The 60948-nt window shown below is 38.4% G+C and overlaps 2 protein-coding genes across 5 annotated transcripts; both read right to left on the reverse strand.

The window, feature by feature from the left end:
• Positions 1-23670: 23670 nt before the first annotated feature.
• Positions 23671-27137, reverse strand: dleu7 (deleted in lymphocytic leukemia 7). The gene is made up of 2 exons (XM_036563498.1): positions 26363-27137; positions 23671-26280 (listed from the first exon to the last, which is right to left on the reverse strand). The coding sequence occupies exons 1-2, from the start codon at positions 26636-26638 to the stop codon at positions 26074-26076; spliced, it is 483 nt and encodes a 160-aa protein (XP_036419391.1). The 5' UTR covers positions 26639-27137; the 3' UTR covers positions 23671-26073.
• Positions 27138-28972: 1835 nt separating this feature from the next.
• On the reverse strand, positions 28973-60739 carry agpat3 (1-acylglycerol-3-phosphate O-acyltransferase 3). Of its 4 annotated transcripts, none has more exons than XM_036563505.1 (10): positions 60436-60739; positions 44775-44836; positions 41603-41820; positions 40396-40565; positions 39068-39229; positions 36333-36486; positions 35062-35164; positions 33700-33775; positions 32142-32340; positions 28973-31919 (listed from the first exon to the last, which is right to left on the reverse strand). In XM_036563505.1, exons 3-10 carry the CDS (start codon positions 41778-41780, stop codon positions 31828-31830), a joined length of 1134 nt encoding a protein of 377 aa, XP_036419398.1. In that variant the 5' UTR covers positions 41781-41820; positions 44775-44836; positions 60436-60739; the 3' UTR covers positions 28973-31827. The 4 variants fall into 4 exon arrangements, with proteins under 4 accessions (XP_036419398.1, XP_036419400.1, XP_036419401.1 ...); XM_036563507.1 differs by lacking the exon at positions 60436-60739 and adding an exon at positions 58539-58599; XM_036563508.1 differs by lacking the exon at positions 60436-60739 and adding an exon at positions 45775-45907.
• Positions 60740-60948: the final 209 nt, after the last annotated feature.

The raw sequence follows: 60948 nt of genomic DNA on the forward strand, positions 1-60948 counted from the left end.
CTTCCATGATATCGGCCCTTTTTAAAGCCACAGGAGGTCAGTGACTAGCCTAGCATGCAGCCTCAAGACTTTTACAGACTGACTGACTGACTGACTACTATCAAAATAAGCTTTTGCCACTCAAAGTCATTAAATTTGATGACATGAAACGTCACATTGTGCCTAAACCCACACTAACACGCATCTCTGTCGTCCGGAACAGGAAAATGTTCTGAAGTTTGAGTTTCTCTCAGAGTGGTCTTCACCTCAGCGACTCTGCCTGTGATGTGTGTATGAGGTAATGGCGGGAAAGGAGGTAGCGCGAGGTTTTATGGCTTTGGCTCGTGCGCCGCCTGCCTCCATTTGACATTATCAGAAGCTAATGAGAATAAATGTGATTCCAGCCGTAAGAGCCGAGCGCGCAGCACTTTCTTAAGTTCCTACCGCTGCCAGAGAGAGAGAGAGAGAGAGAGAGAGAGAGAGAGAGAGAGAGAGAGAGAGAGAGAAGCCTTAGGGTTAGTGGGGCGCGGTTGATCAAATGACCGTCAGTGGATATAAATCAAATCATTATGATGTCCCCCAAGAGAAAAAAAAACACAACAGGCCTCCATGCTTTTTCTTTTTTTTTCTTCCACAATTTCCAAAAACGAAGACGTCACACTCTTTCAGCAGCCCCCTGAAGAGAAAAGTAATGGAAGAAAAAAAGGAGGAGGTGTAGCAGGCCAACGGTCGTCTGTAGTCTGTGAAGGGACAGACAGAGCGACCCCGAGGCTTCGTAATAAACGAGCTGCGCCCGGGGCACGTGAGCGAAAATAAATAACTACATAAATAAATAAATAAATAAATAATATTCAGCGTGACCTCACCCGATCACTCACACGTGCCAAAGTCATTCAATAACGATGACATCATAAAGGATGATGTAATCCACGGCTTTTCAGAACGTTCTCTTTGCGCGCCCCTGTTTACAGACTCAGCAAAAAAAAAAAGTTCTCCCGCTCGCGAGATTTAAATTAGTGAATAAAATAAACAAATCCCATTGTTCGCATTCTAGAACGTTGTTTTGGCGCCGGTGGGGGGAAAAACGATTAGCCTACGTTCGACATGTGTAGTATCGCGATATTTTAGCTTCAGAGGAAAGCCTAACATTTGGCATGAGGACAAGAGATAAATTCAGTAGAAATGCACAGATTAATCTCTGTACTCAGTGTGTTATTTCCCACTTTTGTAAAAATGATAAACCAAGCTAGACCCACACATTTTGTTACTGCATAGTAAATATATGTATATATATATATATATATATATATATATACATACTGTTTGTGTGTGTGTGTGTATGTATTACTATACACTGCCAAATAGCTAACCTAGGCCTACTCAGCACATATTTCCTTCTAAATATTTTTATTTAATCAAATAAAACCAATTTCTTTTATCCAAAGTTTTAAGCTACGCCACGAAATCTGAGTTTTCCAGTGACTATATGGGAATCTTTCTTTCACCTCTGTCCTTAGGGGTAACCCCTCCATTCCCCCACCTCAATAAATACAGTCCTAATTCAAACCATGTGCTGCCAAATTGGAAACATGGATTTTAAACAGAGTATTTGCTTTTTCACAGACTAATGCGTCCCAGGAGACATTTTCAGCCAGCCCAATTGTGTCAGAAAGATGGACAGGGGGCACTGGTGAATGTGCGTAACCTTTCAATTAAAGACACTCTCACAAGACGTAAGCGAACACAGCCCTGCTAATATACTGAAAGGTGTTGCTAGACGATTCCCTTCCCTGCTGTTCGAAATTCAGATTGTGTTTTCCTCGTAGGGCTTTAAGACTGAGGATTTTAGTTGGAGAAAGTCATCCCAGATCCGTGCAAAAGTAAAAAAAAACTTTTAGACAGAGAAAAAAAAGGTATGGATTGAAAGCATAAAAGTCCCAGAACACATAAGGTTCATATCAATGAATACCTACTTGACAGTAGGTATACTGTACGTTTGAAGTATTTTTATGCTTATCTAGGACCAGTTGCCACTTTTTATCATGACCTCAAAGCCCCATATCATCAAAAACTGAATTTTCTTCACTTTCAATCATGTTTGATGTACTGTGTAAACATTGTTAGAGCTTCAAAAATACTGTTCATGCCTCAGCTCAGTGCAAAAACAACCCAAATGAATTGAATGTTTTTTTTATTCACATATATCTGCCTACTCAGCCTATATTCACTTTAGCTCTGCCCATTCACTCTGAAGTTATAAGGAGTGTTTCAGCCTGCTTTAAGCATTCTGAATAAGGCAGAAAACAGAACAGCCATTCAAAACAGAGATTAATTACATATATCAATCTTAACAAAAGTTTCAATTCTAATGATTAAGAGAGATTGAAAAAAGGAAAAAAATAACTATGAATGTTTTGTACATAAAAGCACACAAAAAACACAGAGAAAAAATACAAGAAAAATGTATGATGGGCCGTTAAAAGCTGAATGGGGTTGACAAGCCCTTATTGGCAAATCCAATATCACTATCTGTTATTGATGTTTGTAGAGTTTCTACTGCTGTAACAAGATAAGAGATTGATTGACACGTTTCTCTGACACAATTGCTTTGTGCACCTCACACAGAATGACCTCAACACCACAAATGACATCATCTTTTCTAGTCAGAGAGTAAAAGGAGGGAGGTGGTTTCTTTAAAACTCCCCTTCCGTTGTTTAACGAATACTCCAGCGTATTTCAGCCCAGTCTCTACTGCACATGTAACATGCGATCGATATATATCATTTAATATATACATATATAATTTAACATAAATATGGCATTCATCTACAAATGTTAGTTTACAGTTTCTATGTATGTGCTGAGTTTAAAATATTGAAAAAAAAAAATCCAAAATATGTTATTTGACCAGGGGCGCCCAAACTTTAATATAATATAATATAACATAATATAATATAATATAATATATAGTGCTGAAACACCTTTGCTTTGGCTTCCTTTTATAAGTCTGATTTGAGTCCTTTGATTTGAGTGTTCTTTTACTAAATGTAGAGAAATTATTGTCTGTGGTAATGAACCATATGTTACAGATGCAGCAGATAGAGATTGGGTTAAAAAACACTGGAGTACTCCTTTAACCTATAGTGAGACTTATCGGTCACTAAGTCTCATGGAATAGCTTTCATCAGATTACTGTAATCAAACTGTTACCCTTTCCTGCTGCTAGCCCAATACATGAATGTCCATGCACCTCTACTCACTAAAAAAACAGCTAAAACAGCCCTGAACTGGTCTAAAAGGGAAAGTTCTATATCTACAAGCAGAACGCAGGGTTAATTATCAAACAAATCATAAGTCAAAGTTTATAGCCCTTGATGGTGTAAGAGAGACTAGTAATGAATGATTTAGCTGAGCAAATGCCCCCCTAGCAAATAACCAAAAAGGCCTGCTGAAAAGTCATTGCTTTCTTTATAGCATGACGGTTGAAAGACATGAAAAAGTAGCGGTAGTTGCTAAAGAATATTAGTCGTTTAAGTGAATTCAGAGCGGTAACTCAAACACAGTTCATGTATCTGAACCACAGCACAACTATATTATCAGACCTACATTACAAGCAAGAAGTGAAAGACAGAAACCTATTCTCTCTGTCCCTCTCCCTTTGTCTCACATATACAGATATATACAAAAGTCTGGGCGCCCCTGGACAAATGACATATTTGTTGATTTCCTAAGTGAAAACAAGTAAACACATCCTGTACAGAAAACATGTTTTTGCTCACTTTAATGCTCAATTACTGTTTATTTGCTGAAACATTTTGGGAAAAAACATAAAGTGTGGCCTGTGAAAAAGTTATTGCACATTTTATATTTTATATGTATTTTCTTGCTGATTCCTGCCAACGTAGCAAATAAATAGAGATTATGCACTATAATTTGCAGAAAAATTCCATATTTAAGTGTGTTCCCTGTAGAAAATGTGTTCACTTGTTTTTACTTAGAAAATGAACAAAATGTGCGATTTGATTACTGGTGTTCAAAGATTTGCATACAGCTGTGTATGGATGAGATGACCAAGAGTTTGTAAGCTCACTTGTAAAGGACTGCTATTTTTTTAATTCTAACCTTTATCTGCTATACCTGTAACATACAGTCAACTACCATGGACAATAATTTTGATGCGTGTAGTAGAAGAATGGAAACCCTGTTAACTCTACGTTTACTTCCAATAGGCACTATAGCAACTGCCCATTGGCTTCTATCATACGTGTATAACTCAGGGGTGTCCAATCTTATCCGCAAAGGGCCGGTGTGGCTGCAGGTTTTCACTCCAAACAAGCTGAAGCACACCTGATTCTACTCGTTCTTAGTCTACAAACATTTCATCAGGTGACCTCCTGCTTTGTTGGAGTGAAAACCTGCAGCCACACCGGCCCTCTGAGGATAAGATTGGACCCCCCTGGTATAACTGATGATGACCTCACAAAACCATCCTTGGAATTCCCTCTCAGAATTCCCCTCAGGTGACAAAAACGCCCTCAGATTCAGGCTGGTTTTTTTTTAAATACAACAATTGCTTGCTTTTAGAACTCAGGTCAGATTAGTCATGAGGCTTGTAGCTTTGCAACTCAGAAGCCCCACGTTCTCCAGGGCCCATATCCTACATTTCTTTTTTTTTGGGAATTTTTTCCTGAAGTCCACAAACATGATGTTTGTGTGGGCTTATGTTTGTGTCATAACTCATTTTTACATAACCATTTTCCAACATCTCTTTATCTCTCAGAATAAAACAGCCTATTTTTCTTATGTGTGTGTGTTGTGTGTGTGTGTAAATTACCTCTGTTCTGATTGGCTGCTCTGTATTACATCTCATTCAAGAACAGTACAGGATAAAACACTCTTTAGAGTGAGCAGGGCAATCTGCTGGAAGCTGAAAAGACCAGTATACGTAAATACATGCAGGTTTTTGTGACATCGCAAAAACAATAAATTCAAAGTGTGCTGGGGGTGAACAGTACGTACTAAAACTTCAACAATGTTTATGTACAACATGAACCTCTTTTATTTCTAAAACGTTTTCAATGATATGCGCCCTTTAAAGCGAGCCACACCAGCAGAGAGGACGACTAAGTGGAATCACTGAAGTGACGAGAGATTGAAGGACAGTTTGCTCTGACCCACTCGTTTTATACTCCTCCACAGGAACCACAGGATGACCTCAACATTGCGCTATGAGAGAGAGAAAGAAATGTTATTTTAAAGGGCCATACATCACCATTTCAGCAGCAATGCTTCTGACCAATTTAGATCATTTAGATCGTAATCTATCTGTTTTCTTTTCAAAATAAACCAAGAAATGAGTCTCCCACTAGAAGCCACTGCCACTGTGGAAAGCAAAGCCAAATGTAGTGGAGTAATATTAACGTTACACATTTCAAAACATTCTTTTGAAAGAGACAGATAGGCTAATAGCCAAACTGTAACTGATGCAGAAACTAGACTGGGTGACTGAAACTGAGGTTTCTTTCCACTATGTAAACATGAAACCAAACCTCTATCTCTCTCAGTGGCACTGGCTCGCACACACACACACACACACACACACACACACACACACATTTGTTTTAATACAATGTCGACATGGGGTTTGTTTATATATATGTAAATACATATAAACTGTAAAAACAACCATTAAAAAAAACTGAAGATCTATTTAAATAAGCTAAATATGCACAAAATCATCATTTATAGGATAATTTCAATTGGAAGGAGGCTGTCTTAAACCCCAACCCCTAAATTTCAACTTGTGAAAATAATATTTACTTTTTTGTTTTTTTTTTTATTTTTCTTCGATTTGATTTCTTTTTGAAGTTGAAACATTTAGATTTATCATAAGTTTAACTTAAAAACTTTATTTAAAAATCTCTGTTCCACATTTTCATGTCACTACCAAAACACAGAGTTTTAGTCCATAGGCGGAGCCTTATTTTAGCCACACCCCTGCATTTTACAGCAGGAAGTGAGACTGCATCCCTATCTCACTTGGCCACATGGTGAGCAGTTAGAAAACACCATTGTTTTGAAGAAACATGCAAGCCCCAAAATCAGTGTGTAACATTACAAACTGCCACTACCAAAACACAAATTTTCTGTGATTAAGTAAACTATTTTTTAATAAAAATATTATGATTTTATTTCATATGCTGTTCATAGCTATGTTTGCTAGTCATGTACTAGTATGCATTTTGGGGTTTTGCTTAAAATTTGCTAAAATTGTCACTACCAAAAGATTTGATAAACATAATAAAGGTATAAAGGCACTCAAAGCAAAAACACTTTACTCTAAAGTCCAACTCAGTTAAAAATGTCCAAAATGAGTTTTGAACTATTAATTTGAACCAATCTGATAGAATGATCCATATAGTATTACGCACCACCTGTGTGTAATAATAACAGTACGCCCATATGTATTATGTAAACACTACTGCTCAAAAGTCAGAGACAATTTTTTAAATTTCCAGCCAAAATGGCCTTTAAGTACAAGTTAATGATTTTCCAGGAGACTAGATAATCTATTTGCATAAGCAGGGGAAAGTTAAAGGAAAATGAGTTAAAACACAGGAGTTGGGTGAGTCACAAAATGTAGACACATAAAACCTTGAAACATCTGCTCTTTCAGTTATTTAAAAAAATAAAAGATTTTATTAGTAAGCTTTAGTAAAAACATAATCACTGCACAAAGTCAGGGCCATTTTTCTTTGGCTCTTATAATATAGGTTAGCCTTGTTTTTCCTCACACCCAGGACCTGAGAGAAATTCACAATGCAAATCTCTTATCCTTCTAATTTAAAGAGAAACGAAATGCACCATCACTCTAAATATCAGCATCATAATGAAACCCTCACAGCTCTTTTCATCACCAGAGGAAGTCTTGTCTTGGCTGAAGGTTGACAGTGAGGCCCACAAACCACCGATAAAGGCCATCCACCGTTTTGCGGACCTTCAGCGCTTGTTGACTCCAAACACACGGCCGCCCATACGCTTCCTGTTTTCTTATGTAGACACTTAGTCAGAGAGGAGTCAGCCACGCATCTGGTGGGAAAAGAACGACTTGGGTATATTATGAACAGAAGTCGCGAGCAGAGGACAAAAAACGATCACCCTTTTTATGCGGATATTGCTGCTCTGCAGTCTCAAAGCAATGTCAGACTGTTCCTTTGCCCAAAAAGATTCCCAGGATCCCAGCAGTTTTGTTGGTTTCCATTAATTAAGTTGGCTTGACAAAACTGGCATACTGTTCTTCGTTTATTATGCTTTTTTTGTACCATTTTCACAGGTCTTTGCAGGACCATAGAGCACTGAGTGCTTGTGCTTTAGAGTCTGAACGCACATACTTTTTTCATACAGAGCTCATTCCAACATAAATGGCAAATAATATAAGAAAAAAATCTAATCTAACTAATATTATCAAAATTCAAAACTAACTGCCATAAATAATGTCACAAAGGAGATCCCCCACATTGACTCTAATGTTACATGCAGACTCACGTACATGTTAGCACACACACACACACACACACATATTAGGAACCAACTGGGATACCATAGCAATAGTCTAGCAACACCTTAGCAATCACCTGGGACACTACAGCAACAGCCTAGCACCACCTTCACAACACATTAGTAGCAACCACCTGAGATTTCATAGCAACAGCTTTTTCAAATCAACTCAAAGTTTGTTCATGAACTTTCCGCTTCTAGTCAACAGCTATAGGCTGAGGTTTAGTCTATAGCCATAAAGGCTATGAGTTAGTGAATAAGAGCCTCCAAACAGCTTCTGATCAGAACAGCAGAGAGTCATGAAGCCATTTGAGTCCTCAGAAATTGGTGACTTTTACCTCAGCTGTTTATTCATCACTGTCTGAAACAATTCATTTAAAACAATGGAGTTGTTTCAATTCATGCCAGTACATTAATTGCACAGGGAGGAGTATTTGCGGCAAAGCACAGGGAACGATGTAGTTTATTCATTTTGAGTAAACATGGCATTTTTGTGTATTGCTGTTTATGATTATTTTGTGGTGTCAACACAAAAGAGACGAATCACGTTTGAACTAGAAACACCCTTTACTAAAGCTTTCTCAGACATGCTATTAGCTAATGGTAAGCCCTGAGTGCCACAATAAAATACAAAGAAACTAGTTAACAGAACCCACTCAAGTAAACGTGACTCTGCATAATAGAGAACACGAAGATGTGGCTCATTCAGATTTAAAATAATTGAGTAACACATTTAAAAAACATTAAGGCAACGAGTTTGAACAATTTATTCAGTAAAACAGTTTCATTTGGGGAAATTAAATGATACGTTTACCAAACAAGGCTGTTTGAGTTAACCTTACTTTCTGTAGAAGTGTTCATTACTGACAATTAGAAAGTAACTATCACTCAAATATAAAGTTATTTAAGTTTGAACCTGTAAAGTAACTTTTTTTGAGGCAATACATTTGCATGATTTTTTAAAAGTCAGCCAATGTAAGTTTACACTGTAGTTTGGACAATTATTAGCTTCCATTACTTGTCTGCTAAGTTAGCTTTGCAGCTCCTGTGCAAAAAAGCAAACTTCAGACACCAACCCTGTCTAAGCCTATGCATCTGTGATAAGGGGATAATTTAAGTGTAAATTTGATGTTTGACAGAATCATCACTTCACAGGTACTCAACCTCTGACACCTCAGTTGTTTCTAACTACAGTGCAACTCACATGCCTAAACAATCACATGCTTACCTCGATCTGTGTTCAGTTATTAAGTAATCTCAGTAACAGACTTGCTTGTGTGGTTTCTGACACTGTACGACTGTTATCTACAAAAATGGGCAAAAGTACCTCATATAGCTCAAAGCAGGAATATCAGCCATCTTGAGGCCTGCATTTTGTCTGTTCTTTGGACCACTGACCGTTTTAAAGGGGAAACTTGTCTAAAAAGGATTTTTCACCAAACTATAATTTTAAGATAACGGCACATGTATCTGAAATGAATTAGAATGGACGAGAGAAAAAAAATTCACAATTACTGTCCCATATTTAACAAGAATAAAGTAACATGTGTCTGATTGTTTGATTTCCTGCCTAAAATCAACTCCATGTGGTGTGACACAGTAACCCATAACCTTTGTATAAAAATGGACAAACATGCATACCATAGCTGTTGTTGGTATTCTCAATAATTGTCCCACATTTAATGAGAAAAACGCTTGTATAATTGTTCGATTAATCAGATATCAACTCCATGCTTTGGTCAAAGGTAGAGTATACCTACAGTAGAGACTGATGTATTGATATCACAGGAGATGCTTTGAAAAATGTGTGAATATATCTAAAGAGTAGAGTAAAAAAAAAACCCACAAATGACTAGAAAAAAAGAATCCTGAAAATATTTAAAGTCACATGTTTCTTGTGACTTCATTCGAAGCATATTTGGTTTCGAAGACAAAGAACGTGACCAGGCTTCTTTCAAGAAGTAAGATTACACCCGTCAGGGCCTATTTTTAAGCTTTCTTTGTCTAAAAATAACCCCATTAATTCGTTTTTCTTTTTTTTTCGTTAGCGAGTGGAGCAGCTGGAAAGGCAGAGCGTGGGCATTGGGGGGTTGTGATAAGATCGTGCTGGGGTGCGTCACCCTCTTGTGTGATTTAACGATGAATCACACAGAGAAGCTTAAGCCTGCAGGAAAGTCCCTCAGCCAAATACAGTGGCAGTCTAAAGAGACCTGGTTGCAGTCTGGGGGCAGATGGACCCACACGCACACACACACACACACACACACACACACGCACACACACACACACACACACACACGCACACACAAAGTTAGGAAAGTAAGACCTTATTAAAATTGTCTAAAGGAAAATGAACTGTGAACTGGAGAAAAAAATTAAGATATTTCCAAATAAGATATACCATTAATCAAATGTATACAATTTCTGTCCTGTAAATAATGAAGAGAATGTGAACCCTATCTCTTGGTTGGATTTGCTCTTCAACTCTTCTAATGGCCAGTAGGACCAAACCTACACAATCCTATAACCCTGCTACAAAAAACAGCATAGACCACCATGTTGTGTTTTGGATGCTGCTGTGCTGATCGACAAGCATGACCATGTCGGGTGACCAGCTACACCAGCAGCCGACCTGCACCAAACCGACACAAAGCAACATAAACTAGCTTAGACCAGCAAAGAATGCATGCTCGTCTATACTGTTTTTTCAGCAGGGAACACAAGAATAATTAAGCCAGTTTGCATTTTAGTCTTGTAGTTACTTGTGGTGTTACTGAGAAATACGGCAAATGTTATAAGACTAGGATATAAGTGGTAAAAGCAAAAAGGAATAATTTGAAAATACAAAAAAGTTGGAACACTGCAAAATGTAAACAAAAACCCTATACTGAATTGAAATAAGTACAAAGATGTCAAATGTTATATTGAAAAATGTATGCCCATTTTGTATTTGATGCCAGCAACATGTTTAAAAAAAAAGTCAGGACAGGGGCATGTTTACCACTATGTTACATCACCTCTTCTTTTAACAACACTCTTTAAGCGTTTAGAAACTGAGGAAACCAACTGCTGTAGTTTTCAATAGGTGACAGGTCTGGATTGCAGGCTGGTCAGTTTAGCACACAGACTCTTTTGCTACAGAGCCATGCTGTTGTAATACGTGCAGAATGTGGTTTGGCATTGTTTTGTTGAAATAATCAAGTACTGATAACAAACTGGAAGGTCCCTCTTCTCCTTTGCCCGTGGACGCGGTGTCTCCTTTGCCCGTGGACGCGGTGTCTCCTTTGCCCGTGGACGCGGTGTTTCAAAAAGAATTTAAAATGTTGATTCGTCGGACCACAGGACACTTTGTCACTTTGCCTCAGTCCATCTTAAATGAGCTCAGGCCCTGAGAGGGTGACATTTCTGGATCTTGTTTATATATGGTTTCTTCTTTGCATGGTAGAGTTTTAATTTGCATTTGTGGATGCAGTGATGAACTGTTTACACAGACGGTGGTTTTCAGAAGTGAATCATGTCTGTTTTTAATGCAGTGCCACCTGAGGGCCCAAAGATCATGGCCATCCAATACTGGATTCTCTGAAATGTTATTGAATTGTTGCACTATTTGCCTGCGCAGTCTTTCACAGAGTGGTGAACCTCTCCCCATCTTTACTTCACTTTACCAGTCTATTGTTAGCCCTGTCCTTAAACTTTTTTTGAACATATTTGTCACGCCTCCTCCGGAGGACGCTTACAATGCTCATTACAGAACCACACTGGGGAACCACCTAACAATGCCTTAGTCCAATAGAAACTCACTCCAATGCTCCACGTCACCAGAGTTTTGAGCACACGTTCTTCATTTTCACATAATTTGTTAGATAGTATGTAAGCCCGGTCTTTAGTTTAGTTCTTTGCAAAGTACTGTCAACATCCCTGTTGCATATTGAGCATTATACTGTTTGTAGGCTTGCCTGTGTACAACATGTTTTTTGTTTCACTTTAATTTGCCTTTTTGTGTTGCCCTACATTGTTTGATTGCTGTGTTTCGGATTCTTTCTTGTTTTTTGACCCTGGACTGTTTTTTGGATTTCCCCTCGATGCTTCTTTTAATTTGGTTGTCGTGCTCTCTGGTTTTGACCTATGCCCTGAGTTCTCAAGTAAAAACCAAGTAAGTTTTATTTTTACCCGCAAAAGTCTATTCTGTTTTGAATTTATAACAGTTTTGCTGGAATCAAATATAAAGTATGCATATATAAAAAAAAAAAAAAAATCTCAGTTTAAATATATGTAGACTTTGGTAAATTTTCAATTAAACATAGGGTTTAAATGATTTGCATATCACTGCATTCTGTTTTTTTCTTTACATTTTGCACAGCATCCCAACTTTTTGGAAAGGGCTGTTTACATATATATATATATATATATATATATATATATATATATATATATATATATACACACACACAAATTTAAAATTATTTGAAAATAGTACAAAGGCAACATATTAAATGTTGAAACTGAGAGGTTTTTTGAAAAATATATGCCCATTTTGTATTTGATGCCAACAACATGTTTCAAAAAAGTTGGGACGGGGGAACAAAAGGCTGGTAAAGTTGTGTAATGTTAAAAACACCTGGTGGTTAAGTGGCAACAGGTCAGTAATATATGATGGGGTATAAAAAGACCATTGCAGAGTCGCTGTCTTCCAGATGTAAAGATGAGGAGGGGTTCACCACTTTGTGAAAGACTGCACAAGCAAATAGTGCAACAATTCAAGAATAATGTTTCTCAACATTAATAAAAAAGGACTTGGGGGTTTCATCATCATCTCATGTAAAAGATTCAGAGAATTTGGAGAAATCTCTGTATGCAAGGAACAAGGCCAAAAACCATTATTTGCTGGCCACGATCTTTGGGCCCTCAGGCAGCACTGCATTAAGAACAGACATGATTCTGTAGTGGAAATCACTGCATGGGCTCTGGAACACCTCTGAAATCTGTCTGTGAAAACAGTTCATCACTGCATCCACAAATGCAAGGTAAACTCTAAAATGCAAAGAAGAGAGCATTTATAAACAGGATCCAGAAATGCTGCCATCTTCTCTGGGCCTGAGCTCATTTAAAATGAGGGGAAGTGGGAAAGTGTCCTGTGGTCCAACGAATCCACATTTGAAATTTTTTTTTGGAAATCATGGACTGTGTGCCCTCCGGGCTAAAGACCATCAGGCTTGTTGTTATCAGTGCACAGTTCAAAAGCCAGTATTCATGATGGTATAGGGGTGCATTAGTGCACATGGCATGGGTGACCTGAATGACATATACAGGTTTTAGAGCAACATATGCTGCCATCCAGACAACGTCTTTTTCAGGGACGGTCTTGATTATTTTAGCAAGATGATGCCAAACCACTTTCTGCAAGTATTAGAACAGCATTGCTCCATATTAAAAGAGTTCGGGCACTAAACTGGCCTGCCTGCAGTCCAGATCTGTCACCCACTGAAAACATTTGGTGCATTATGAAATGAAAAATACAACAAAGGGGACCCAAACTGTTGAGCAGCTGAAATCCTAAGTTGAGCAAGAATAAAAAACATTTCACTTTCAAAACTACAATAATTGGTCTCCTCAGTTCCCAAACACTTACAGTGTTATTAAAAGAAGAGGTGATAAAAAACAGTGGTAAACATGCACCCGTCTAAACTTTTTTGAAAAGTGTTGTTGGCATCAAATTCAAAATGGGAATATATTTTTCAAAAAACAATACAATTTTTCAGTTTCAACATTTGATATGTTGTCTTTGTACTATTTTCAATGAAATATAAAGTTTAAATAATTTGAACATCATTGCATTTTGTTTTTTTTATATTTTGCACAGCGTCTCAACACAATTTTCACCTATTCCCAAATCGGCCAAGACACGTTTGTTGTCTCACATGTCCTTTACTTGTTTTGCCACGCAGCTTTCAGGCTAATGTAGCTAACAAGTAATGTAGCCAATTACCTTCAATCTACATGTCTAAATAATCACACAGACATATTAAACTCTAACCAGTTGTTAAGTAAACATTTTTGACTTTTGAACATCAAAACCACATAAGCAATATTTCAGATTAGATAACAATTTAATGTGCTTGAAGACCATTGTGTGACGATCTAAGCACACAGTTTGCCCATTACTGATTGAAATAAGCTTCCATTACTTCCATTCCATTACTGGTAAACTGAATTTCCCCTGAACTATTCTTGAATTTTATTAGTGATATGACCACAGGTTAGCCATAAAGAGTTCATAGCATGCTACCATTACACTGTTCCACTATTTACCAGAGTCGAGGAAAAAAGAAGAGATAAAAGAACATGTGGAAAGACACTGTGACCTTAGTTTTTCTTTGGATTAGAAAAGACCAAACAGAAAGAGAAGCAAAAGAGGCAAAATGGATGGAGGAAAAGAACCAACCTATCTATCCTCAGTCCACAGTTGTGCTTTTTCTTAGCAACTGTTGCAAAGAAATCCATTCAGCCTAATGAATTTATAGTTGTTATAGCACAGAAGGGAACCCTCAAAGCCTTCAGAGAAGGTCTAATAATGTCTAGGAACTAAATACATGCCTGTAATTTTTAGTTCATTTTTATTTGGTAGAATCATGCTTGTATATAAACTCTGCAAGTTTACAGTACTACTGTTTCATTGTTCTGCATGAAAACAAAAGGGTCAAATTCTCAGTGGACAAAATAGGCTAATCAGGAATTGTTTTAGTTACGTGAGCTCTCCTAATGGTTAGGACTGAGGAGAAAACGTTCTCTGGTGTTAGATTAACTATCAGCACAATTAAGAACTAACAGAGTAATCAACCAATGTTTTGATTCCCAATAGGCTGGACCAATTTTGTGAGAAAAGGACAACACTCTAAGTCCTAAATACATCACCAACTGTGAATATGAGTGGCAGCCTAATCCGTGGGTTGTTAGAAATCGAAAACAGTGGCAGCAGTTCAATCCTACAGCTCACTACTGAAAGAGTCACAGTGAAAGTGCTACAAGGTAAAAAATATGATAATATGTCTGTCACAAGCTTCAAGTAAAGCATGTTAGCTTAGCACTAACAAACTACTAGAATCCCTTAGGGAAGCTGACAGAAGTTAGAGTTTTGATATGCATGGCCCAAACTGAAGGCCTAGCTCTAATAGTCACAGTCTGACACTGCTACAAAACATTGAGTTTCCAGTTTTAAAATGCTACACCTCTGAGCTGGACTACATTGTTGTCCTCACGCAATAAATTTGCCACTCTGCTAATATTAGCTCGAAAACACTACAAAAAAAGAGAGAGAAAAAAACCTACCAGATCTATCCTAACAGTGTCACATTTCACACACATTCAAAATTAATAATTGGATTAATAATTAATTAATACACTCGTATTGTCCATATTTGGACAGAAACCGGGCAGTACAAGTTCTCATTATGTTGTGTGTGATTTTTCCTAACGTTCTGTAAAGGTTTTCTATGCTAGGATTAGCTAATACGAAAGAACACTGTTGTGGGTGGAACAAAAATAGGTAAATTAAGGAAAATAAGGAAAGATACTACTACAAATCCCTTTATAAAGGTTTAAAAAAGACACAAGGTCCTGTCCAGTGACTCAGCATATACGAAGCATCAACGCTGTCTGGCCTGGAGAGAATGAAGAAACGAGGAAAAGGGGGAAAAACATCATCAGACCCCCCAGAATGAGTGAGCCTTCTTTGAAAAACTCATACCACACACACATACGCTCTCTCACATACACAAATACACACACACCATGACGGCCTGTCTGGCATGACTTCAGAGGACGGTGGGAGGGCGGAGGTGAGGAAAGTAAAGAACAAAAAAAGAAAGAGGGGAACAAAGCAAAGGCAGAATGTTTGGGAGAGAGATGTGGGAGATATGACCTGTTACAATTACAGGCCTATTCAGGTCATCACTGCTGCCTGCTTTTTGCATTATATTAGGAAAGAGAAGGAATGAAGAAGGAGAGGGAGAGACAAAGAGAGCCAAAAACTGTTAAAGCTAAAGAAAACTAGCTGATACATACAAAAATGACACATATAAATTCAAAACCACACAACTCTTTTTTTTTTACACCATTTGAAAATGCCAGCTGCTGTTTACAGTGTGTTAACATTTGAATGGACCAATTTTTCTGGACCAATGTGTTACCACACATATATATGGACCATTCTACCAAATGTAAAGTTTACACTGAGGCCCCACAGTAAAAAAAAACAAAACAAAACAAAAAACATTAAAAACAATGACTTTCAGACCAAGGACTGTGTTATGATCTACTATGATCTATCTAAATATACAAAATCATCATTTATAAAGTATCTATTATTAGGAGGTAGCTGTCCCAAACCCTAACCCCTAAATTTACACTTATGAAAATAATATTCACATTAAAAAAATAAATAAATAAGATCTTTTTGATTTCTTATTTTTTTGTTAATTCAAAGAATTTAGATTGATCATGTGTTTATCATATAGTTTAAAATATTTTATTAAAACAATGCTGTACAAAGTTTTCATGTCACTACTGACACACAAATGCCGTGTCTGAAATGGTGTCCTACTCAGTCCTACATTCGAAGGTAATAAAAGGTCTGTAGAGATGTTGCCACTGTAGCTGGTCTCGCTAATCCTACTCGAAGAAGTTTTGCATGAATCTTCAAACCAAACAATGCATTATGGGTATCCCTGCTACCCTAGGGTACATCAATTATGCATTACTTATTGCGGTGCATTGTGGGATTGTTTGAGCACACTGGATCTTCTGCACTATTTCTTTAGACACAACTACAAAATGGCGGAGCCCCAAAATAGTGCACTATATAGTGAACAGGGCACAGTTTTAGATAGTAGAGTTTTAGTATGTGGGCAGAGCCTTATTTGAGCCACACCCCTGCATTTTAGAGCAGGAAGTGAGACTGCATCCCTGTCCCTCATGACCACATGGTGAGCAGTTAGATTACTATTTTGAAGAAAATGTGCTCCAAAATCTGAAAATCAGATTAGAAACTGTTACCACAGAAACACATATTTTCTGCAATTAAGTAAACTTGTGCTTTAATAAAATATTAGTGAATAAAGTGTAAGTAAAACTGTTCAAAACTGTGTTTGCATGTACCAGCTAGCTTTGTTTGAGTGCTTCTCAAAATTAGCTAAAATTGTCACTACCAAAACAGTCACTACTGAAACATTTGGTAACGTTTCAAATGTAAGTGACAAAATTGAATGTTTTATCATTTATTTTAATATATATTAATAAACATAATTAAGGTATAGGGTCACTCAAAGCAAAAGAATTTCGGTCTGTTAAAAATCAGTTAAAAGTCCCGCCAAAAAATCTGACTTCGAACCAATTCAATAAAATAATTCATATTTATATTCAGAGACCACCCTTCATTTTTTTCCCCAGTCAAAACGGCCATTATGTACCATTGACAGCTACTCATCCTTTCAGACTCATTGTGTTAAGTTGTCTTCTCACAGGGGAAGGATGGACAGAAACACCTGTGGATTTTTTCAGATCTGAAGCAAGAATGGAGCTTGATTTTCTCCTGTGGATCATCTCATATTAATGGCTAAATTGCTTAAATAAATGAAGGGTGGTCCCTGACTTTTGATCCAAGGATAGGAAGGAAAAAAAGACCAGAGGAGGAGAGAGAGCATGGAAAACATACAAAGGACATTCAAGTTAGAAGAAAGAGAGGATGGATTTCAACATGAGGATTGTCAGAGTGTGAGAACAAACAGAAAAGTAATGAAATATAGAATAACATCCACCTTTTAGTATTGTTGTATATACTGAAACAAGACCTTTACAGTACTTTTCAGAGTTTGAGAAAAGTGTGTGTACACTGCCCATCATTGTTAGAACTGTCAAAAATATTAATGTGATATTGTTTTCTTAGAAATAAAGACACAAACGAGACTAGTTAGTACTAAATATGTAACATTATTGCAAACTGACCAAGAAAACAAGCTCATTAGTAGTAAATATATTTTGAAAAGTGAGGTGTCCCCAAACAGGCAGTGTATGAATAAAGGAAATTTCACATTCTCGTGCTTTTCCTGCATATTAGGAATCATTATTCCCAAGACAGGACTGTCACAGATATTACTTCAAATATATCATACATATTTACACGTCTTCATTCGCTTTCCTCAAATAAACCTTCCTGTGTTTAATATGTTAAAATGTTCCCTCATTAAAACATTTCGAAAAGTATCCAAAAACTTTTGACAGGCAGTGAACAAATGTGTGACCGAGAGAGGAAGGAGGGAGAGAAAGACAGAAAGAGTGAAAGATGCACAGAGAAGAATAGAGAGAGAAAAAGAAGACAACAGTGGGAGAGTCAAAAATGATACAAAAAGAAAGAAAGAAAGAAAAAAGAAAGAGCAAAAAAGAAAAAAGAGCAAGAGATAGAGAATTCAGGCAGAAAGAGAGAGAGAAGAGAGTAAGAGAAAAAGAATACAGAAAGAGACACAGGGAAGGAGGAAGAGACAAAGAAAGACAGAAAGACAGAAAGATGTACAGAGAGGAATAGAGGGAGAGAGAAAGAGAGAATAGAACAAGAGACAGAAAGGCAGACAGAAGAAAGCATAAGAGAGAAATGAAGATAGATAAAGTGAGACAAAGGCAGAGAGAGCGAAAGTGAGACAAGAGACAAGAGAAATTGCAGAAAGAAAGAGCAAACGAGAGAAAGAGAGAAGAGGGCAAGAAAATGTTAATAAAGGCAGAAAGAGAAAGAACGATCGAGAAAGAATTAAGGCAGAAAAAAGAGAGAAAAGAAAGAAATTAAAGCAAGAGATGAAGGCAGAAAAAAGGCAGAAGAAGAGAGTGAGGACAGTGAGACAGAGAATTGAGGAACAGAGAGAGGGAGAGGGGGAGATGGAGAGAGGGAGAGAGAGTGAAAGATAATGAAAAAAGGCAGAAAGAATGAGAGAAGAGGGGGAGTTAAGAGAGGACAGAAAGAAAGAGGGGGAACAGAAAAATGGCGTGGCGTTGACCCCCTGCAATGCACGTCCCACCCCCAGTGTCCCACCCACGCGATGCACTCATCTCCTGACTCACTCGTCTGCGTCTGGCCTTCGCCAGGGCACAGGAAGTGACACAACGGCCCAATCATCCGCCCTGCCAGACGCCGTCTGGAGTCGACACTGTTGCCCCACATTGAGCCGCCGTCGCCCAAACCCAGAGCAGCATCGTCCTGTGGAGGAGGCGGGGGGTCATCGAGTTCATCCCCATCACATGCGTGCTGTATGGAGGCTAAACAGCGGCCCTCAGAGACGAGACTCACAAAACAGGCTTCTGAGATCAGGACGCTCTACTGTACTGTAGTCTGAATGTACACCATGCTCAATTATAAAGGGTTCTTCAGACAGATCCCATAGAAGAACCACTTCAGTACAACCCATTTGTTGGTTCTTTGAATAACTATTTTTGCAGATGAAAAGTGTGAGTGTGAAGAATCTTTTGAAAGTTTGAAGAACCTCCACACAAAGGTTACACACCAATCAAATGGTTTCCTAGAACTTAAATCCAGGCCAGAAACAATTCAGGTACTTTTATTTTTATGAGTGTACAATTCAAAAATATAGAACCACTGTTTTCAGTCAGACCTGTCCAGGGTGTTTCCTGCCCCTAGCTCAATGACTGCTGGGATAGGCTCCAGCACCCCCCACGACCCAGAAGGATAAACGGCTTACAGAATGTGTGTGTATGTGTGTTTGAGTGTTTTCAATCATATGAAATTTGGTTGCAGATACATGTTGAGACCTTAATACTCCAGATTTAATATTCGTTGTCCACAGCGTCACAGGTTACAACTAATTAGAATTAGGCAGTAAAAAAAATATGAAATTTTAGTCCTGAATGTCCAGAATGATGAACAGAGCTGTGGAAGATTCTAAAATGACTGAAAATACTGTAAAACTTTGAAAATGATGTTTTTAATAAAATTAACATCCAGAATGCTTCATAAGTGTAGATCAAAACTCGAGGTAGATAATAAAAAATGACTATAAATCGATAATTACAGTATATCCATCCATCCATCCATCTTCTAAGTCTTACATCCTTCTGGGTCGTGGAGGGTGCCGGAATATATTATTTATCAACATGTATCGAATTAACATCTAAAAACACATTTTGTTGTCCATTTTATAACATTACAATCTATAATCTATTAGCGTACAAATTAACAATCATTTTAAACATGACAGGTAATACCAATGTTCACAATTATAGATCCATACATTATTAAAAATAAAGGTTCCTTGTGGTTCCTCCTAAATGGCAGTTGGCCTGGATCTCGGAAACATCTTTGCTAGATTGCTGTAGTAACTTTAAAATCTGTGGAGGTTCTTTAAACGTTTGGCACCTACATTTTTAAGAGCGTGGTGTACTGAGTAGGGAAAAGTTTTAAAGTTGGTCCTACATCAGGCTGAGTGTTGGGTGCACAGAGCACATAAGCACCACTAACACTGAGAAGCTCTGGGAGGTTGCGGTTTGTCCTCACGAAACACTGGGGTCAAACTCGCACAAGCTCTATGATCAGCTGCGGTGTTTTTGAACAGAATAACAAAAACTCTGCATGTACAGACAAAAGCATCCTTATTTATTTTGTACTAGAGGCCCTCATTACAGCGGGCAAACCACCGCCACTCCAGCTAAGTGAGGTGACATACAGCAATCACCATTTACTGCAACTACTTTTGTCTTAAGCATAAACAGCTGATGTTTGCTTCTTTGGCCACAACAAAGGGATGACAAAGACATACCGGTCAGTGGGGAATCTAATTGTGAGAAGGGCTATTACAAAAAAAAGGAGTCACGGTCTGTAGGAAAAATGCTGAACCCAGTACTTTATAATATAATTTCAATCAAATTGTAACAGGCACACATTAATGATGGGCCACATTCAATTTAATCACTTGTTGACTTTTTTGAGGAAAAACTAAAAAAAAAATATGCATTTTTGCTTGGGACTGAGATTAGTTACGTTAGAGGAAAACTGAAAGCTACACTATATGTCTCAAGGTATCCAGACACCCCTTCTACTTAGTGAATTCAGCTACTCAGTACATAATTTCCATACACTCTCAGAAATAAAGGTACTAAACTGTCACTGGGGTGGTACCCTCAAGAGTACATCTCAGTACCTTTAGTCAGGGAACATAATTGTACTATAATCCATTAAAGTTATATATTCTGAGTTGCACTGACTCCACACACCCCGTCTCGTCTCCAGGCCTTTTATTTTATTGTTCTGTTTTAAAACATTAGGTTATAAAAAAAATACAAATATGTACTTTTCACCTGGAAAAACATATTCAAGGTACACAACTGGACTTTAAAACCACTGTTGTACCTTTGAGGGCACATTTACATTGTTTGTACCTTAATGAACAAAAAATGTACCTGCACAGAACCTTTATTTCTAACTGTAGAAAACCACTGTTAGAAAGAATGGGGCGCTCTGAGGCAGCCACACAAGCCTAAGGTTACCATTCCTAATTCCGATCCCAGGCATCATCTAGAGGGGTATAAAGCCCCCCAGCATCGGGCAGCAATGGAACCGCATTCTCTAGAGTGATGGCGCTACATCCACTATCTTTGAGATGAGTTGGAGTGACGTTTGTAATCCATAACTGATCATCCAACATCAGTACCTGACCTCACTAATGTACTTCTGGCTGAATGCAATTAAATCCTCACAGCAATGTTCCAACATCCAGTGTAAAGCCTTCCCAGAAGAGTAGAGGCTGTTACTGCAGCAAACCTTCTGTTAATACCCTTGATTTGAGACGGTGGATCAGCAGGTGTCCACAAACCTTTGGACATATAGTGTATCTGTGAACAAGGGCACACATGTTGCCAATCTCTGAAGCCAGTATTTAGGGAGCCCGAGCACATTGTCGCGTGTTCCTTTACTTTAAAACACCTGCTTTAACTTATAAGCATGTGCAGTTCGTGATATTTCTAGGTTGAAAGCCATTAGTGTGGCGCGCAGGCCTCCAAAAGAACGGCTTCAAACGGGACTGTAGAGCGCCACACTGGTGATAATCTGTGTATGCGGCGCCCTCTACTGACCGACATCGGAATCGCTCGAGAACAGAGTCACTCATAGTCACTGTCACAGCTTGTACTTGAGAGAAGTACAGCAGCCTTTACTAACGTGTTATTTAATGCACAGTGCTGAGTCGTATAAAAGGAAATAAATGATGAAAAATGAACAAATGAAATAATGTTAGTAACCTATAACGTTGATGCAACAACAAAGCACGTGATCCGTTCTAGAGAAACTTACCGAGTCAGAATTGTTCACAGTGGTGCTGGTGGGAACCAGACGTCTGAAGAGTTTAATGCCTGTAAAAGCTCCTTCACAGAAAGTTATTACATGAAATAGTAACCGATCGGTTGACTGATGCCCAACACATTGTTTTACCATAGTGTTGAAGCCTGGTTCTGGTCTGAAGCGCATATTTATATCCATGCATGGCGGAGAGACACATGCAGGGCGTTAAAAGGCAAAATAGTTCCAAAAGAAAGCGTATTATTTTGGCTTTTACCATCATCAGCATTACATTTAAAGATTCGGAAGACTTGTGTAGGTTCACTAAACTTTTTGGATAAAGAAAATGGCTGCGTTTGTGTTGTATTCATTCTGGCTTCCATTGCCACCATTGTAAAGAAATCAGCCAGTGAAATTCTCTAGCCCCTCTAAATGAATCTCTTTGCTTCTCAGTGAACCAAATATGCAGAAGCTATCAAAAATCTGTGGAAATAAAAAAAATGTAATGTAAAAAAGCACTTTCTTAATATATACCCAAAGGAATTTAATAAGCCTTCGAACTGAATCAAACCAATCATAGCACACCTTTCTCTAAACCCCACCCCTAAATACAGACTGTCCAATTCTAGCTTAGCAGCTGTAGCTGGGCCTGTTCACCTCTGACAAGCTCAGTTCATTATAAAATTTTAACAGAATGTGAAGGGCAACTGGATAAAAAAACAACAAACGAGGTTTTGGCTCAAACAGCAACAAACTACTTTTGTACTTTGACTCATATTTTAGAAAAGGTGCCTCTACTGTCACTCAGGTACAGGATTTGTGTACTTTGTCCACTGCTGCTTATTCATACCCACCAAAAGTGGTCAGTAACTAATTACATCTACTCAGTTAATGTTAGAAGTAAGATTTTGCACGTGATTTGTACTCAGAGTTTGATAATACTTTTAATATATAAGCTGAAATGTAAGGAAAGGAATCCGCTTATGACTTTTTTGTAAACATACTTTTACATCATTATGGGTTTAGGTGACTCTACTCACCTCTCACCTCTGATACGGAAATACATGTATCTAGAGTGCAGTGCACACTATTCATTACATATACACTATTTGTTTTCAGGAGTGTTGTCTTTTGGTAGATTATTGAGACTAACACCAAGAAAAAATCCTGATAATAAAGATTCTGTTTTTTATTTTGTGAGGATGCATTTACAGTGGTTTTACCACATATTTCTACTGGCTTTGTATTTCACCACTGTCCAAAAAAAGTCTCTTGAGTTTTGTCAATTGTTATTTTTTCTACATCATTTGAACCTTGTTGCTGACTTTCACATTGTGTGAAAATTTCATGATGAATGGACCAATAGAAATGCTCCAAAATCCTTTGGAATAAAACCTCTTTACATTAACTTACATTAAAAGCTAGCCAGCTTTGCTTTCCACTGTAAAAGTACTATTTTGGAGATATGTAGCATGTAGGATAAGTAGTTTGGTTTAAGTTACCAAAAATGTAGACTAACTATGCCATTGAGTTGGTTTGTTTTCTTGAGTCTTCAACTTTCCTTCATAACTTGGTTTGTAGTGACATCTAGTGACTGTAAATGGCTACAACATCACTAGTGCAACACAACACAGATAACCATCAAACATTGGAATGAGGAACACAAATTTTTATAAAGGAAACGTCCCAATGAGTGGAGCATGTTATTCTACATGTTATACTGGAGCATGTTATTCATTATTTAATAGCTTTATGTTTAGCAACCATATTAAATATTGTATAAAACATCTCAACATACATTTGGTCTCTAGTTTATACTTTCCTAGTCTACACTGTACAATTTGTTACTGAATAAAATAAAAATCATTAATATAAAAGCAATACCGAGTTTTTAGAGATAGTATATTCTTAGAAATGAAAGGTTTTTAAATGGTTCTTGGTCTGGAAACACAATTCTAAATCGTCGTAAAACACTTTACGTGGAGGTTCTTTAAACTTTAAAAGCTTCTTCACATTCACATATTTCACTTTCAAAAATGGTCTAACCAATTCATGTAACAAAGCCTACCATTCTGCTTAAAGTAATTTATGAAAAACTCAAATGAAAGCATTTCTATCCTGATGGGATCTTGCATCACAGCAATGCTCACTGTTCACAAGTCACGAGTGGTCACTGAACAAACATGAAAACAATACAAACCATTTACTATTGCCCTCTCATACAGCAAAACACAAACCAAACAAATACAGCATGAGGTATTCATTGGAGTCTACAAAGCTGACAGTGTTTTCTACTGCCAATAATTTCTCAGTTAACTCGGGAACCTCACGTGTTGAAGCACCTGCTTTGTCATAGCTTGAATCCTTCATTTATTCAACTGTTTACATTATTTTGACAGTAATATGTTGTAAATTCACACATTGGAATACTCCTCCACATAAAGTTTCTCATAAAAATAGACTGAGCTGCAACAGATCCACTTCTTTCAGTTCAACAGTAATAAATTAATTTCCTAAATAAACAAATAAGATAATTTCTACAGGCTGTAAAAACTAATCCATGACCACTAATATGAAACACCTTCAATAAACACAATCGGAATCAAAGTAATCCCACTTAATGTAACTTAAATAACCCTATCACATGATATTTAATCTAAGGCTAGCTTTATAAACACATAAAATGGGGATCCCACTGATTTGTCAAAATGTGAGATTAAGCATAGAGAGACTTAGCCAGTCAGATTTCTTTACAGTGCTGTTGATAGGAACCAGGGGCTCTGATGTGTGCGGTATAAATATAGCCACATTATTTACTATACAAAAGAAAATGAAGCTCCACATGTCTTGAGTTTTATATGTAAGGTCGGTATGGGTAAAATAGTGGAAAATCTGAAAAAAAGTTTTCTCTGGAGTCTATTTTTATTTCGGCCTAACAACATGCTGCATTAAATACTCTGCTGCGAATGGGCTTAAAGTCTGATCTCATGATTTCAAAACTATCATGAACAATGTCTCTGACTTAAGGCAACATATTCATAACCATTCAGTATAACTTTCTGTGAGCTTTTAGAGGCATCAAATGCTGGTTCCTATAAAATCCACTGTAAACAATTCTGACTTGGTAAGTTTCACATCAAACCATTCTGAATGACTTTGTTTACATCATAACAAATGCCATCTAAGTCTGGTCTTGGCCAAAAAAGCCCTTGAAAATCGTTACAGATAGTTTGGGACCAGGCTCAAACCATCAAGGAGTGTGTTGGCATGGTAGAAAAACCAGTCCCAATTTGTCTAATGGGTCTTATAAAAGAAGTCACAAGCTTTCTCTGGGAGGTGTCTCACCATCTGTTTAGGCGCTGCCCATTAAAAGAACTGAGTCAGATAAAAGACATTCATTTTGCTCTGTCAGCTACTGAACCTGTTACACCTGTAGAGCTGCCCGGTGAGGACAAAGGCACTACAAGTATGTTTGACATTTTGCAGATATAGACAGAAAGCAGGAACATGATCGTAACATAACTTTCTGTTAAAACAGACAAAACAGAATTCAGCTTGGGCTAAATGTGAGGAGGAGAACAGCAAGTAGATGTGAAAAGCCAATTCCCTCAAAGTCTTTCAACAACAGGCAGAGAATTGTAGGAAAAAAGTTAAATACAATTATAAATCACAGCTTATAGGAAAATTGTGGCTGCAGCATAGAACTGAGCGATATGGCAATAATGTAGTATCACAATACTCACAATACTTCAAGAAGTTTTCCCAATACAAAATAAGGTGCGATATATGTCTTGTCTGGCATATGTCGGAGTAAATTCACATTTTAAAATACTATCAAAAGCTATTTTGACATTTCACACAGGCTGACATGCTGCACTAAATCCAATTAAACAGGACTATTGGCTCACTTTGTAGTCAAACATGAAGTAGTTAAGTAGTTTTAAGTACTGACAATATCCACGATATGCTCAGAAAAGCATACTGTGAGATAATTTATCACAACAACGATAGATAACTTCGTCATATTGCCCAGCTCCACAGTTCAGCACCAAAAACGAGCCTTGAAAGACTTGAGGTAGTCTCGAGTTCGTCAGTAAACAGTTAGCCTAACCCCGGTATCCTGAACTAGCTCCGGGTTTGCCAACCAAGCGTCCTAGCAAAACAAACGACAAACGGTCCGCAGAGCAGGTGAAGTCCCCACCGCTTTTAGTTCACATGTCTGAAAACGTGGTGGAGATGCCCACCAGTCTCCGGACAGCCCCCAGGGACGATAAACTGTTCTCCTCTCTTACAGCAGACAGCAAATTGTCCACAATAAGCTGAAGACAGACTCTCAGCTCCTTCAGGTCCCTGTCGGACTGACAGCCCGCCTCGCTGAGAGCCATTCTCTGACAGATGTTCCTCAGGTCGACGCTGTCCTGAGAAAGAGAGACAAGAAGTGGACAAAATGGACTTTAAACAGGCTGATAAGCTAAACGCAAGACCCTTTGAGCCTCTCACCTTGTGACGGAGGAGAAAACTCCCCAGGTCTTCTGACAGAGGTCGCAGTAAGTCCTGCTCTATCGATATGATCTGTGATAATATTTCGACTAGTCGTGAGAACTGGCTTTCTCTCGCCCTCTCGGCGACGGTCTGGGGTTTATGCTTGAGGGACTTTCTTCTGCTCCCCGAATCATCTGAAGACACCTCAGCGTTGCTCCTCGCCGTTCTGGTCCCATTCAGCTCGTGAAGAAGCTTCAGAGCCTCCATCTGGTGTCTCAGTGAGTGGTTCCCCATCTTCACCTGTAACGTTACGCCTGCAGCGCTTTTAGTGCGAAAACGTTAAAACGACGCGTCGTCTTTCAGTTTTTCATTCCCACGTTTTTCGCTTAAACCGCAGAAATAAAGTCCCCATCATGTCAACTGATCTTCCTTAAGCGCGTCTGCGTGTTGTGTCCTGCCTCAACTTCCCCATCGCGTGGTGTTTGGAAACATACTATCGTTGCATCTAGAAAGCCTCCTGCACTGCGCTACTGCGGCGCGCCGACTTCACATGACCGGATGTCAAGGGTCAGTGAGGCTCATTTAGAAAGTCCATGACTCTTGAAATTTAGTCAAGATGGAAGTCCGTCTCTGCCACTGGGGAAAAAAATGTATAGCCTTTTAGTAAGTCATAAAAATGACCAAGTTTTCCATAATTATGATTTAGTATAACTATGACGCAACATCTCATAATTATGACTTAACATCTCATAATTATGACTTAGCATCTCAATAATGACTGACGTGGTATCTCATGATTATGAGACAATTTTCTGATTGTTATGATAAATATGAGATATTAAGCTATTATTATGAGATACTGAGTTTCATTTTTATGCCATAGCAAGTCATAATAATGAGATGCTATGTCATAATTATGAAATACTAAGTCACAATTCATAAATGACTTGGTATCTCATAATTATGAGACAATTTTCTGAGATAGTGATTATTATGAGATATGAAGCCATGATTATGAGAAACTTTCTCAATACTATGAGATACCGATAGTATCATGTTTATGCCATAGCAAGTCATAATAATGAGATGCTGTCATAATTATGAAATACTAACTCATAATTTATGACTGACTTGGTATCTCATAATCATGAGAGAATTCTCTCACTATAGTAATTGAGATATTGAGTCATAACTATGAGAAACTCATTATAACGATATACTGATCATATTTATGCCAAAGCAAGTCATAATAATGTACTACGTCATAATGATGGAAAACTTTTCCAACTAAATGGATACATATTCTTCTCCAGTGGCTGAAATGAGCTTCCATGAGATTGTCCTAAACCAGCATAATCTTAGTTAAAACCAGAGACATGCTAGTGCACACAAATAGTTACCTGTTATCCAGTGCCCCAGATCTAAATGTATGACAAAGGATAAGGCACAGTTAAAGGTTGAGGTAGCACATATCCATCTGGGATTCAGACTCGGGTCCCATTCAGAAGGGATATAACAATAATATCAGTACTGTATCGATGTATCAACTATATGGTGTGGTATGGTGGCTATGGTGTAATTCGTGATCTTCTATATCCACAGTAGTGAATCAGTTATTGTGAAACTGAAAAAAGTGTACTTTTTAGAGAAATATCCAAATAAAATGTTTTATGGTCAAAGTTTAAAGTTAGTTTAAAGGACAATTTCATCGATATTTCAAGATTTCTGCTTAACTGAGCACTTCAGAGTGGTTTGAAGTGAAATGTGGTTTGAAAGAGAAACTGACAAGAGTCATAACTGTTCACAGTGGTGGTGATAGGAACAAAACGTCTGAAGAGTTTAATACCTCTAAGAGCTCCATCACAGAAAGTTATTCCATGAAATGTTTTCAAATATACTGTGTGTAATCAGGCCTCATTCACCAACCGTTCTTTAGGAAGAAAGTTCTTCTTAAAACCCAGTTATGCAGTTTTCACAAAGATTCTGACATTCAACAGTGTTTTCTTATTTGATATATCGGAATCTACGCACATTTAAAAGCACAAAAGTGTGAACAATTCTGTGGCTTAAGAACACGTCATGAATCTAACAGACATTTTCTTAGGACTTTTCTCAAGAACAACTTTAAGAAAAAAACTTAGGAAGATACGGATGAATGAGGCCCAATGTTTTCCAATAAGGTTTTGACCTGTATTTTTTAAAACACACCAGTGATGGAAGGGTACATGCAGGATGCTGTGAGGCAAAGTAGAAAAGTTTTTTGTTTTTTTTTCTTTTTTAAACCAAGACACGTGTAGGTTCACTAGTGGTTTCCGGTAGCAAATAAAATGGCTCTATTTGTGTTGTAGACATTGTGACCCCTGGTTCCTATCACCACCACTGTAAAGACATCTGAGTAAGCAAGTTTCTATACAATTTCACATCAAAATACTTTGAAGATCTCATCAACTGAATTATGCAGAAATTTGAAAAATTTGAATTCCCCTTTAAGCTCAGAGTTTGGACTGCTTTCTCAATGTCTGGAAGCAGCAACACGTTTTTAAATCCATAATCTTAACCATGGTAAGATAACATGGCAGTAGAGTGACACCCAGATATTTGCAGAATGAGCAAAAACACAAATTCCTATCACATACTGAATTCTTTAATTGATTTGGTAGATAATACAAAAAAAGGGGGAAATTCTGTAGTAATTTTAATGGACTATATTATTTCAATATTTATATGCAGTCTTTATCAACATACTAAACCTCGCCTAGAACAGAACATTTCAAGTAGAGTGTCTCACACACACACACTTCAAATCCCAGTGTGAGAACCACTCCTCTTATAAAATGTGGTTAAATGCATTTTTCTGTCCCACACAAATCTTAAACTCTACTCATCAGGGTGTGTGCTGATGATAATGTGTCTGATTCTGGTTCAGTTTTGCTTGTAAGCATACAGTAAGTGAATTCAGCCAAAAGGGGAACATGACCCAAAATCAGCGCAATAAAGCCCAGGATACAAAGCAACTGAATAAAAAAAGAAATCAGTGCTTTAAAAACAAAGGATCTTTAGTTTGTCTCTCTACACTGCACTCTATCTCCACTATGTCAAATGATGCTTTGGGAAAAAAAACAAGCTAATTATAGCATCTCTTTGCAAACACACTTGAAAGAAAACAAGATCGGAAAAGACAGATTATTCTTCTTATGGGCCTGATATCCCATGCATTTCTAAAATGATCAACTTTGACCTTGGTGGTCAACCATACCCCTCATTCTTGGGTACATTTGCATCATATAAGCTTTGTACAGATTTCCGTCATGAAAGACAAGACACCTGTGCAAATTACACGTACAGCAGCAGATAGGCCACACACTGATCTTTACAACATAGTTGACTACATATGATTCATTATCTACACATTAATCTATCTGCATGAAACCTGCACAATGCAAATGCTCCCGTTAGCCTGTGAGACCTAAACACATCCATCAGCTTAGAGGTTAAAGGGCTCTCTACATGCACACACCCCCCCCCAAAAAAAAAGCTGCACTATTCTGTTAAGGCTTGCATGGATCCGGGCGGTATAAAACAAGTTCATGAGCTAGCAACCTAACTGGTTCAATTTAAAGTGGCCTGAAGATGAACTCAACTAATTTTGAGCATTTCTTAAACTGAACCCAACAATTAGTGCGCTAACAAACGAACCCCAAGTACAGCCATCTGTAATGTTTTTAAAAACGCTCATTGCAGTAAAAACCATGCTAAATTGACAAGAAATATGCCTTTGGACAGTTACATTACAAGAATGTGAAAATGATAATTTATTGCTATGTGTTTGGACTCTGTGTGTTTCCGACGGGAGTGTGATGGATTGATAGACCACTACAGTGACATTTTAATATTCCACTGCCAATCCTCCAATAAATTACACTGCTATTGCTAAACGCTTATAGGAAACAGTTACTGGAGAACTGTCAACATCCAGGAGGAATTCCTGAAATTTATTTACAACTCAAACTCAAAAAAATGTTGATCATCCAGTGATTCACATTCACATGTGCTACACAGCCATTTGTCACAGTGAGTAACCTACAGAAATGAAATGGAATTGAACTGAATTGAAGTTAATCGTATGCATTTTTCTTCTTGGTCCATTTATCCCCTCAACCACCCTCTTTCAGTCTCTGTAAACCGCTGTAATGTTTTAAAGAACACTTAAAATCGGAAACATGGTCTTCTCTGCTAACTATCTTCAAGTCATCACTGTTTACCTTCCATGCACGTTTTATTATTTATGAAATGCTTAATCATCTTTATACAGGCAGTCCAGTCATAAAATAATTCTTGTGGTTTTCGTAGACCCAGACCCAGGTATGAATTTTTTTTTACTGATTTTACTGAATTTACATGGAATGAGAACAGACCTTTCTGCTACACCTCTTTTTGCATTACACTATTGACAATGCAATGAATCAGGGGAAAAAATGAGACATGGAACAAGACTCACTTTCCACTGGGGAGCCCCCTACTCACTACATTCATTTGCATCAACCCTGTTTGTTAATTATCAACCCTGCTGTTAATCTTTACCAATCAAGCCGTACCAACCTAATCAGTAACAAACGGATACGAAGGTCACGCAAACTCAATCTGAACTATGATGCGGTGGGCTGGCTGTCACCTGTGCTTTGCTGGCCTGGACGAGATGGCCCACTCCTACCACACACTCTGTATTAGTGTCAAAAAATCCTAGAGTTCTAGTTTGTAGCTTTGAGTTAAACGTTTGACAGAAACTTGGACACGAAAGACAGGGACGTCACGTTAACAGCATCTCTAGAAGTCCATAACAGCTAGAGAGTGGACGGCGGCCGGGACAGCTGCTGCAGAGCCGTGCAGAAGGAACCATTGTTTGGACATAGCAGAGGGGCAGGGGAATATACAGAGTGACAGGAAGGAGGTTAAGCATCTGGGACGTGGGGTTGGGAGGTGTCCAGCTATAGGAAGTGGCTTAAATAGAAAACTTCACACTACGTGGCTGTGTAGAGACCCCTGAGGACTGTTGGGTCTTAAGCTAGTGAGAAGGACAAAGGCTAGGAATAGGAGGAGCAGGCCGTCAATCACCCTTTCAGTGTCGCGTCATTGGTCAGCCTCAGGCTACCTCTAGGTAACTGAGGGAGATGAGTATTACTGATGATCTCACATTTGTATTGTTTTCTTTTCACATTTTGTTTGTTTTGCAACAATTGCCATAATTAATAAGTATTATTCTAGTTTATAAAGTTACAATTAACTATTCCCCAAACCCCCACATGCTTCAACGCCATGTTGAGTTTTTTTTCCATTATTTTTTTTTCCCCATTCAGTCGTAATTATTACTTTTTTTTTCTTTCTTTTTTATTAAAAAAAGGAGGATGACTGCACAGGTGGGCAACTCCATGTCTGAGCAGTGACGGCAAAGTGAGTGATACGGTGGCTGACCAGCGGAAAAAGTTCTAATTCTCTTTTTTGGCTTCTGCGTTGCCGTAGCTGGAACCCGTTTTCTTCACCTCCGTTACACCAATGAGACGGCGCACAGCTACAGAGGCTATATAGACAGACAGACAGACAGATAGAGAGGGTGGATGAATGTCATTAGCAAAATTAGCAAACTGATTAGCAAAACAACTGACAGCTAACTATCAGTCTGGATCTGTAGCTTTTCACAAGTCATGTTTGCTCGCTAATTCCAACAATTCACAATATCAGTGACATCTACGACAGAAAGAAATGATATCAAAACAATTGTAATTTTTTTGAAGACACTGACCGATAATGAGGAAAAGCATGAAGCCAATGATGAGGAGGGGGGAGCCGCTGACGAAGACGTCCCAGGCAAAGCTAATGAGCGGGGACAGAAGCAGCGTAGCCCAGAACAGGAAGTTGAGCAGAGTCCATAACCGACGCTTGGGTTTGATGGTGGGGCCGGGAAACTTGCCCTCTTTTTCATAGAATTCCTGCAGTGCATCCTACCAACAAACGGACAGGCTGGTATGAGATGGAGTGATTAGCAAGCTAGAAAACGCATTAGCAAGCTAGAAAAGCCAACGTCTTCGTTTCAGGATGTCTGTGGCTTTGAAGACATATTTACAAAATTGTTGACCAGCGATTTGCCTACATAAAGTATACTGCAATAACAGCAGATTTATTATATGTCACACCACATGAGGCTTATTGTATGTTACTGTGTTACTGATGCCAATAAAAAAATCTGTGGCAGACTGTTATGACACTCGTGTTCAATCATGCTGCATTATAGCATAAAGATTCTCCAACATTGCAAGAAAATTATGATTTTCATCAGCAGCGACTAGCTGACTTTGCAATTTCAAGGCAGGGTGCTCTAGGTGAACTGGAGGCAAGGCTAGGCTAATGTATATAGGCAAGTAAGTTAACAATTCTGAGCCAAGTCGTTTGATCGGACATATACATTATCTTGTTCACTCAATTGCATGCACTCTAGTACATGCATGTACACAGTGGTTGTCACAAGTTGAATAACATAATCCAAAATCACATAATCCAGTATAGCATTCCTATTTATTTGCTTTTTAGATGTGCATCATAGCAGCAATCACATTCCAAGATTGTGTACCAAAATGTATTACACTGTCACAACTTTGTCATAGGCTGTCTTTTGTTGCAAAGGTACTAAAATGGCCACTGGTGAGCCACTGACATTAAGCAATCAAAAACCACCATATTTAAATCTCAAAGAATTCTTTTTCTTTGCTTATTTTTGTCTGTGTTGGTATCATTGAGGCAAAAATTAGCAGAGCGTAAACCAGCCATCCGACAAAAAGCCAACATTCTCTATAATGAAACTATATTGCTTGGGCCAATGGTTCCTGTTCACAGTTCTGCAGACCCCACCTTTGTGTTTTACCTGCTTTAACATCCCTGATCCAGTTGCTGAAAGACTTGGTAATTAGCTAATGAGTTGCATCACATGTGGTAGATTGAGGAAAATGTGAAAACGTGCCAAGCACATGATCTCTAGGACTGCAGTTGGGAACCCACTGTTTGTTGAACCCACTGTTTGTTAGCTCTGGTTCTTGAACTTGAAATTTTCAAAATTTTTGCCATATTCAGCCCCACTAAATGTAGAGGAAGTTGATGTAAATCCTGAAAATTGTATACATGCACAAAAAAAATTCCTTGTGCAAATTTCTAATTAAGTTTAAAGAAATTACTTTTACGTGCATATATGTGTACATGTATAGGTAGATAACAAGCTAAAAACAAGGACACAGATCAAGAGCCACTATCAGCTGATTACAAATAATTACGAATAGCAAGTCATGTTCGACATTAGACAGAATTCTAACCTTCTCCCTATAGAGGTTGTGAAGCCAGTCAGCGCACTCCTTCTCATCATCGGGAATCTCTTCTACTGGGAAACGCCTTTAAGACAAAACAGAAAACACCAATCAGTGCAATGGACCATTAGAGGGCAGCATTACTCCAAGAAGGAGAGGGACTGGTGGCATTGGTGTGAGCACCAGGTGGCTTTCATTATCAAAACTAAATGTGTGTTATTCCATACAAAGCTGTTCTGCCTAAACCATGCTCTACGTAAAGTCCTGCAAAATATGGCCAATTCGAGAGCTGTTGCTCTGTGTGAAAAAATTTATGCATACACAGTCATAGGCATTTACATTTCATTCTTTTTCTGAAAATACGCACATCCTCAACAGAGAACTCACTTCTACACATTTTTAACATTTCAATTACGGTTATATTCCTGAATTTGTGAAAATATAAATGAACAAAAACAAAGGTAATACTAATTTAAAATGTTTATATTTTTTCCACAAAGAAACAGAAATTGTGCACAAATATATAAAACTTATTTACACTAGATTCACAAAATCTACAAGTTTACTAAGTACTCTCATTCCTTTATTCATTCATTTATTCATTATGTTTTGAATGGAACATTAGGAAAACCTGACCGTACATAAATATTTTTCCACTGCACTGTTAAGTGTATCAAATCTTTTCACACACAAAAACCTCAAATGGCTTGCCGTCCTGCCAATGTATCATTTATAACAACAGTAGTTTATAGGCAAGTGTTATTTTCAGCTTAGTGCTCAGGTGGAAGCTGTTTGTCTCTGCTAAGCCATCTCTCACGGTTGCTAAGCGGAAATAGTTGGACCTGTTCGCTGTGAATCCACCCTGCTGTGGGCATAATCTCTGTTAAGTTGTCAAGCTAATTAAGTTACTAGTAAAGATGCTACTAGGTAGGTACTGTGCTGAATTTTTCAGAGACAACACAACAAAACACATTTATTTACCAAAGTGTAAATGAGAGTTCAATTTCTGCTATGCTACACTAAAAGACATGACAGCATTGATTATCTGACTAAACTGCCATCAGTTTAAATCTGGAGAAAAAAGATGCCTGAGAATCGTGCACTTAGGGAGGAAATGTAATCACCTGTCTGTATATTCACTGCCTAGTAAATAGACCCTTGTTCTGTTTCAGATGCTTAAAGCTACAGTTGGCATCTGCTGTGAAAAAAATCTGTGTTTAAAGGAAATTACTGTCTGTGGTAATCAACAATATACTACAGATATGGCAGATATGAGGTTCAATATCTAACCTATCTGCCCCTTTATGTGACTCCATGCAATTTTTGATCACTGCATTGCAAGCAGAGTTGACAGAGAGTGGGATTACTAACCTGACGCTCATGTCGGCTCTGTATTTCTTCCCACTGATGATGCCCAGTAGTGTGGGGTTCTCCTTATCTTTGAAGTTCAATGTGACGTCATATACTGCTTTTACTGGGAAAAAAAAAAAACAACACTAGGAGAATGCCACCACTAACTTTCACTTCCCTCAACCCAGTCCTCATATGCCACCAGACAGTTCACATTCAGCTCCCAGTGCACCTGCCAGGTACTGACTGAGTCTTCTTAATGGCTTGCTTGAGGAATTTTGGGGCTGGGATACAGCAAATGTGTATACCATCTGGTGGACCCCAAAGGCTGGGTTGAGAAACACTGGATTTACATTCAAGTGAGACAGAGTGGTGTTTTTAACATCATGTCAAAGGTCTTAACTTGTTATGGAAAATTTTGTGAGAATTGAGTCCTGAATTGTTTAAATGAATAAATGGACAGTATAAGTGATAACAACAATGAACCAGGTGTACAAACATGAATAGGTGCAGCGTAAAACATGACTTGATGCATAATTTGTGCTCACAGTGCTTCTGTAACGAATGTTTAATTTACTATGGCTGTAGTTAATCACACAAACTGCATAAAGGACCATCTGTGAGGTGCAGGGTGTAAAAGGTGCAGTGAAATGGTAATTGTCAGGGAGAAAAAAAAAATGTAACTTTCGTGATGAGATATTGAGTTTAAGTTCAAAATATTCTACAGGAGTGTAATTCTATGTTGGCTAAAAACAACAGAATTTGTGAAACAAAAACACAGTAAGTCAGTGCCATGGGAGTCTCTAGTCACTAACTCTGAGAAGCGTTCTGAGAGCTCAATAGCGTTATTCTGTTGGTAAATATTCTTTCATCATGTCTTCAAGTCTGACTGCTGCCATTGTTAAAGGAAGCCTTCCAACAACACGCTTTTGAGACATTATTTATGCCTGATGAAGAGACAGAGAAACTTTCATACTAAACTAGCCGTCAAACCTTTGGTAAATCAAATGGAATATGTAATCAGCCACATTTCAATATTTCCACCCATTCTCCCTCAAATGCATATGTATGAAGAAAAAAAAACATTTGGCATTTTTTTATACACTGCTGCATAAATTTTCATACGACATCCACACTATTTCAGGCATAATGGTGACTATTTGTGCCTAAAATTGGTGCAAAAGGCTTAATACATCCTGCCAGGCGACTAATATGGAAAGTGCATGTGTGTGGTGGCTTCCTCTTTCAGGCACTGCAGTAGAATTCAGTGATATGTGTGTGTGAGAGCGCACCTGTTCCCTTGAGGCATTGCATTGTGGTGGTGAAGCCCTTGGTGCGTGGCAGTAGGTGGTATTTGAGCTTGGGTAGGCCTTTGCTCTCAGCCACCTGCATACTGATCTGGTGCTTCTTCTCAGTGAACCGTGTCCCCTCACAATAGAGCAGAAACTGCAGAAATAAACATCACACACAAAGGAATAGATTAAAGAAAAATCAAACACACTGTTTTCCTTTGCTAAAAATGTTATTGATTTGCCAAGAACATGTTTGGGGTCTGACATTTGTTTCTTTACTTTTGTGCTGGAGCTTTGAGGTTACTGTAGCTAAGCTGCAACTTCACGCCTAAATGATCAGACACTTGCATCAAACCATGTTATTTCAAACAGACTTGCTTATATGCTTTTGGAAACTGTACTCTAATCTACAACAGAATTTGTAAAACAATAACACACTAAGTCAGTCTTACTGTGTTATTCGCATTGGTATTGTTATTTATAAACATAGACTAAAGTGTGGTTAAAATTCAGACTTTAAGACAGCTACCGTGACTGATATTAGCTATGCCATGTACCTTTGTCCACGTTTTTGTATTTTAGATAACCAAGACACATTAGCCAAACATATCAAGACTAAACAAGTACATTTGAGGCAAGGGGAAAATTGTGTACATTTAATTGTATACATTTTACAGATAGGTAAAATGTTTCTCTTTAATGTAAGTGCTTTGCAGCTCCCACTGCTGCACTGATTGGTGTTGCCCAATAACTCAGTAATTCCTCCTCTCTTGTGAAGTGAACTGATGTTAGCTGTGTATTTATGTATCTGACCACCAAGGTTAAGTCATTAATACAGTATTAGCTTACAGGTCAATGAGGGAACAGAGCGTTGAAGAACAGACACTAATTTTTAAGAGTGGATATGGTTTTTGCTATTACTACACATAGCAGATACGACCACACAATCAGATTGGTTGAAAGTTTTTAAACAATGTCATTTTATCGGATAACAACACGGTTTTTCCGCCCGTACACTGTATCCATCTGCTGATCATCAGTAAAAACAATGGTCACTTTAAGAGCAAACTGACCCAACAAACACCAACATTCTAATCTTGACAGCTGTTTTACTATGTTAGAAAACCAACTGAGAAACCAAATGAACTAGTGGGGGAGGACATATTACAACAGTGTAAACAAGGAGAAAACATTCTGCAACAGTGTAAATGGGGGGAAATATTCTAGAACACCATGAAGGGGGGGATAAACATTCTACAACATTGTGAAGGGGGGATAAACATTCTACAACATTGTGAAGGGGGGCGTAATTCTAGAACAGTGCGAATCGGTGGAAAAAACATTCTAGACCAGTGTGAACTCGGGGAAAGCATTCTACAACAGTGTGAATCAAAGGGAATTACTCTAGAACAGTGTAAATCGGGGAAAACATTCTACAACAGTGTGAATGGGGGGGGGGCATTCTAGAACAGTGTGAATGGGTGAAATATTCTACAATAGTATGAATGGAGGAAAGCATTCCAGAACAGTGCAAATCAGGGAAAAACATTCTAGAACAGTGTGACTGAGGGGAACTTTCTAGAACAGTGTGAATAAGGGGAAAACAGTGTGAATGGGGGAAAAATTCTTAAACAGTGTGAATGAGGAAAAAACATTCTACAACAGCGTGAAGGGGGGAACACATTTCTGAAGAGTGTGAATGCAGGAAAACACTGTAACCGTGTAAACTGTGCAGAACATTCCGGAACTGTATAAGTGGGGAAACATTCTAGAATTAGTCTAGAATACACTGTTCTAAGAAACATACTACCTGTGGAGGAACTTCTTTTTTTGGCAGAAAAAATGCCAATCTTTAAACCATGTATTTGAAACAATGTTTAAAAATAAATAAATAAATAAATAAATAAATAAAAACACACACACACACACACAACAGAACACACAAGGCCTCAACTTCAGTTCATGAATTTAACCAAATCACAGCTGTCATGTTATTCACAATAACACACTTCTGTGCTCTGAATTTGCTAAAATCAACAGCTTATCACATAATTATTTAAATTTAATTTGATTGATTTTTATAACACTAAAATACTTTAAAATATATGAAGCACTGCTTCCAAAGCTGCAGTCTGAAAAACATTTCAAACTTGAATATCATTTTGACAGAGAATATTTTATTGGTTGGCTAGAGAAGATTCTCACAAAAATGTACTAAACTGTCATTTGGGTGGCTCCCTCAAAGATACATTTTCAGTACCTTTAGTTAGGGAACATTTACCAAATATATTTATTTTCTTAAGTTCCACTGACTTCTGACACCCTGTCTTGACTTCAGGCTTTTTAATTTATTTTTTGTATTTTAAAATGTTATGACAATGATGTTTAAGGTACAGGTATGCCCCTCTTGCCTGGGAAAGTCAATGTAGTGTATCTACATAACTTATGAGGTACACAGTTGGACCTTAAGACTGATGTTGTACCTTTGAGGGTACATTTACATTAGCTGTATCTTGACCAAAAATTGCACAGTACCCTGAAAGTGTAGTTTTTCTGACAGTGTATAGAGTGGGGTTTTGAGGGTTTGATTCCTCTGGCTGGACCGCTGTGAAGCGCCGCTTCTTTTAATATTAGCTCTTGTCGGTTCAGCCTAACAGCTGAGTATTATGTCTTTTCAGACGTCACTGGTTTAATGAGTAGATCAGTGATGTGGGGGAGCCGCTAAACACACTCACCCACATATACTCAGGGTAGTCTCTGAGTTGATGGAGCCCTTTAAACACTGTCTCCCTGTCCTCCTCCCACTTCCTCTTACAGAACACAATCTCCAGGAAGTACCAGGTCCAGCCAATCAGAGGCACTTTCAACAGCTCGCGCTTCGCCAGCACCTTGGAGCTCTGGGTGAGAAAGAAAGGTGAGAGAAACAAAGAATAAAAGAGGGCCAGAGAGAGGAAGAAAGGGATGGAAAGTGTTGATTTAAGTACATGTTTACAGTGTCTGGCAATAAAAGTGGCAGTATAGTTCTTTTATTGTTTGAAGTAAACAAAACTGAACCACCCCCAGACGCACTGTCGTTAAGCACACTTAAAAAGAACTTTGCGTACGTCTTTCTCACTCAGCACTGCTAGAGGTCCATTCTGCGCAGTGACTAAAGGCAACCATGTGACACATGGACCAGCTGTGATGAAGTGGAGATCTCAGAATAAACAATGCTGAGATTAGGACCAACTGCAGGTCACAGAACAAATGACAGTGATTAGGACCTAGGGCTGAAAGATTTGGGGAGAATGTCCAATTGTGATTTTTCTCACCAATATTGTGACTGCAATTTAAATTGTGATTATTTTCTATGAAAAAGTCCAGGCGTTTTGTTGCTCGTCTACAGCCAGTTCACAAGCTCTGTGTTATTACATTAAATATCACCACTTAAAACTTCATATGAGAACACTGTTGATAATATGAGCAGTTTGAATTTGAGATCAATTTGAGATTTCGATATAACAACAATACATTTTTCAGGCTTTGGAACAATTGCAGTCGGGGTGGTCTCAGAAAAAACAACGCTGCGATTAGGACCTATCGCAGTCAGGGGGATGTCTCATAACAAATGACACCCTGATTCAGGACCAATCACAGTCACTGACACTGTGATGGCATCAAATTTGTTAAATCCAAAAAATCTATTTAATACAGCCCTGTCTAATAGCCTAGTATCAACAACAGGCAACAGTAACAGCAGCCTATAGGCTAACCTAACACAGTAAGCTTTAGCCATTTTATTATTTTAATAAAATAATTATAAATATTCTGTTAATGTGTGATCTATTAAATCTACAGCAAAAACCACCAAACCAAAGCAAGAACGAAGGTAGCCTACAAGTTTCTGACCAGAAGCTTAAGCATGTTTACTTTGGCAAGCAGCCTTCTTCATCCAAAAAAGTGAAAATGTGCATAGCACATGAAGAATACTCTGCTTTTTAATCCTGAACAGTCCCCATTAGATTCCATTAGATATTAGCAATGTTAGCATTCTTAGGTAACACACAAAGGGTTGGGTACTGACCCCCAACACGCCGTATCGCTCGCACATGGTCCAGCCGCACAGGAAATCAATTTCATAGTTGTGGTTGAGGATGATGATGACATGCTCTTTGCCAAACTGATCCACCGTGGCCTGGTCAGTGTAGAGCGTGCATTCTGTCCCCGACCACCACTCTAAAAGCATCACCAACTCTGAGGAAGAAAAATAAGAGACAAAGAGAGAAATCAATTATAATTTTAGTCTTAATTAGTGTTTCTCCTGATCCAATATCTTTAATTTATATCTTTTATTTTTTTTAACTCCACAGTGCACTTATCAATAATAGTCCTACACACACTCGCCCTCTCGTTTTACTACATTTATCAGCTTTACTATTGAATTAGTTGATTGAAGTTAACACAAATTCATTGTGTACAATGCAAATAAACAGTAAATGTGCATATTGTGCATATATGGATGTTTATTTTTGATATGTAAATTAGCTATGTTCTGATTGGCTGTGCAGTATTGTCATTAAAAAAGCAGTCCAGACTGCAGCACTCCTTGGCTTTGTCTGAAACTGAAGGCAGACGTCTCAATGCCTTGCTGGATCTCAAGTCAGTGGCACTGATACGTCACATTGCCAAGATAGACAGCTCACTGCTAGCTGTTAGCGTTAGACATTAACACATTCTCTGAAGGGAACAAATTAAATATACAATTTTCAGTAAATTTTAGTGCATAATTTCTATTTATTTGCGTAGTATAACATATAAAAATAAAACATAAAATATAAAATGTGTCATAACTTGGCACAGGCCACATAATTGTGCAGTAAAATACACAGAAGTGTTTTCACAGTAAAGGATGTGTTAACATTTCTTCACTTAGAAACTCAAAATAAGCATAATTTGACCAGGGGACTGTCAAAAACCTTTGCATACGGCAATGTAAATGTGCTGGGTTTCATCACTAAAACAATGAATTCCAATATTTTTGCAGCTTAACTCCCATTTATTGAATGTATGGACTGGAGGGTAAACAACACATTTTGAAACTTTAACAATGTTCACATACTACACCAAACTCTTATTTCCAAAAGCAAGGAAAATTTGTTTTTTCATTATATGGGCTCTTTGAGCAAGTCTGTGATAATTTAGGCAAGTGGACTATGTGACGCTAATTTAAGCTTCCATTGCTTGTTAGCTACTTAAGCATTTAAACATAGCACAGGCATAGAAGTACTCACGGCTCCATAGCGAGTAGCCCAGGCGGGTGTTGATCTTGCGATAGAGCTGCTTGTTGAAGGGCCAGATTACGCAGGTGCACAGCTGAATGAAGTTGAGGATGAGGCCGCTGACCACGAAGACGAAGCCGATGAGGAGCTGCAGGATGAACTGGCTCTTCAGCCAGGCCAACACACCCATGACGGACGAGCCCGCGCCTCACACACACATACATGCACACCTGTGGCAAGACACAGAAAGTGAGTGTGTATATTACCTTTCAAAAGTCTGGAATCACTGTTCTCAATTGTACAACGCTAATTTGGTCGCATGCAGAGATGCAAATGATCAACGGATTTAACCGCTAACCAACAAACTGTTTGAAAAAAACGTTACTTTGATTCAATTTCTTTTCATTAGGCAAGTTTTTCATTCAAGTTTTTCATCCGTGGAACATTTTTGAATTGTATGCATGAGGGCACAATTAAGCAATTATTGGTTCCACTAGATAGGTCTTGGTTCCGCTAGATAGGTCTACTGAAAAATGGTCGTGTTCGGGAGCCCTTTTCAAGAGAGCGACAATATACGACAATGTACCATATTAAAAGTAAACGTTGAAAAGCACTGTAAGACAGAGAACTATTTTGTCCATGTTCTCTGAGAGTGTGATGCACGGCTGTGTGAGGAAAGTGATTAACCTAACCACGGCTTCATGTCTCACGCTGCAGTGATGCTTTTCTAGGAAAGCATCTGGACTGCATTTGCATGTTTAGACACAAGGTTAAGATATGGATGCCCTTTTTAGCACTACATTTGCAGGTTTAGCTTGACTTGAATGTGTGGTTGATTTTGCTACACACACACACCAAGCTGGAGAAAGACGTGGCGGACAGCAGCGGCTTTGAGAGCTACTGAGGTTCACTGAGCCAAAGCTAGTCCCAGACATGGCATTTCTGTTTGTTTTAAACCGGGCTAGTAATGAGTGGTTAATAGAATTTTATAACTGTAGAATACAGACCTTTCAGTAGCCCACCACTGTATATTAAAGTCATTTCTTTAACGTTTTCGTTTTTGATCATATAATCATGGGTATGCTGAATATTCTGGGCCATTTACTGCATATACATGTTTATGTCTGTCTCCACCTATCAGGACAACATTCCATGGCCCATACAAGGAAAAGTTTGTAGTCTGCCTTTGAGTTAAGTTTTTCACCTTATCTTTGAAAATTTTATGTGTGTCCAAAGTGATAAACAGAGCTGTAGATGACTATTTTATAATTAATATTTTGGTTTTAGTCTTGGCAGTTCATGACATATATCCCTGACTAATGATGGTCAGGTGCAGGTGAAATGAATTTGCAAAACTTTGCATTCCTAGTTACAAGTATAATATGATTCTAATACACTGATAGTACTGTACAACCTCAAAGCTGTCAAATAAGCCATGAACAATTAAGACATTTTATACAGTGTCTATATTGTGTCCACAGTGATGAACAGAGCTGTAGATGATTCTATAGTAACTGAGAAAGCAGTATAACAAAGAATTAAGTTACAAAATTAACAATTAAATGCCTCGCATTTCAAAAGTGGTGATTCAATATTGACACACGTAACTTGACAAAATTTTAATATACACAGATATTTGCAGAATAATATTTATATTTACTAACTTTATAAAACTCCATGAAACCTGAAGTACTGAAAAACAGCAACTTAATTTAGTTTTGGTGCCAACTCTATAACATTTAAATTATTCAATAAAATAACAGTCCTTGATATGACAAGCAATTCAAATCTTTGCATGGTAGTATATAGTTTTATGTGCGTGTTTACAGTGGAACTAACCACACAGTCAAGCCAAACGCTAAACATGCAAATGTAATGCTAATACGGACTTTCATATCTTAACTTTATATCTCAACATGCAAATGCAGTCCAGATGCTTCCCTAGAAAAGTGACACTGCAGTGCTGAAGCTGTAATTAAATTAATTTCTTTGTCTAGATAAAGCTTAAAATATCACTGACAGCTATGCTTACAAGATGCGAACAGTAACAGGCAGTAACCTTATATGGCATTCTACTACAATAAGGAAGTGCCAGTCTGTAGAGAAGTTAAGAGTCAGGCAGGGTGCAACAGAGAGGGAAGAAGCAGCAACTTACACATTGTATGAAATATAGTACACTACAGATGTGCTCGTCACCATTAGTGCAAGCAGTGTGATTGCACTGAGAAATGTGCACATTAAAATAGCATACTGTTAATACTAGGGATGAATGTGGCTAATCAAATATACAGATGTCCAAACTGATTTTAGAATTCACTTTCTTAACCAGGTATTGGAATGTGAAATTAATTTTTGCCATGTTGAAATGATTTTTTGACCAACCATGTGATGTAGAACCACAGAGAGTGTTTCAAGCATTTGATAATGCCTGTCATGTTAAGCAAAAAATAGCATATAAAAGAACTATATTTGAGAATAGTTCAAATAAAAAGATGATAAATTTGTCTTGAGAGTTGTGAGAGTTTTGTAGGCCATTAATAACAATCAAATAATCAGGTACGGATTCACCTCTTATGAAAGCTACACACAAACAAATGAATGATAAAACTTCAGAGCTTTCGCTTTATTTGACTATATAATATAAAATTTTCTTACTGGAATATTTAAATACTATTTGTTTAAAAGACGTGTATATTCAAATAGCAAAAATGGAAGCTGCAGTTTGAAAATTTCAAAATGGGAAATACAAAGCAAAGCTGCAGCTACACTACACAAGATGAGTTGGATGTCTTTGTCCTTCAGTGTTTTTTACTCAATAGTTATAGAAACCATTTAGGCGTGATTCAGTGATGTGAGGCAAAACATAATTTTGCTTGTAAATGCAAAATAGGGCAAACAGGGCAAATACATGATTTAGTACACGTTTTAGTACAGTAGAGATTGATTCTCTGAAAGAATGGCTGACCACCAGCGGGCACTGCAGTGCCACGGTGTGGTAAAACTATAAAGGGGGGTTTTTAAAGTAGCCAAGTTAGCACTATAAACTGTTTTTCCTTTTTTGTAAAATATGGAGGACAATATCACCTGCTGGTGATTTTGAGAAAAACATTTTGGTTATAAATCGTCCAACCCTAGTGCACAGTGCTTGGACTGAGACAGGGACCATCACAGGTGTGGAACTTACCACAGTGGGCTCTTCTTCTTTACAATCCCCTTTTACACGGCCCCTCACTCAACACCACAGACCTGAGAGAGAGACAAGAGATAGAAAGACAAAATGTTCACTCCTGCAGTCTGCACCTTCTAGTTCACCCACCAGCTCACACACGAATGCACGAACCCGATAAAGACGTGCATGTAGTAACAGATAAATCAATGCCTATTTTTACCCAGTCGAAGCGGCAGCATGCCTCAGCGTCTGCAGTCCTATCATAAAGCCTCCATTTCAGCCTGAATGGTTGCAGTATTGAATGTTCAGTCATTAAATAGATAGTGACTTCACTCCTTGACTTTCCAATAACTCGAAAGGACTCAAAACTATTTGCTTGTGTATCTTCCCTGTTCAAAAGCTAAAATGCAGCAGGAAGTCGGTGAGAGTTCGCCACTGTAAATTCTTTACCCTGCCTGCAGGCGGGGGGGTAGACTGCAGCTCCCTACCGTAGCGCTGCTCTCCCTTTTTTCTCTGTCCCTCACACACACCCACACTCTTCATGCGAACTTTCACCCAGTTGGAGCAGTGCCAACAAATTCCCCTCTCCGTCCCTCTCATTCAAGCGCTGTCTCTCTCGGCCGCTCTTTTACATTGCAAATGTCACACAATCAAGTTTTACTGTCTCTTTCCTGTCCTTTACTTTCTCACTCTCTCTACATGCAACATGCATAGCGTCAGACTGGTGCGATTTCTTGGCCATTGTCTCTCAAAAACGTGGGCAATAACTGACCACTTACCATCTGACCTCAAATTACCCTAGAAGCTCCGAAGCATAATGGCTCCAGATTTATTTTCTTCTTACTGTAACTCATTTTAACCACACTGACTGAGGCTGACTGATCTTGCTACTGCAATAAAGGATTGTTTAATAGACCACTGATGTCATAAAAACTGTCCCAGCTCAAATAAATGTATCTTTGTTGTTGCAAAACTGGATAATGATGTTGGCTAGTACGAAACAACTTGCGCCTACCTGCTCCAAGTGGGACAATCTGGCAGCTGGGATTTGTAGTTTTTTTCTGCCTGTTTAACTCTTTATCTGCCATTAAAATCACTACACTGACTGGTCAGCTAGCTGTGGCACAGTGTGTGCTAAAACAAATCTGTTCCATTTCAGAATAGTACTGGGCAGGGCTTGGTCACATGGCAAACTCCAACCTTGAATAGACACAGCCTAATTTCCTTTGCCATAACACAACTGATTCAACTCTAGGTCATTTATAAAGTCTAAACAAAGTCATTCACTGTGATTTGATGTTAAATGCTCTGTTCTAGATAAACTTACTCAGAACTGTTCAGTGTTTGTGACAGGAACCAGACATCTGAGGCGTTTACTTCTAAAAGCTATCCCAATGGAAAGCTACCACGTGACGTAGTTATAGATATGCTGTCTGATGCTTGAGACATCATTTTACAAGGGCTTTGACATAACATTTTGGCCTAAAACATTTTTTAAATCCATAGTATAGAGTTTTAATATTTTTTATGTGTGTTGCATTTTTATGCCAATAAATAAATAAAATAAATAAAAAACAATGAAATAAATAAAATAATAAGTAAATAATAACGGTTTTCAGTCAATTTGGCTATAAAGTAACGGGAACTAAAATCAGCCATATTCTAGTTCATGCATCCCTATTACACATTACATATTAAAAAACAGACTGTGTAGGTTCACTGGTCATTTTGGATGGTAAATAAACGGCTATATTTGCACTGTAGACAATATAAATAAAGTCAGTATGTTTCTCTACACCACTCTAATATGATGTTGTGTACATTCCAAACAACCACTGAATTATGCAGAAATTTTGGCCAATGGTGGAATTTTCCTTTAATGAGTTAAATCAAGTAATGATGTTTTCTGGGCCTGGATTTGGATCACTGTTACTTTAAAAAGGATTTTTGAAGTTTTTTTTGAAAGTGTCCTGCACTCTCCTTCACCTACCCTCTCACTCATCCAACAACATACACACATACAGCTGAACCAAGCTACTGATGTGGAACAAATGACAGAACCCGGCAATTTGATTATTAGCTCAGCAGTAGGGGTGTAAGGATAGATATTTTCAGGTTACACTTGATGCTCAACAGATTTTTAACCAAATTTTACATGTTAATTTGTCTTTGAGTGGAGGGGCATGCATAGCATAAGCCCCCCCCACCCACTTTACTTTGATAGAAATCACTCAGATGCCCAGATTGATGCCTAGCCCACCAATAGAGGTTTTCAGAAAACATGGAAAATGAAAAACCATCAGAGGAAACTGAGACAGAGGGGTGTATGTGAGATACAGATTCAATTTTCGATGCATGTTTTGAATGTTCATTTCTGTATTGAAAGCACAACGCCACTATGTGCATCATGTAGTGAAACCGCATAAAGAGGAAAGAATGATTCTTTACAGCATAGCACAGTCCATGCACAGTCCAGGCCCTTAACCTCAGCTGAAAAAAAGCTTACTCCCTTAAATACAGACAGGATGTAAAAGCTAAGCTCTCTCCAATTGCCACAGTGCTCCAGTCTATAAATTCTGGAGACTGGCCTAAGTGAGCGTGTGTGAGGCAGAGCCGTCAAGAAGAACGAATGAGGGTGAAACAAAAAAGGGAGAGAGGTGCAGAGAGGGAAAGAACAAGACACAGCAAGCAAAAGAGACGTGAAGGACTAGTCTGACTGCCTAATCTCACCACATATGTATGAATGTGTGCGTGTTTTAGGGATCACCTGATCTACCCGGAGGTTTGAGCAGTGCACAGGATCACGGGAAGACAAAAATATATATGGAGAGAAAACATACTGGTTGACAATTCAGTGAAACAGTGATTATGTTTTTTAAGACTCAGGGAACCTAAATCTGTGTTTTCTTTCTAATTAGGTTATTCTTGTTCTTGCAGGCAAACAGCAAACATGTACTAGGTATACCCTTTGAACAATGTTTAAATGACCAATAAATGACCGATATATTTCTCCATATTTCTCTCCTCTTGATACAAACTGGACAGTCCTTATTTTGGGTAACGCTTCCGTAAACGTTCACCTTACCAATCACAAGACTGACGTCTCTTGCCCCGCCCACACAAAACAGTTTCAGACTCAGAGAAACTTAGTGAGCTAAAGCTAACCCAGCATAACCAAAAGCTAGCAAGCTAGACCACCTGTCTGTAGCTGCCCATCACCCATTCATTCATTCATCCAAGAGCAGGCTAGGAGTGTTGGTCAATCAAGCCAATCTGATGCAGCTTGTTACTCATTCAACACAAAAAACTACCCATTTCCCTTGGCTATTTTTGAATAATAAAATGGGAAATGTATTCCTCTGCGTACTTCCAAATTTTGTGCAACCTGAGTGCCATCTGAATTCACCTATGCCTCTACTTTAAATCTGGCTGAAGTCCTTTTTTTGGCATTGTTGGCATCAACTTTACTGTTAACCGATTATCTATTGATACGCAAATATCAAAATTATTCTCTTCCTGAAACACTCACACACCATCTTCACTCTGAAAGCCCACAACCCTGCATATGATACTGTTTTCCCAACAAACCTGATTCAATTGATCAGCTCAAACACAACCCCTTACTGAGTTGGAAGCATTAGAGCAGGTAAAGCATTGAGAAGTGCAGGGCAGTGGGCCTCCAGGACCATGGCTGGGAAACACCGTACTAAAGTACTGATGGATATCAGGTGGCTGATAATAGCAGTTGATATTGACAACCTGTGGCTTTACTGGTATTTGTGAAAATATTGCTTGTAATGCATTGATAATTACCAACTTTTTTTTTTTGCTTGTGATGTCAGCAGGATTCAGACTTGTGATCTCTCACTAACAGAAAGAAATCTTAAACAGTTATGACACTGGGGAGTCTGATATGAGTCACCCCCTGTTAAAGTATATCACAGAAATAGAGGCTAAACTAGTACACAACAACCAAGAATGTTGGTTTGACCTGGTTCATTTAAAACACGATTCTTGGCTTATGCACCACAAAAAAAAAACCTGATAAAGATGATGCATGCAGGTCCAGCATAAACCATTATTTACACTCATTGTCATGGTTTTATTAAATACTTTTACTTTCTTACTCTAGAGTACATCTAGGAGCATGTTCTTTTATTAAAAAGTGTAAAACCGTTAATTTTTTACCAGAGTGTAGTTTTTCCCAGAGCACTTTTTTTTTACTTGAGTAAAGGACTTCTGCCACCTCTATTATTCAAAATTATAAAGTTCTAAAATGTAAATATAAAATTATATTAGCCAATGTCATTGTTTGTCTGACTTTTTAGCCTCTTAAAATCTGTAATAGTATAAGCCACAAAGGTTTCCTATCAGGTTGGTCCTAGCACACACACATATACTCTTTCTCTTTGGAGGTCAACAAGGTTGAATGTTTGCTCGGGTACATGGCCTCTAGTTTTCCAACTAATCCCTGACATACATGTGAAATAGCTGGTGCTAGGCAGTATTAATAAAAGGTAATGTTATTATATTTTCCAAATATACCACAGTATGACATCAGGTATTACATAACAAATCTAATGAACTCATGCCTTCTCAATACTGGTACTCTACACTAAAAGAATGTCTTAAAAACCTAATAAACATGGTATTACACCACAGCTCGATGGAATGGACTGCTCATTATCTATCAATAGCTCTTAGGGACTTGGAATCGCAGGCTGTTGCTGATATTTTCAGGTACATATCTGCTGGAAATAAATCTACCTGGATTAGCATTGCAGAGAAATACAACATTTATTTATGTAGGGTTGCAAATGCAGTAAAATTAATAAAATTCAGGCATTTTAGAGCAGTAGGCCAATGTTCTGCTCTTCTGGACTACAATAAATGCATCTTCAAATATCAGTTTGAAATATCAGCCAAATCTAAACAGCCATCCGATACACAAATTTTTAGACAATCATATAGCAATACTGATAGGAATCGGATATCTTTGTGCATTCCTACAAATAATCAATATTGTGGTGCTGTATCCACACTGGTATAGACAATGCATCGCCCAGCACCAAGTATAACACAGCCACCCATTCAGTCTGACCCCCTTTCCTCACCATAGCCCAAAATAAGATCCAACTCAAATCACTGGGGCATTACATGAACACTAGGATTATACGGATTATCTAGTTATTGTGTGCCACAAAATTACTAGCGTTCTCCATGTACACCAGTTGTGAGGGTGACTGTGAATTAATAATATTAAGGATTTGTTTAAAGAAAGCCAACAGACCCAACACTACAGACAAACAAAACGTTTATATAAATCCCCTTCTGAATGCTAGTGGCAGTTAGCTGGCTATGTACAGACTGACTGTTACCTTGCTCCAAGCCCTGAAATATTACATAAATACTGTGTGCTTACTACTTACTCTGCAAATTACATCTTGTGTGTTGCAACTGTTGTGTTAAGGGACACATCGCACAGAGAGGGGAACTCTGCCCGTACTGAGCTAAACACTGATAGGACAACTGGCCAAAGGCCACCATATAACCAGAGATTCTGAATTACTATAGCCCTGTTCAGATATCTCTTATCTAATAGGGTACACTAAAAAGGAAAAAGATCACAGGGTCCATGGGACATCACCTGTATAAATAAATGACACACCAATCAAAAATACATCAAAATAAATGTAAGTACAGCACTGTGCAAAAGTCCACCTTCATTTATTTCTAGTCTAAATGGCCATTAAGTACAAGTTTTTTTTTCAGTTCCAGGAAAAATAGCACAGATCATATATTTAAAAAAGAATTTACACATACACTTAATATAATACCACATAAATATGATAGCAATTTTTGTAGTATTTCCTGCTTTCATTCTTTTTGGTAGACTTGCTTTCAGTTTTTCACAAAAATCCGCAGGAATATTTTTCCACACCTCCAAAGTTCAGTCTTAGAAGTTGTTTGCATTTTCCGCTTCTCATGAGCCAAATAATCCCAAACACATTTGATGATGTTGAGCTCTGGACTCTGGGTTGGTCAGTCCATTGGTCTGAGAACACCAGCAGCTTCTTTGTTCGATTTGCAAATTTTTTTTCTTTTGTGTCTCAGTTACAGCTTCTTGACAGCTACACATCCTTTCAGACTCAGTGTTGAGTCATCTTCTCAAAGTGGAAAAATGGACAGAAACACCTGTGGATTCTTTCAGATGTGAAGCAAAAGTGGCACTTCACATCATCACATTTTCATCATGAAAGCTTTAAGTACTGTTTATATGGTGGTGAAAGTTTTGGTGGTCTACCACGTTTTGCACGGTTGTTATGCAAATGGATTATCAATATCTAATCTCCTCAGAAATATCTCCTAAAAACTCAATAACTTGTACTTAATGGCTGTTTTAATTGGAAATTTAATATATGAAGCGTGGTCTTTTGCACAGGACAGTATATGCAGAAAACATAATAGCCCAACTAAGGCGTTATTAACACGATTAAAAAATGCCTTGATTAAAATTTTACTTCCCAATAAGTCAGCAAAGAAAAACAGCCTGACTGGCATATCCATTTATATGCATTTTTGTTACCATAAAGGTTTTATATTCGTTTAATGAAGCCACTTTGAAGGCTTCTAAGTTTATCTCTTTCCAGTAAAGTAATCTAGAATCTTTGATAGGGTATGTTTTGTTTCATACTGCTCAATTAAGTCCATTTTTACTGTTAGGCCTTTTTTAAAAACTCATATTGGTTGAGTGATTGTCAGAATAATCACTTGATTACTAATATAATGTGCATAACATAATGTTTTACAGAGAAAGACTGAAGGCCTTAGAGCCATACAGTGTGCGGAAAGCTTGGTTTTACAGAGAAAGACTGAAGGCCTTATAGCCATAGGTCTCATTAGCTACGAAGTTCAAAAAGACACTTTTCTTATTAACATGGGAGCTACAACGCCACACTAAGACATCATCATCATAATCTCTCTCTGCCATTCTCTCTTTATCTTTCCCAGCTTCATTCTGTCAGTGCAAAGCAAAGAGAGATTGTAGAGGGACAGAGATATCGAGACAGTGAGAGAGAGATAGAGAGAGAGATTAGAGATAGAGGAATAAACCTGCTTAGGAGGAAATAGCTGCCTTGCCTGCATCATCAGCCAGCCTGGGGCCGTCTCAAACAAAACAGGCCAAGATGGCCGTCTACAAGTCTGGAACGGTTCCATTTCTAAATCCAAGCCTAAATATCACCCTGATAGCCCTCACTCACCCTGGACAAACTCAAGAAGTATCAAAACAAATTTAAGTTAGAATGAAAACAAATAAGGGACTAGAAAGCAGAAGACATGTTTATCCATGCTCTACTTCTGGCTAATCAGTTGAGCCTCAATGCGGCCAAGCTACCTGTAGAGACTTAATACCTCAACTGGAAAGACATACCGAAGAAAATCTCAGGCAGAAAACTAAGTCATGTGCTTGCATACAAAGCTGTGAAAAGCTACCAATAAGGTTTCCCAAACTGATCCAAAAGTGACATCAAAGCATGCTTTGCACTGCCCTTTTTAAAACAAGGCCAAGCAGGAAAAGAAGCCCACTTGACTTAACCTTTAAAAAGTAACAAATCCCATAAGTAGTCTATACCAAGCACTTAACTATCGAGGAACTGTTCACAGCACTTACCAGTAGGCGTAGTAGGCCACTGCCATGACCACTAGCGCCCCACAGATCCCTGTGAAAATCATCACAGCCCCCTGGTTCAGCATCTTCACAGTTTTTGCTCTCAAACTAAGTTAAAAGCTAAAATAAAGACTGTTGAAAGTCGAACACTACAGTCCGCAAAAAAGCTCAACAAGTAAATGGCATAAAAATCCACAGTTTTTCCTAGAAGAGGGCAGAAGAAAGATGAACAATGTCCACTGCCTGTCTGGCTAACAAGCCATGCTAATGCTAATCCCGGTAGGAGAGAAAGCGATTATGATGATGACAGCAAATACAAATCAAGATCCCATAAACTGAGGAGGAGGCGCCACTCCAAACTGCCCCGTCAGCACAAAGCAAAAAGACTGAGATTTTCGGGCCAGAGGGACGAGAAATGCCCAAACTCTGACTAGCTACAAAATGCTAATTCAACTCCTCACAGTGCAGCCAGCAATTCATTAGCTAAGGGGAACTAGCCTGACAATGTAGACTGGACAAAGAAGCAGCCTTCTGAAAGAGACAGGGAGATGTTTTAGCATCCAGTGTGCCCTCCTCTCTGCTAATCCTCTCTGGATTGGATTAGCAGTGATTAGCGCTCTGGAGGAGCACCCTGGATAAGTCACATCCCATTTACATCAACCTTAAGGCAAGGCTGGAAGGGGTGAGGCGTGGCTTAGGAGGGCAGGGCAGCTCAATAACTAAAGGGAGCTGCCTTGAAACAAAAACTTTACTGCCACTCTTCTTGATGGATGTTGCTAGCATCACGCAAAGTGAGAGTGGTCGGTTGGTCATAAATGTATTCCCCTTTGGCTGTTTGAAAGATGCGAGTGACCCGCACTTCAGCCCCAGCAAATGCGTGACCTTTCTCTTCAAGTATCCAAGGGCAACCATACCCTAGGTCCAGTTTAGACTTGGTTGTGATGAAGATGACCAGGCAGGTTTCTGCCCACAGACACACTAGGTTACAGGGCTAAACAAACAAAACATGCTACAGGCTAGCATAACCAGTGAGCTCTCTCTTTCATCATTACACGTATCTCATCACATCTCTGTCTTTCCTTCCTGTTAGACTACATCGTTCTGAATACAGATTAGTCTCTTAACAGACATGAACAAAAGCTTCAAAGCTTTATCCATTCATCTCACCGCAATTGTACATAAAAGGATTATTTGGACGTGTGTGCCTCTAAATCCCAGGTGGGGCACGGAGGAAGAAAGAATAATCAGTTCAGCACCATAATTCCCACAAGGTGCATATCAGCAACAAGGAACAGGTAAAACTGCTTCAAAAAGGTGCCCACCAATTTTTAAGCAAGACATGTTTGGTGAGTGTGAAGAACCTTTTTAAAGTTTAAAGAACTCCTACATATGGTTTGTTCATCAATACAAGTTTCTTCCTAGAACGATACGTCCTGGCCAAGAACGACTTAAGAACCTTTTTTTGAGTTTAGCCCAGGACGTAGTTTTGGACTTAAATAAATAAATAAACAAATCACAGTCGATTGGACCATCTATTAAAATATCTTTTGTCTAGAACTAGTCTTAATCTGTTGGCAAAACCAGCTTTTGAGACAAAATAGGTTACTGTGTTTCCACTTCGCCATGTGTCATGATGCTTTTCCTGGAACAGCGAATGCATTCAGATGATCTGTACTGGTCTCAGAACGAACAAAAGCTGAGACCAGCAGTGTTTATGACAGTGCAGCCTCCGGGAATGAGGACAACCGCAAATTATTCAGGTTGCTCTTCACAGCAGACATAATGAATGTGACCATTGTGGAATTTTTCATCTTCTAAAAAACAAGCTCCTTTACAATCTTTTCAATAATTCAAAACATGGCATGTTAGTAAGCTGCATCTATTTTCTCTCACATTATGCCAGAGGAGCTTAATGGAATACAACAAAGGCAGGTCAGGATAAGCAAATACTCTCTCAGTATCACTCACAAAAGAGACACAACTTGTCTCCACCACTGTGGTCCCTGAAGATTTTAGGGAACATGTGGAACAAAAAGAACTCCCTCCTGCTCTCATGTTGAGCTGGATATGATTCCTTTGACAATTCACTGGGTAGGTAAAATGTGATATAAAAACTCTAGATTTAAGGTTAGGTCATAGCTCTGTTTATTTGTTCTATGTATTACCAAAAACCAATTTTTCCTCATTTATCTGAGCAGCATTGGTTTTAACCAGGTCAACCCCTAAAGGAGATGCTCTGAGCTGTACATTTGTCCTAACACATTTTGACTGCTCTACTCAAAAGGTCCTGAACAAAATTCTACATTTGACTAGAATACCTGGCCAAAGTGGTGCAGACTCAACATGCTCCAGTTATTTTGAAGCCAGTTAGCTGTAGCTTCGATTGGAGCTCTAAAATGATGACTAATTTCATACATTGGTTAATATGGTCATCAAAACGTCTTTTGCAATTGTGGCAAGCAACCATCATTTCACCTCCACAAAAATCAGCCACAACTCTTTTTTTAACTTTAAAAGTCCCCTGTGCTCTTTAAAAGACAACTGTGAGGAGTATAAGACAAACAACGCCTTAATTCAGTCTTTGTATGATATTTTGCCCTGTCATTTACTCCTACGGGAAGAAAAGGTCATTTTCTGGATCTTGATTTTGTATGCTGATGACCACTGCTCCCATTGGTCATCTCAATATAGGGCGCAGGGAACAGAGGTTGGTCTATTTTGCAGTGGTGGGGAGCTTATCAATAGCCGCAGCAGAACACAGTATAGAAATACCATATATATGTTAGACTTTTTAAGCTTGTTTATGCTGACAGCCAGATACAGTCACTAAATCATGTGGCATCTGCCAGCCAAGCATGTCATTACACATCAATGTTTAATGCAGAAACTTTGTGATTCACATTGTAAGTAGCTTTTGTTTGCCTATTTGCCATCATTTAGGTAGCGTTAACTTGCGCTGGCCTGCCAATAGGGTTCTCAATGTTATGTTAGTACCAAACTAATGTTTTTAGTCATAATATCCCAGTTCTGATTTTTTAACAAATAGTTTTACATGTTTGACAATCCCTTTGTACAAAATGGACTGGCCAAAGGTGGCAAAGGGCAGGTGTGCTGTAACGTTGTGTGAGATAAGAAGACATACAATTTGACAAACAGGTTTTTGCTTATCTAGATAGCAGCAATGATATAGAAGTACGTTCAAGATGTAAATCTTGTTAAATCTTTATTTAGCAATGTGTTTTCATATTAAGTTTAGGTGGTTTACTGAATGGATAGTCAAGTTTATGTTCCACAGCTAACTTAATGGCCCAAGTTCAATTTCATCCTGAATGAAATAGCTTCAATAGTTGAACTTTAATCTCAATCAGTATTGAGGACTCAGCAAGTTATTTTTGGCATTTAATATCTTTTCCTAACTGATCTTGCTTGAGTAACTTGACTCTCAAAATCAGAGGGGAGGTCTGGCTGTGTTCAGTCTTCAGCTAACGTTACATGGGTTTGACTTTTTTTTCTAGCTTAATATCACCACAGTTAGATAACTGTCATTTTCTTCTGGTTTTATGATGTTTTATTTAAAAGTGATAAATAAGCAAACGTTAGACATCAAATAAGCCTCAGCTTATTAACAATATTTAGGCAAGGTTAAGATAAGGGTAAGGGGACAAAGTAATTTGGATTTGGATAAAATATCCTAGTTCCAAGACACAAAACAGTCTAGTTACTGTGATCATGAAAGTCATCATGATAATAAAAGCGTGCTAGCAAGTGGTTTCAGGTGAATGAAAGATCAAATTCAGTTCTAAACAGAAAGATGTGGATGTTCTTTTTCACTGAAGACTCAAACCTCAGATTTGTGTTGCACTAAATAAGGCAGATAACAGCTTGGCAAAGGCTTATTTGGTGCACAATAAGCTGCAAGTTCTAAAACTTCAAGTAAACAGAGTCTAGCTCTGTTTTATCTGTATGCAACCTACAGAACAGGTTCTGGACACCTTTTTGCGGCCTTTTTTGTGACCCACTGCTTACGGACATAAGCACTCAGTGTAAGAAGGGACTGGTAGTGTTAATTACATGACGAGCTGCTCCCCTTTATTTGACAAGCTCTGCCACAAGATTTGTGGTGCTAAAACTATATTACCCAGAGATAGGCCTAAATAGCCATAAACTGTGGAAAAACAAAAGAAACGAAACGCTTCCTGCTATAAATGACATTTACGTTTGGATTAATAAAGTTAATGAGCCCATGTCTCTAGAGTACTGCTACTGGTTGGCTTGTTTTGGTCTGTTTTCTTATCTTAAAATGACACCAGTGGGAACCTTACCACAGAGAAAGTTCATATGCAGAAAGGAAACCGGCTATTTAGTTAGTGTTTATGTATTTTAAACTGTTTTTCAAAACAATCTGAAGCACCCAGCAAATAACATTACACTGCAGTAAACTGGCAGGTATTTATACGGATATTACATAATAAGTGCACAAAATGAAGAAACCACAAACAAACTGCATGTTCTGCATATCAACGCTGTAAGATTGTTGTATTTCACCAATACACCTATACCATGTCTACCAATATAGACAATGTGTCACCTAGCAATAATACAGGTTATGTAAAAATACTAAAACCTACACCATAGCACGTTGAGTTTACTTAAAAAAAGTTGGGAAACCAGTTGGCTCACTTATACCAAGTAAATTAATAAATTAATTTCAACTCTACACATATCTCTTCTGAAAATTTAAATTCACTGAGTAAAATATTAATTTGTTATAAACTAAGCAAACTTACTTTATTTTACCAAGTTGCAGCAAAGTATGCTATTACCATTTACAGTTTATGGATGCACAGATATGGGAATTGTGGGCTCATGCAGACATCCAAGATTTTTCAAATACATACCTGCCAATGCAGATACTGACACATACACATGTATAAAATGTGGAATTTGGAACTAGTATTATTAGTTATATTATTAGCATTACAGAGCAGTGTAACATTTTTTAATATTAAGAGCAATGTAACATTTTTATACAGCATGTAGTGGAGGATTACAAATGCAGTAAATGGATGCAGACATTTTAGCTCAGTATCCCAGTGTAGCCCAAACATTCTGCTCGAGTACAATAAATGCAAATACTGATTTTAAATATCGATCAAATCTAAACATCCATCCCAGGCTGATTTTTTTTAGCAAATATCTGCTGATACCAATATGATTCTGATATCATTGTGCACCGTAATTAAAACAGAAATAAAAAACAACAGAGGTCACACAGTTGGTATTGTGTGGTTATAGCCTGTTAAGAGTGCAAAGAAGCAGGGGACCAGTAAGAGGATCTCAGCAGGGTGTCACCAAAAGCTTTGACCCACAAAGTATCAACAAGACACAAAGTTGTCCAACAACAGTGCAAGCCAGGTATTCACAAAGAAGCTCCAATCTACATGTGCCAATCTAGGGTCAGGTCCTAGATGAACTGCTCTCATGAGATAACCTTTACAGCAGACCAAGAACCAGTACTTCTACATTGGGATCCTTTGGTGACGTGGACCAACGCAGGATCCATCACCAAGTCGGATGCCTTCCTATACGGTAGCTGTAACGGTAATAGGGTTAGCTTTAAGTATTACACCAGCTGAAGGGGATAATCAGTTGAGGTCGAGTTCATGTCTTTGAGACCTGTGTGGCAGTTTAAACTTCTGTCTGAACTCATCATGTACAGTACCCTCATAGCTGCAACAGACACATAAACAGGCCTAGAAGGCCAAAAGCCATGTGCACTCCATCAGAATGCATTAAAAGAGAAAGAAAACAGGCAGAAACTGTCAAGACGCACTCTGGCACTACTGAGATCTGGACCTCACAGGATTAAGTGAAGTGTGCATGTGCACATAGCCATATGGCAGACAACAATACAGAAGGTCTGGTCTGGACTTAATCCAAACTGCAACTGACACATTACACATACAACCAAATACACCTGCACAGAATAAAAGAGCTTTTTCTGTAATCTAAGCAAAAGACTATTAAAAAGAATACTGTTATTTAAAAATAGAGGCCCTCTATTGGCAGCTCACCATGCTTATAAAGTCAACAGCCACGCACTCACTCACCTCTTGAAAACGTGCAGCCCCTCAATGTAAGTCTAAGTTGGGATTGGGCTAAGAGTTAGGAGGGCTATATGTTTAGTTCCGCCCATGTTGTTCTCAGATAACAGTTTGGGTGGGGCTTAACCTTTCTGCAAGAAGCCTACTTCTAAATGTAAGGTGGAATTTGGGGTGGAGTTATACGCTGTGTATGTTGGATTTCTGAATATTGTTTTTTTTTATATTCACTAGAGACTAAACTGCAGTGTATTTAACTGACTGTAGGAATCAAAAATGTGTTGTGTTTGAAGGATCTGGCCAACAAAGCGCATTCGTCCTAAAGAAGGTTAACTCGTGTGGTCACATAATATAGATGAACAACTTCCCAATGTCTATGATTTGTTACCACATAAAAGCTGGATAATGTTTTTAGTGAGCTGCGGACACAGCAGGGAGTGTCTACAACACCACCTGCATGTGGACAGCACACTACCCTTTTCTCCCCGCTTGTGCAGTTTTGTTTAGTTGCCCCAGAGGTGCAGTAGGCTGGGATGTCAATCAAGCATGTCCATTAGAATATTAGGACCACACCCAGTCGGTTCTCAAGTAGATCTAGTAAGTGGATTTCAAGCATCAATTATTATATTTCTATCTTGATTTTTTTACATTCAAACTGGTTGGAATGGTTTGCAGGAAAATCTAATTTCCCAAAATCTTTTTTGGGTGACACAGACTTCTATCACATTAGCCTTGTTGCTTCACTGCAAAATTAAAGAAGCAGAATTTAGTTACTAAATATGTCTTAACTGGTCCATTGACTGTGTCTAGGGTCAAGGGAAAACTGTTTTAAATTACATTCTTAGGTAAAACAATTCTTTACATTTTAAAATCTATGTATTAAGTGGACTTGCATCAAAACTTTTCTGCACTACATTTTATTATCCTATAACACCAAACCCTGAAAATATAAAGGCTGCAAGTTATGTGAAGCTACATATTTAGCTTTCTACATATCGTTATTTGTAGATCAACCGGAGATTGCACTGATCTGTACTGTACTCCATAAGGCCCCTTTTTTCTCGAGGCCCACTGATGCGGTGACGCTGGATTTCTAGTTCCTACATCAGCATTATGTGAAGGGTTGATCCTGGGAGGGGCTAAAAACCATGTACCCCCTACCCCACATGTAGCTCCGCCCAAACGAACAGAGTCTTTGCCCTCTAGTAACCCCAATATCGCACCACAATGACGCGCGCAAGGCACGACAGGCTGACCACATTTTGCTTATTTATGACAATGCCTTTGGATAAAAATTGCAAGAAAACATATTTACATTTACAGAATAATAGGAACACAGTTACACCTATATACCCATACACAGGAGTCAGTAAAAGCGGCAGCTACCCGCAGTGTTCACTCTTGCCCCCGCTGGCTAGCAGACAGCTATCCGTTATGGGTTAGCCCACTGTAAGCAGACTAACCTACTGCAGCAGAGGGACGTAAAAAGGGAATAAAGAGTGAAAAAGCGGCACTGGCCACTTATTAACCACATACTATCTCTATAGAGATGTGTTTGGCAAGGCAAGGGCACCTGCAGCATACAAAGAAGACGGCAGACATTTCAATTTAGTCTATCTGCAAATAAGACGAAGATGAAGTCAGCTTCTTATTCGATTTTTTTCCGGTCCACCTTAAACGGTGCAGCAGTTCCATTCAAGCGGCTCAGGCGCCAGAGTGTAACGGCTGCACCATTTAAGGTGGAACAGCAATATTCGAACAAGAAGGTGGCGAATAGGAAGCAAACTTCAGCCTCGTACAGAAAAAAAGAGTGTCCATTTAGCTGTTTTTGCTTTTAGCGGATCTGGGCAGAGGGCAGAGTGAAATAAATATAAACATAAATAAATAAATATATATAAAAACAAACCCGTAAAGCTGAAGCGCGCCGGCTGTCATCAGTAGCACCGGAACCCGAGTCTCGTGTTTTATTCGCTCAAACCGTTCAGAAAGACACCGTGCACATGTGAAGTGCTGGCGGCAGTCTAGTTTCCCTGGTGCTCCTCTGGTGTTTATCAGCTGTTTCTCCGGTTCCTCGTCTGTTTCTCTGCTGTTTTTAACTGATCTCTCTCTCTTTGTCCGGCAGCAGCGGGGCGCTCGTCGCCATCGCAGACTAGCTGAAGAAGTGAGTTCACCGCACTTCCTGTCCCATCCACCCCTCAGTTCGAGTGGAAACAGCACATAGCCAGCACCAGAGATGCTACCAAGCTGAGAAATAAATGTATATGGATGTTTAATTTCCAGTGACGCTGTAACATCAGTGGCTATAACATTAACGGCATCACTGTTTACATTGCCAGCTGTTGCCATGGTAGCGCCGAGGTCAGGGAACGTAAGGACAGGGGACCCATGAAAGGCCCTTGAAATGAGCTAAGCTAATGTT

The sequence above is a fragment of the Colossoma macropomum genome, unplaced genomic scaffold, assembly GCF_904425465.1.
Source record: "Colossoma macropomum unplaced genomic scaffold, Colossoma_macropomum, whole genome shotgun sequence".
NCBI classification, from domain to species: Eukaryota; Metazoa; Chordata; class Actinopteri; order Characiformes; family Serrasalmidae; genus Colossoma; species Colossoma macropomum.

Bases quoted from the DNA above. Each gene is read 5' to 3' on its own strand.
- agpat3 (XM_036563505.1), bottom strand. From the start codon at position 41,780: ATGGGTGTGTTGGCCTGGCTGAAGAGCCAGTTCATCCTGCAGCTCCTC. The intron at 40,566-41,602 runs GTGAGTACTTCT...TTTCTTCCTCAG, and splicing joins GGGCTACTCGCTATGGAGCC to AGTTGGTGATGCTTTTAGAG. The intron at 39,230-40,395 runs GTCAGTACCCAA...TTTCTCACCCAG, and splicing joins AGCGATACGGCGTGTTGGGG to AGCTCCAAGGTGCTGGCGAA.
- dleu7 (XM_036563498.1), bottom strand. From the start codon at position 26,638: ATGGGGAACCACTCACTGAGACACCAGATGGAGGCTCTGAAGCTTCTT. The intron at 26,281-26,362 runs GTGAGAGGCTCA...TCTCTTTCTCAG, and splicing joins GTTTTCTCCTCCGTCACAAG to GACAGCGTCGACCTGAGGAA.